Raw genomic sequence first — 55485 nt, 5'->3', positions numbered from 1 at the left:
TGGGCCCCTCACCCACCACGACCGAGCCCACTGGGTCCTCCTCCTCCTCGCCTCAAGCCTCGAGCAGGAGGTCTCGGCATCCTGACACTAACTCCGCCTCGTGCGAGGCTCTCCAGGGAAGGCCTCGGCAAGGAACGCCGTCTCCGCCTCACCCGAGGCTCTCCACGGAAGGCCTCGGCAGGGGGTGCATTCTCCGTATCATGCGAGGCGTCTCGCGCGAGGCCTCGGCAGGGAACCCGATCTCCGTCTCGCGCGAGGCCTCATTCTCCGTATCGCTCGAGGCCGGGTCGTCCGTGGCCCATCACCCCCCGCCTCGACCGACCCTCCAGACAACGCGTCATGTCTCATTAATGCTTCAACCACTCCCGTAATCTCAGCCGGACGATGGCTCAACGCCACAGAATGGCCGACGCGACCCGAGGTCGCATCAGCGCCATACCGGCCAGGACAGGGCACGGTGGGGATTACCGGCCACTGTGTCCTAACACTGTGTCCACGATCAGCGCCATACCGGCTGGGACAGGGTACGGCGGGGATTACCGGCCACTGTGTCCTAACGCTGTGCCCACGATCAGCCGCCCGCTCGAGGCCTCGGCACTGTACACCAAGGTCTCGGCGATCTTGGGGTTCGCACCTGCCAAGACCCCTCCACCGCGGTGCAGCCTCGGCACCGACCAAGCCTCGGCCTCGCGCACAGTCCGTCCACAGTGGCTTGCATGTTCACCACCGCACCCACTCTGAGGCAGTCCCGGGGTTCCCACGACGCCCAGAATCTGATGGGATGACCACGCCGCTCCAGTGCTCCAAGGACGGACCACTCCGACGACCACACCGCTCCAGTGCTCCAAGGACGGACCACTCTGATGACCACGCCGCTCCAGTGCTCCAAGGACGGACCACTCCCATGACCACGCCGCCACAGGAACAGACTATAGGGCCCAGACACGCCGCCTCTGTTCACACGACACCGTATAGTTAGCTCATGTACCGTCCTTGTCCTCCCTTCAGGCTATAAAAGGAGAGGACTTGGGCCGTTTTGAAGGACGGGAGGAGAACACCTTGTAACACACACACACACGCGCACATCCCTGCTGCCTGAGAGCAATGCCTCAAGCGGCCTGCACGACACCTGGGACCAGCTCCCTCTCTCCCTTAGCTTGTAACCCCCTACTATGAGCACTTCGGTGTAAGGAATACAAGATCGACCTCTCAGACTGGACGTAGGGCCTCGATTGCCTGAACCAGTATAAACCTTGTGTCTCTTTGCATCACCATCCGGAATCGGGAGCATGCAGAACAAATTCACTGGTTGGTTGAGGACCCCCCGGTCCGAAACACCGACAGTTGGCGCGCCAGGTAGGGGCCTCTGCGTGTCAGTTTCGTCATCCCAGCAGGTTCTGGATGGCAGACCCCGTACGACAATTGCGTCTCGGCACCGTGGTTTGGTTCGGGAGCCTAGAGTTCATGTCTCTAGGGCATGAGTACGACATGGTACTCCTCACTCCTCGAGCCCCACCGTCCGACGATGAAGTCACACCCCAGCAGCCCAGGCGCAGGCGGCGCCCGGGCGGCCGCTCTCGCCGCGCTCGCCAAGCACGACACGAACAAGGCCACCCCGACGCTACGCGAATCCGGGGTGCCACGCCACCTCCCGCCGATATCCTATGACCAGCTGTTGGCACAGGGTCCCTAGCTGGGGACCTGTCTAGCCTGAGCTTAGACAAAGGAAAGTTGCCTGTGACACGCGGCGATGCCCAGTCGTCAAGCTCCGCTCCACCACTCCCTGAAGAACCGACCCTGGCAGGGCAGAATCTGGCGACGGCACCATCCCCATACCCCTTTGGGTTGAGAAATGCGGCCGCCTCTTACGCCTACGCTTACACTGCCGCTCACGAGCATCCCTCGGAATGCCGCCAGCGCTTAGCTCTCGACCTGAGCATCCATGCCGACTCCTCGGATGAGAACGAGGCATGGCCCGGAGTGGATTTCTCCAGACTCAACGACCCTGGGGCTTTGCGCTAGTTCTTGGTCGCAAGCGACTACTGCTTCGGCTACTCCGACTCCGATGATGAAGGCACCTACGACCCCACTCGTGAGTGTTTTCACGTCGGGCTTGGGAGGCCGAGGGCGGGCGAAGAGGACGAGGGGGTAGGTAGCCGTTCCCCGCTTCGCCTAGGCGCGGGCGCCGTCACACCTCCACACGCCGTCCTGCCAGCCGCATGAAATGAGAACATCGCTCTTGCGCGACCTCAGCGCCCAGACCTAGAACAGCTCCGTGAGCTCTAGGCCAAGGTCGAATAAGACCAACTCCTTCTGCAGCAGCTTCGAGACTCTCTCGAACAGGAACAGCGAGGTCACGGTGAAGGCGGGGGAGCCCGACGGAGGGCCCGCGATGTGCATCACCGCATCCATGACGACGAAGGGAGTGAGCAACCCCTAGTCTTCAATCGCGCTAGCCAGAACGTCACGGCTGCGGCAATGCTGGTCCACGCAATGCCCGAGCCTTCTACCACGGAGGGGTGGCGGGTCCGCGGCGAGCTCCGGGATCTCCTAGAGACCGCCGCGGTCTAGCAGGCCGAGGCTTGAAGGTAGGCGACCTGGTATTGAGGCTAGCACAGAGCAACAAGGGTCGCCACAAGCTGACCTCGCCATGGGAAGGACCATACATCATTGCCCGAGTGCTGAAGCCCGGGACCTACAAACTGGCCAACGAGAAGGGCGAAGTCTTCACCAACGCTTGGAACATAGAACAGCTATGTCGCTTTTATCCCTAAATTTCCAAGCATTGTATATATCATTTCCCGAAATACAATTAAAAAGCATTCTTTAGTTGGTCTAACTTTTCGAGAAACCCCCCGAGCCCATCGTAGGCCTCGGCAATACAGTAACACGACAAGGGAAACTCGGTTCTGCCTCGGCAGAACCAAGCCTCCCTCGGGGGCTAGATAGGGGACCCCCCTTAGGCGTCCCCTAGGTCCCATGCACCATTCTTCAGTTGTTTTTCACAAAAATTCCTACACCAAGTCCCTAGCAGGCTCTGACGAATCAGTTGTAAAAACCCCTCGGACCAAGGTCTGTTTCCTAAGCAAGAGGCCGGTAGAGTCGCGAGACGGCCTATGCCTCCGGGCTACGGCACTCCCTCACTACCTCTCGCTCAAGGGACGGCTTAGGCCCCAAGGGGGTGTTTTGCAAACGAAATCTGATTAGGAGCGACAGAGGGCAGAGGCTCGGAAACATAAGAAAAACAACTAAGAAACACAAGTACTTCAAAAGTAAAGGCCTCGACGGCCACAAGCGTTACAATACAAAAAATAACCCCTATTCTATTTTTACATAGCCCCTGGGGCCCAGATCAAGGCTCAGGGCCTTCAGCACCGGCAGATGGTAGGGGAGCAACCACCTCCTCTTCGAAGAGCGTTGCCAGCGCCGTGCTAGGGCCTTCTGCCGCCTCCATCAGCTTCGCGACCGCCGTGTCGGCCTCCTCGTCATCATCAGGCAGAACATAGCCATCACTAATGGCCGGGAGGTCGACACCAAGGTAGTGAGAGGAGATGACGGCCATCGCCCGCTTGACACCCGTGTGCAGTGCCCCTCAGAGCCGCTCGTGCATCTGGCTGCTCAGCGCAATCAAGCGGCTCCCAAGGGAGCTGCCTGACTGAACCCCCTTGACCTCCAAGGCCTCACAGGCGGAAAGGGCAGCATGCTTCAGCACCTCATGCTCCCCGATCTCGGTCTCGAGCACCGTCTGCATCGCGCTGGAAGCCTCGGCGGCCCGAATGATCTCCGCCTCTGACTCTGCACCACGGAAAATGGAATGAGGTCGAGCGAGAGAAAGGACAACCTAAGTTAGGGACGGAAGCCCACGGAACTCACCCTTGGCCTTCTGCTCCCAGCGACAGGTCTCGGCTTGACAGGCCTCGGCCTTCTCCTTCAACCATTGGGCCTCGAACCTAGAGGCCTCGGCCGCCCTGGAAGCTTCACTTCCTAGCTCTGCGTCATACAAGGAAGTCAGGGAGCAAACATAAGGAAAAGGAAACAAAACAAGGGGACTGGAACTCACCCTCGACCGTCCCCTTCAAAACCACAGCCTCGATTTGCGAGGCCTCAACTGCAGCAAGGGCCTCGTTCAGAGCGCCTTTGGTTAGCCGGTGCGCACTCTCCTCTACCCCCAGCTGCCCAGCGAGGGCCTTGCCCGAGGCCGTCGCTTCTTCGGCCTAGGACCTGAAGGCATCCCGATCGCTGACCGCGTGGGTAAGCTCCTCCTCCAGCTCCTTGACCCACGCCGCCAAGGGGGCGAGCTGCGTCTGGGCTGTGGCCGCCTTGACCTTCGTGTCGGCACAGCGAAGGCGGAGGTCCTCCACCTCCACGCTTCACGCCGACAGAAGCTCGTTAGCGTCGGCAAGAAGGCCCCTCTGCCGCTGAAGCTGGTCCCAAACGCCCCTCTCCCACCGGAGAAAGACCGACTTCCCAAGCGACCGGGTCTCGAGCTCTTGGGGAAGCAGAACGAGGGTCATTGGTCACAACAAAACTAGGAAAGGAAACGTCGCGCGAGAAAGGAAAACACGAACCTGGGCGACTCCGGGCAGTTCGTCGGCCACCACGGACAGCGCCATCTGTAGCGACCGCTCCGCCAGCTGGCGGTACTGCTCGAAGGTGTTCCAGCGCTCGCCCTCGGCCGCGTCCTCAAGGGCGAATAGAGGCTCCCCCTCAGGGTCGTCCCGGCTCCGCCACAGTACCCGCGGGTGATCCCACCAGCGAGGCTCGGGTCGCACCCGCATGAGGGCCGAGCTTCCCTCGTCCAAGAGCGGTGCCGGCTGCTCCACGACATCGGTCTCCTCGGCGTCGACCACCTCCCGCGCCCGGGAAGTATCGTCGGAGGAGATCGGATAGACCTCCGCCTCCCGGGCGCTCTCTCGCAACAACGGCGGGCCCTGAACCAAGGGCACCACCGAGGCCTCCGCCGCCTGCATCTCCGCCTCCTACACAGACGGCCTCGCCGCCATCACGATGGCCTTGGTGACCTCGGGGGCTCCGGCCTCTGCAATTACGGCCTCGGCGGTCTCGGGGGCTCCGGCCTCCGCCATCGTGGCCTCGGTAGACGTAGAGACACCGACCGCGGCCACTGCGGTCTCGGCGGTCGTGGGCGCCGTAGCCTCCGTCGCCTCAGCCTCGGAGACCCCAGGAGCCTCGGCAACAAAGGGCACGCCGGCCCCATCCGACTCGTGAGCCTCGCCCCCACGAGGCGGAAGCGCTCCCTCCCTTGTCTGTGTAGGGGCCGCCTCGGCAGCCCCTCCTTGGGTGGCCGGCCCCTTTGGGTCGACCCTCGCCGATGCCGCGCCGCGTTGGATAGCGGCTTGTGCCTCCGCCACCCAGTGGGCGGAGGAGCCGGGGCTCGCCTTAAGCGCCTTAAGGGGCGCCAAGGGGAGGTCGTCCGCAGGCCGCTTCCAACTAAGGAAAATTAACCTACAGGGTCAGCGCAAAACCAAAAAAGCGACTGGAAGGCACCACGACCCTGCCAAGAATACACTTGCCTTGAACGGGGCGGCCCCCGCTTCGCCACGGCCAACCTCATCCGCAGCGGCGGAGGCGGCGGCAGAGGCACCACCTCCGTATCCATCGGCGCCGGTCGGTCTTCAGCGGACCCCGGCGCCCCTTCGGCCCTCTGCAGGGGCGGTGGCGTCGCCTCCACCGCCACCTGCTCCACCACGGCCGCCAAGCCTACCGGGCTGACGGCGCGTTTGCCTAACGCCCATGCCTCGGGCGTGTCGGCCTCGGTTCTAGAACAGGCAACCGCTGGCCCCGGGTCCGCTTCTCCTCCCCTTCCCGGGGGTGCCGGGCTACTTGCCGACACCCTGGGCGCCACCTCCATGACGTCAGGAAGGTGGTCTAGGGGACCTCGCCCTCCCTCGCATTTGTCGTTCCCGTCCGAGGCCTCCGTCGACAACGACGTCGACGGGGATTCCTCCAGCGGGAGACCGTCCTTCCGTTGTTGACAGCGACGCTTATCCAGCTCTTCGCACGTGAGGATGTGCTTCGTGCGCTTCGCCGCCTTGGCGTCCGTTCGCCTCTTCTGCGCATCGGCGTGAGCACGGTTGATCGCCCGCCGCCGTGCGTCCTCGGGAACGGGCGGTGGAGAGGAGCGCACATCCCTCATCCCCTGAAGGAACGACAAACGCGCATGAGGGAACAAGGGGTAAGGGGAGACTGAGGAGGTTCAGAGGCTACAGCGGCACATGACTTACCAGCGAAAGGAACCCCCGCGACGGCCGCATCGCGATAGGGGTCAAGTTGCCGCCCCTCAGCTTCGCCTCTACCGTCTCCCCCACCCGACAAAGAATTTCCTCATCGGAAAGGGCGGAGGAGGACATCCGGGTGCCCTCAATGGGCTCACCCGGCTTCATCTCGAACAGCCGCCGCCGCCGAGCCATCAGCGGTAGCACCCTCCGGCGGTGGAAGGCGGCCACGACCACAGCCATGGTGAGGCCATGGCCCCGCAGCCTCGCCAGCCCCTCCAGGAGCGGCTCCAGCTTGGGCTGGTCAACCTTCGGGACACCCCACTTCCATTTCTCCGGGCAACTCCCCACAATCTGCCCGGTGTAGGGGGGAAGCCCTCCGTCGTCGTTGCGGAGGTAAAACCAACTCATGTACCACCGGTGGTTGGAGGACGCGAGTTGGGCCAGGATGTAGAGGTGCAGGCGGTCCTGACGCACTTGGAGAGTGCAGCCTCCGGCCCACGCCGCATTCCTCTTACCCGACGTGCCCGTCGGCTTGGTAGTATGCCCCGCCCAGAACAGATGGAGCCACAACTCCCAATGGGGAGCGATCCCTAAATACCCCTCGCAGACGGCAACAAAGATAGCCGCCTGAGCGATGGAGTTGGGGTTAAAATTATGGAGCTCCACGCCGTAGTAGTGCAGGAGCGCCCGCATGAACCGGTCCGCCAGGACGCCGAGGCCGCGCTCGTGGAAGGAGACGAAGCTTACGACGTAGCCGTCGTGAGGCCTCGGCTTCGGCTCACCGTACAGAGCAATCCACTCCGGCCTAGTGGGGTCTATCACCGGGCGGAGGAGACCACCGTCGACAAGCCACTGGAGCATCTCCTTGGTGACGTCCGACGGATCCTAGGGGTCCGCCTCGACAACAACGATGTTGCCAGCCATGGGTGCGATGGAGGAATCAGGGGCGACGGTGAGTTTCTTCTCTCCCTCCCACGCTCTCGCTTTTTTCTCGCTTTCTCCCTAGGCTCGCTCTTCTCTCCTCTTCTTCCCGGCACCCGCTGCTCTAGCGACGGCTCGACGAAGGCGGCGCTAATGCAGGCAAGGTAAGACGAGGAGGGGCGAGACTCCTCGGGTATTTATGCAGGAAGGAGGCAAAACGAACGGGCGACGAAATCGGGGAAGTTTTCCCCCCGTCCGGCGCAGTTAACCACGAGCCGATTTCATCGGCCCACGCGCCCACGTCTCCCGCATTAAATGCGAGGACAGCTATGTCCCATCCACCACGTCACGCTCGGCCACTATGGCAGCAGGCGTCGTTTTGCCTCCCCATGAAACCGCCTCAAAAGGCGTGCCACCCGCTGTCGAGCCAATAGGGAAGATATTCCCCGCGGCCTATTCCTTTCGTATGAAGGAACCAGGCTCTGATCCTACTACGATCCAGGGGTTCGAAGGCTGGACCCCAAGGGGTTTCGACAGCCACCCTAGGATAACAGAGTCAGGGGCGACCGTGGGCGAGTCTATACGGGGCCAAGGCCCAAGCAAGCGAAACACTTGGGACGCTCAAAGTCGTGTCCGAGACCGGCAGGAAAGTATCCGAATGGGATCCCACCGTAGGGAGGCACCGAGCCACCGAGGCCCAGCGAACGGCCTCGGCACCCACTAGAGAAATCCTCTGGTACTCTTGGAGTGCATCTCCGGACCGCTAGCCGACCCTTAGCGAACGGGGTTCGGGCCTCCACTTGAACTACCCAATAACAGCTCACCGGAAGTGCCACCGCTCGTGCCCATCGAGGGTAGCGAGACACATTCCACCCCTCCTTTCGAGCGAAAAGGAAGCGTGAGGGTCGCATAAAAAGTCAGGGGAATCCCCGACGGCCTTCTCGCCCTATGCAGAGGCTAAGGGGCTCCTCCTGCAAACATGCTGAGACCCCACAACCCGGGCTCGCGCCCAAAGGGGCCTCGGCAAACAAACCCTCACGCACGAGGGGCGTATAAAAAGCCAGGAGAACTCCCGACGGCCCTCTCACGTAGAGGCTAGGGGCTCTTCCTGCAACCTTGCCGAGACCAGAATGGGCCCCGCAAACAAACCCTCTGTCCGAACGAAAAGGACATGCGAAGGTCAGATGAAAGGGCCAGGACACCCAAGACAAAGACAAACGGTCTAAAACCGCGCTAGAGGTTTCGCTACAAACACGATAAAGGGCACCGAGCCCGTTACGGTCCAGGGGTTCGAAGGCTGGGCCTCCAAGAGGTTTCGACAGCCGCCCTAGGGCAACAGAGTCAAGGACGACTTTAGGGCGAGCCTACGAATGGCCCAGGCCCGAGCGAACAGTCGCTCGGGGCGTCCTAAGTCGTGTCTGAGACTGGCAGGAAAGTATCCGAATGGGATCCCACCGTAGGGAGGCACTAAGCCACCGAGGCCCAGCGAACGGCCTCGGCACCCACTAGAGAAATCCTCTGGTACTTTTGGAGTGCGTCTCTAGACCGCTAGCCGTCCCCTAGCAAACGGGGCTCAGGCCTCCACTCGGACTACCCGATAACAGCTCACCGGAAGTGTCCACGCTCGCGCCCATCGAGGGTAGCCTGGCACATTCCACCCCTCCTTCCGAGCGAAAGGAAGCGTGAGGGTCATACCCAAAGTCAGGGGGGCCCCTGACGAACCTCTCGCTTCGTGCGGAGGCTAGAGGGCTTTTTCCCACAGCCTCGCCGAGACCCCCGCAACCCGAACTTGCGCTTATGGGCTCGGCAAATGCAGTAAGAACTACTCGCTCAAACGCGAAAAGGGAGAAAGCCCCTGGAGGAGTAACTTCACTCCTCCAGGGGCTCAGGGGCTACACCCGGCGGGTGTGCTCGCGCGCACCCACCGAAACCTCAAAAAACAAACCCCAATACCTACGGAGCAAGTATAAACCCAGCCTCGGCAAACCCTCAGGGAGAGTGCACGCACTCCCCCCGAGGCTCGGGGGCTACTGTCGGGTACCTTAGAACGGGGTACCCCAAGCAAACCTCAAATGGGTCGCTAAAGTCCCATCTAAAAAATAAACAAATAAAGCTAGAAGGTAAGCCGTGGGCCCCTCACCCGCCACGACCGAGCCCACTAGGTCCTCCTCCTCCTCGCCTTGAGCCTCGAGCAGGAGGTCTCGGCATCCTGACACTAACTCCGCCTCGCGCGAGGCTCTCCAGGGAAGGCCTCGGCAGGGAACGCCGTCTCCGCCTCGCCCAAGGCTCTCCACAGAAGGCCTCGGCAGGGGGTGCATTCTCCGTATCACGCGAGGCGTCTCACGCGAGGCCTCGGCAGGGAGCCCGATCTCCGTCTCGCGCGAGGCCTCATTCTCCGTATCGCTCGAGGCCGGGTCGTCCGCGGCCCATCACCCCCGCCTCGACCGACCCTCCAGACAATGCGTCATGTCTCATTAATGCTTCAACCACTCCCGCAATCTCAGCCGGACGACGGCTCAACGCCACAGAATGGCCGACGCGACCCGAGGTCGCATCAGCGCCATACCGGCCGGGACAGGGCACGGCGGGGATTACCGGCCACTGTGTCCTAACACTGTGTCCACGATCAGCGCCATACCGGCTGGGACAGGGTACGGCGGGGATTACCGGCCACTGTGTCCTAACGCTGTGCCCATGATCAGCCGCCCGCTCGAGGCCTCGGCACTGTACACCAAGGTCTCGGCGATCTTGGGGTTCGCACCTGCCGAGACCCCTCCACCGCGGTGCAGCCTCGGCACCGACCAAGCCTCGGCCTCGCGCACAGTCCATCCACAGTGGCTTGCACGTTCACCACCGCACCCACTCCGAGGCAGTCCCGGGGTTCCCACGACGCACAGAATCTGATGGGACGACCACGCCGCTCCAGTGCTCCAAGGACGGACCACTCCGACGACCACGCCGCTCCAGTGCTCCAAGGACGGACCACTCCGACGACCACGCCGCTCCAGTGCTCCAAGGACGGACCACTCCCACGACCACGCCGCCACAGGAACAGACTACAGGGCCCGGACACGCCGCCTCTGTTCACACGACACCGTATAGTTAGCTCATGTACCGTCCTTGTCCTCCCTTCAGGCTATAAAAGGAGAGGACTTGGGCCGTTTTGAAGGACGGGAGGAGAACACCTTGTAACACACACACACGTGCACATCCCTGCCGCCTGAGAGCAACGCCTCAAGCGGCCCGCACGACACCCTGCCGAGACCTGGGACCAGCTCCCTCTCTCCCTTAGCTTGTAACCCCCTACTACGAGCACTTCGGTGCAAGGAATACAAGATCGACCTCTCAGACTGGACGTAGAGCCTCGATTGCCTGAACCAGTATAAACCTTGTGTCTCTTTGCATCACCATCCGGAATCGGGAGCACGCAGAACAAATTCACTGGTTGGTTGAGGACCCCCCGGTCCGAAACACCGACAGTACTTGGGAGTTCCCCTGCACTTTACAAAACTGAGAAAACAAGATTTGCAACCTGTCATTGACAAAATAATTAAAAGGATAGCTAGATGGAAGGGTAGGCTACTGTCTTATGCAGGGAGACTTACTTTGCTCAAAGCTTGCTGCAAGCATCCCCATTTATCTGCTTTCTGTAATTAAGTTTCCAAGATGGGCTATTGACATGATTAATTCTCAAATGGGTCATTTCTTGTGGAATGATAGTGTAGATCATCATAAATATCATCTTGCTAGCTGGAAACTAGTCTCTCAGAAATAAGATGTTGGCGGTCTAGGTATCCTAGATATGAGGAGCTTAAATTTAGCACTCCTAGGTGCTTGGATTTTCAGATATCACCTGAATTCGAATGCTATTTAGAGAAGCATTGTTGATTTCAAATACAAAACTGAAGACCCCAATATGTTGTGCTGTCCAATGGTTGGGGTCTCTCCTTTTTGGAAAGGAGTACTTTGGGTGGTTTAGGCAGCCCGTATGGGTATTAAGTGGGTGATTGGTAATGGTAGAAAAGTCAGATTATGGGAAGATATTTGGCTGGGTAACACTAGCCTAGCTACAGTTTATTGGCCTCTATACGTTATTAACGAACAGCAAGGTAAAACTTTACATGAGGTCTGGGATGGGGAAAACCTTATGCTAACCTTCAGAAGATGTGTGTCGACTAGTACTATGAATCTCTGGTTAGAGTTATGTAGTCTGTTGGAGTCAGTTTCCCTCTCTGAAGAGGAAGATCAGATTCTGTGGCATTACACTTCTTCGGGTAAATATTCAGTCCAATCTCTGTACGCTGTGATTAATCACAGGGGGGGTCACCCCAATGTTTGTAGGTTCAATTTGGAAGCTTACTATTCCACCAAGGGTGCAGTTCTTCCTTTGGCTCCTCTCTAATAATAGAGTTTTAACAAGAGAATCTAGGCAAACGCAGGGAAGTGAGTGATCCCACATGCTTGTTCTGTAGCGAGAAAGAATCGATCTCTCACCTCTTCTTTGAATGTTGTGTTGTTAGAAATATATGGCTTATTATCAGCGAGTTACTGAATTAGGATATAGGGGCTAACTTTGAATCTATTGCTCGGTTTTGGGTGGCAAATAAACGCCACAAGTTTACTAATGTTGTTACTTCATCAGTTATTTGGTCTCTATGGAAGCTGAGAAATGAGATGTGTTTTCAGGGTGTTACATGGACGAGTATGAAAAGAGTGTTGCTGCGGACTGTCAGGATGGCGAGAAGGTGGGTGCCGTTGCTCAACCCGGAAACTGGACTGCTAGTGGAGGAATTCGCGCAACAGCTGGAGAACAGAGCAAGCTTGCCCCCTCAACTGCAGTGGATGCCGGTCGTGATCAATACATCATCAGGGTGGGATCTATTGGGTGCTCAGCCTTTGGGATCAGTCGTTTCGAGTCGGCCTAATACGCCATGTAATGTCAGTAGACCTGAGGTTGTGTCTCAGTTTGGCTTAGAGCCTTGATTTTGGCGGGCGCGCCTATACGCCAGAACTGTAAAACGTCTTTGCTTTTGATAATACAAAAGCGGGGGAAACCCTTTCTTCTAAAAAAAAGATGCACTGATTGAGTTGGGAAAAATTGACACAAGCAAAAGGTGATGGTGGTTTGGGGTTCAGGGACATATATGCCTTCAATAGAGCTATGTTGGCGAAACAAGGATGGAGGCTCCTTATGAACCCGGACTCGCTGTGTGCCCAGCTACTCAGTGCTAAATATTACTCGGATGGGAATATTTTTAAGGCTAAACCCAAGAGTGGTATCTCCTATACTTGGCGTATTTTGTCTGGCATAGACCTGTTGAAGAAAGGGATTGTATGGCGTGTTGGGGATGGATCGAGTATTAACATATGGGAAGCTTCATGGCTGCCGAGAGATGACCTTCGTAGACCTTACACACCCCGGGGCAGCACTTTGGTCTCCCGTTTCTCAGATTTACTAGACCCGAACACAGGTTCTTGGGATGTAACAATGGTACGGGATCTAATTTGGGAAGAGGATGCAAAATTAATATTATGCTTACCAATTCATGAAGGTATGGATGACATCTTGGCGTGGCATTATAATAAGAATGGCCTGCCTCTTCTCAGTTAAATCTGCATACAAAGTTTGTGTAGATTATTTTAGAAGAAGTAAGGCAAGGAATGGGGGGTCTTCTTTCTCTGCCAGCAACAACAGTGATAATACCTGGAAACAACTCTGGAAGCTAAATTGCCCAAAGAAAATGCTGCATTTTCTGTGGCGGCTGGGGCATAAGAGCTTGGCTCTCAGTGTGAATTTGAAACGCAGGGGGATGAAGATCGACTCGAAATGCTGTTTGTGTAATAGACTTGATGAAGATGGTGCACATTTATTTTTTAAGTGCAAGCAGGTATCGCCCTTGTGGCACATGCTACAGATGGAAAATATCAGAAGCACATTTAGCATCTATGCAATCGGCTATGGAAATGATTATGGAAATACTGAAGATGAAGGAGACAATTCAGAGACAAGTGGTAGTCTTGATGTATGTTTGGTGGTCGGAAAGGTGCGCCATTAGGGAAGGCGACAACCCTCGGAGCATCTCGTATCTTTGTCAGCTGATTATTTCCTATGCAGAGGAATGTTCATCACTGAAACCAACATTAAGGGAGTGTGCTCTTCAAAAGCCGAAGACGTCGTGGAAACGACCACCAGTTAACTATGTCAAGGCGAACTGTGATGGATCTTTCAAGCCACTGAACGGTACAGGAGGCTGGGGTTTTGTTCTGAGGGGCAACGATGGCCTGTTCGCTTGGGCTTGTTTGGCTGATAAGCCATGGTTGAAAGTACTGCTGACTGATTTGGTGTGAGAGAAAAATAATGTTCGTTGGCTGAAAAAGTACGGCCTATAAGACAAAACGAACAGGGTGTTGATCCCCACCATGCAGAAATCATTGCTTCTCTACAAGCTGTGCAGCGAGCAGCGGAGCTGGGGATCCAGAACCTTGTCTTGGAGACGGATGCAACCATGGTGGTACAAGCTATATCCATGTCGGAGTTAGATCGCAGTTCTGTGAGCGGTCTTATTTGGGAGTTTAAGTACTTATTCAATTGTAATTTTGCATCCAGGGTAGTCATTCATACGCCTCGTTCATGTAATTTGGTTGGTCATGAGCTAGCTACTGCAGGATCTGGTCTTAGTCCGGGTTCGATCTCGGTTCGAGATTGTATACCAAGTTGTATCCAGGTCCTGGTGGCCAATGATTTGGCCTCTGTTAATGAGTAATGGAGAATGCTTTCATGTTAAAAAAAAACCGTCTTCAAAACCATTCCAAACCAGGACAATGTGTTTTGAAAGCTCAGGGAGTGAAATGTCTAGTTTTGAAGTTCAGAATTTACTTTTTCCATGCAACAACTACAGGTCTGCGATGAACATGTACTCTGAACAAAAGCATCTACTCATTCCGGCCCGGAAATCTCCGAGTCAAACAATCCCAAGTTGCTACGAACCACTACAGCTGAAGAGCTGTGCACGCGAATGTCTCAACAGACTTTTTTTTACCAAAACAACAACAACTGCACAGTAAGATTGCTTGGATTTTTTCAATCATACCGTATACCGTGCACAAGATAACAACAATGCATCCAACTATGCCCGAACCTGCACAGTTGACACTTTGAGCAACACCACTAGCAACGACAGAGGATGTCAGCAATTTTGAGCACCGACGACATGAAATTTGCAGACTCTCAGCAATATAGCATCAACATAGATGTCAGGAACGATAAAAGAAAGCTCAGATATAGTTACAGCTATACATTCGAGACTGATACATCGTCGTTAGCAGTAATGCAGGTGAAATATTTGAGGACCAGAGACGAAATTGTGATGGTCTCCCAGAACTAACCTGCATGCTAGCCCATTGCTCATGACCTCATCACTGCATGGATGGCATGATCCAGCAGCTTGCTCATCACAACAGCAAGAATATAATCTTCAGCTTTGCACTGCCGCAAGCAAGGGCTCACACATCAAACATTCAAACGAGCAGCTCTAATATGCATGTGAAAAAAGAAGCCATTGTTGTGGCCTGCCATTTCAGCGTCCATGCATCACATCGACCGGCTTCATCTATTGCACCGAAAAAGATTCTCCAGACTTCGGACATGTTACTGTATTTAGTTGATAAGGATGTTAACTGCACTAAGCCTCCAGCGATAGTAGTGTCTCTCTCTAGCTTTTCTGTCTTCTAAAATATATCCGATAATGCATGCAGTGAGATTAGACAAAGGGTATATCCAACAAACATAACAGCTCATAAGATGATTAACCGGACCATCTTTCCCAAGTACTGGAAGCATTTTGCAGCTTCTTTCAAGCACAAGTTCCTGTCCTTCCGAGTCCAGTGCTGCACAGTAGAAAACCATGGGCTCGTCAGAATAAACTCTAACGAAATCAGGGGGAAAATTACCATCTATTGCTACCTTGCTGAGCTCATTCAGCTTCTCCCTGGCATCTTTTAGTAGAAGTTCAGCATCAGTATCCCACTTGTAGAACTCCAGCTCCCTTCCTTCAAGAATTTTCTTGCAGATCTATTTCAATTCACAAATCAGTTCACTATGCTTCTAAACAGGCACTACCTAGATTCTAAGACAGTATATGCTCGGAGAGCACGATGAGGTGTAGCACAAATAATAGATAGTGTAGTGATACTGCAGGTGATATCCAGTACCATGGTGATGAACCTTTTTTTGGCCAAATATAGGGGTACCAACACACCAGGAGCCCCAAAATTTGTGAAATAACGCATCAGGTACATAGAATGCACCAAACTCATAAATTTCTCAGCAATGTACCTGTAGCTGTAAGCCCTGTTTCCCAGGCACATTTAGTATATTTAAGTTTTTAGTTAATCTATGTCATTAAGTCCTTGGGTAGCCCAAGAGTTGTGCGGGTACCCAGGCAGCTATTCTGTCTAGTTAAAGCTCTAGTGAGCTGTATGTAATCAATGCAGTACTTATCCTATATATATTGCAATGCAGTCACCTGGGAGAGTTGCCCTGGCTGATTATTTCTCTGTTACCTCCAACAATTGGTATCAGAGAGTAGGTTAGACACCTTCTCACCTTCTCATCTTCTCCATGACGTCAACCTCCTCTGAGCGCCGGGCTAGGAAGACCAAGGGAGCCACTGAGGGCGAGCTGGGCGACTCCTCTGGCAGTGCTGCGCGCCTGAAGGCAGCAGAGGAGGCGGCGGCGCTGGCTGTCAAGGCGGCACAGCAGGCTGCAGCAGCCGCGGAGGCGGCGGCCAGGACAGCGCAGGAGCTGCGGGCGGAGATAGCAGCAGAGAAGGGAGATGAGGAGGAGGAGGAGGAAGAAGAAGAGGAGGACCGGAGGAACCGGCGGCCGCGGACTCCGCCGCGGGACAGGAGCCGTTCGCAGTCACCACTGCGTGACCGAAGGCGTCGTGGCGGCGGTCGCTATGAGTCGCCGCAAGGCAGGGTGGTCTACCGCGATTCCGGCAGCGGCACATCATGGCCAATGCTGGACAAGACCAATTATTATGAGTGGAGCCAGACGATGAAGCTCAGGATGCAGGCGCGCGACCTCTGGGAAGCTGTCGAAGGAGGCCCAGTGCAGTTTCGCGACGACAGGCGAGCTCTGGAGGTGATCGTCGCTGCTGTGCCCAAGGAGTTGGGGCTCCCGCTCCTCGACAAGGCGACGGCAAAAGAGGCATGGGATGCCATCGCTGCGACTCGTATCGGTGTGGACAGGGTCCGCCGAGCGACGTTGCAGCGACTGCGTCGGGAGTGGGAGAACATTGACGTCAAGCCTGGCGAGCCGGTGGAGGATTTTGCCCTGCGGCTGTCAACTCTGCACCAGCAGCTGGTGCTTCATGGAGACAGGGACATCGATGAGGCGCGTGTCGTGGAAAAGTTTCTGCGCACGGTGCCGACCAAGTACGCGCAGATCGTCGTCGCCATTGAGCAGTTCCTCGACTTCGAGGCGCTCACGCTTGAAGAGGTGACAGGAAGGCTCAAGGCGGTGGATGACCGTGAAGCGCAAGCTGTGACAGAGCCGGTGTCCATCAACGGCAAGCTGCTGTACACTGAGGAGCAGTGGCGTGCGCGTTTGAGGAAGGAGATCAAAGGCGCAGAAGAAGCTGGCGGTTCTGGTTTCAAGAACCAGCGCGGCGGTGGCGGAGGACGCAGCCGCGGAGGTGGACGCGGACGGGGCAGAGGTGCTGGCCGTGGCGGCAGACGTGGAGAAGGCAATGGCGCCGGCCGTGTTGGCCCCAACACATGCCTCAACTGCCATCAGGAAGGGCATTGGGCGCGTGAATGTCCCCAGCCGCGCCGTGATGGAACAGAGCGCGGCGGCGGGGGAGGAAATCGTGGTGGACGCGGCGGCGGAAACCGTGGAGGAGGCCGTGGCGGCGGTAACCAAGCTGGGCAGCAAGGAGGACATGAAGGGCGTGCCCAGTTTGCTGAGTGTGAGGAAGATGCAGCTCTGTTTCTGTCTCATGGCTTCATTGAGATGGAACAGAGCACGCCGGAGCTCAACTATACAGCGCAGCGCGTTGAGTTCTTTGAGCCACGTGCGCGTGCTTATCTGGGAGCAGATGATGAAGAGATGGCTGGCGGCTGGTACCTTGATTCAGGCGCAACACACCACATGACTGGGCGGCGTGACCTGTTTTCAGACCTGAACACGGACGTTCGAGGCACGGTTCGGTTCGGGGACGCGTCCAAGGTGGAAATCAAGGGCGTTGGCTCAATTGTTTTTGAAGCAAAGACTGGTGAGCATCGTGTTCTTCATGGAGTTTATTTCATTCCGGCGTTGAAGAACTCGATCATGAGCCTCGGTCAACTTGATGAGAATGGCTCAAAGGTGGTGATTGATGATGGAGTACTGCGGATTTGGGAACGCAGCAGCGGTCGCCTACTGGCCAAGGTGAGGCGTGGCGCGAACCGGCTGTATGTACTGCATATGAAGACAGCACAGCCAGTGTGTCTTGCTGCGCGCAGGGATGAGGAGGCGTGGAAATGGCATAAGCGTTTTGGGCATCTAAATTTTGAGGCCCTGCGGAGGCTTGGCAAGGAGGAAATGGCAAGAGGGATGCCAAAGATCGATCATGTTGAGCAAGTGTGTGACACTTGTGTCACCACCAAACAGAGGAGGCGATCATTTCCTGCTGCAGCAACATATCGTGCTCAGGATCACCTTGAATTGGTGCATGGTGATCTCTGTGGGCCAGTTACACCAGCAACTTCGGCAGGTAATCGCTATATTCTGCTGCTTGTAGATGATGCCACACGATACATGTGGGCAGTGCTGCTGTCATCTAAGGATGCTGCAGCAGATGCTATCAAGAAGGTGAAGGCTGCTGCAGAGGTGGAGAGTGGGCGTAAACTGAAAGTTCTGCACACAGATAATGGAGGAGAGTTTACTGTTGCAGAATTTGCTGCTTATTGTGCCAATGAAGGAGTCAAAAGGCATTACAGTGCTCCTCATTCACCACAGCAGAATGGCGTGGTGGAGCGTAGAAATCAAACCGTGGTGGCCATGGCACGTGCCTTACTCAAGCAGCGCCAGATGCCAGCCAAGTTTTGGGGGGAGGCAGTGATGACTGCTGTGCATATTCTGAATCGGTCACCAACCAAGGCTCTAGGTGATGTCACTCCCTATGAAGCATGGCATGGCCGAGCACCCACTGTTGGCCATCTGAAGGTGTTTGGTTGTGTGGCATATACTCGCCGTTTGTCTCAGCTCAGGAAACTTGATGATCGTGGTGAAGCTGGAGTATTTATTGGCTATGCTGAAGGAGCCAAAGCCTATCGAGTTTTTGATCCAGCATCTCAGCGTGTACGTGTCAGCCGAGATGTGGTTTTTGATGAAGGAAGAGGTTGGGATTGGACATCACCAGCAGCAGGTACGTCTGGGGCAGCTGGTAGTGATTTTGTGGTGGAATTTCCTTGGGAGGAAGAAGTCCCTGGAGCAGGAGGTTCAGTGCAGTCACACTCATCTCCTCAACCCCATTCTGCCTCACCTGAAGCTTTCCCAGCAGCAGAATCGGTGCTTGATGCAGGAGAAGAGGTGTCTGAGACATCCAGAACGCCTTCACCACCACCAGCTCCAGCCAGCCCACAAGTGGAGCACGTGACTCCCTTGGAAGATGATGAGGAACGGCTGGACACTTATCACAACGACGAGCAGCTGCGCTATCGTACCATAGATGGCATATTGGGCGGGGAACAGGAAGTTCCGCCGCCGGCGCAGCGCTTGTTCGCAGAGCTCCACCTCACCCACTCTGGGGAACCCATTTCTTATGCAGAGGCAAAAGATGATCCTGCATGGCAGGCAGCAATGAAAGAGGAGCTGCGCGCTGTTGAGCGCAATGGCACCTGGGAGCTTGTGTCTCCCCGAGCTGGCCATCGGCCAATTTCTCTAAAATGGGTCTACAAGCTGAAGAAAGATGAGAAAGGAGATGTGATCAAGCACAAGGCTCGGCTTGTTGCTCGTGGGTTTGTGCAGCAAGAGGGTGTTGATTATGAGGATGTGTTCGCTCCTGTTGCGCGCATAGAATCAGTGAGACTGCTGCTTGCTCTAGCTGCCCAGAAAGGATGGACTGTTCATCATATGGATGTCAAGTCAGCTTTTCTAAATGGAGAGCTCAAGGAAGAAGTATATGTCCAGCAGCCACCTGGGTTTGCTATTCCTGGGGAAGAAAGCAAGGTATATCGTCTGCACAAAGCTTTGTATGGGCTGAAGCAGGCACCCAGGGCGTGGAACGCTAAGTTGGACTCTACTCTGAAGGAAATGGGGTTCAAACAGAGCAAACATGAAGCAGCAATTTACAGGAAAGGTTCAGAGGGCTCAGTGTTGCTGGTTGGGGTCTATGTTGATGATCTGATCATCACTGGAGTAGTCAAAGATGAAGTAAAGGCTTTCAAGGAAAGAATGAAATCCACCTTTGAGATGAGTGACTTGGGTTTGCTCAGTTTCTACCTTGGCATTGAAGTGCAGCAAGGCAAGAATGGGACGACCATGAGGCAGACTCACTATGCCAAGAAAATCCTAGAACTGGGAGGCATGTTTGATTGCAATCCAGCAGCTACACCAATGGAAGAGCGCCTGAAGCTCAGCAAGCATAGCACTGCCAAGGAGGTGGATCCAACTCAGTATAGGAGGCTGGTTGGAAGCTTGAGATACCTGGTTCATACCAGGTCTGATTTGGCTTTCTCAGTGGGCTATGTGAGCAGATTCTTGGAGAAACCGACCACTGAGCACCAGCAAGCAGTCAAGAGGGTGCTGAGGTACTTGGCTGGAACATTGGACTATGGTCTGCAGTTCAAAAGAGCCCCAAATTCTGCTAGGTTTGTGGGCTACTGTGATTCAGACCTAGCCGGTGATATTGACTCCAGCAAAAGCACAACAGGTTGTCTGTTCTTCTTTGGCAACAGCTTGGTCAGCTGGCAATCTATCAAGCAGAGGGTGGTGGCTTTGTCTAGTTGTGAGGCTGAATATATGGCTATGACTTCAGCAGCAACACAAGCCCTGTGGCTGTCAAGATTGTTGGCTGATTTGTTGGGAAGAAAGGTGGAGACTGTGGAACTGAGGGTTGACAACAAGTCTGCAATTGCACTTGCTAAGAACCCTGTCTTCCATGACAGGAGCAAACATATCAGAGTTAAGCAACATTTTATCAGGGATTGTATTGAAGAAGGCAGCATCAGGACTGAGTACATCCCTACAGCTGATCAATTGGCAGACATTCTCACTAAGGCTTTGGGCAAGGCCAAGCTTGAAGATATGAGAAGCAGAATTGGCATCAAGCAGATCAAGAAGGGTTGAAGCAGGTCTTAGGGGGAGAACTGTAGCTGTAAGCCCTGTTTCCCAGGCACATTTAGTATATTTAAGTTTTTAGTTAATCTATGTCATTAAGTCCTTGGGTAGCCCAAGAGTTGTGCGGGTACCCAGGCAGCTATTCTGTCTAGTTAAAGCTCTAGTGAGCTGTATGTAATCAATGCAGTACTTATCCTATATATATTGCAATGCAGTCACCTGGGAGAGTTGCCCTGGCTGATTATTTCTCTGTTACCTCCAACAGTACCCTTATAAGGCTAGAAGCAACCTAGCATCTGGCCCACCCAAACTTGGGCCAGAAGAATCAGTTGGTTCTTTTGCACTATCCTACACTTGCTGGTCATCACCTCCATAGTTTTACCCTGAGAAGTAGACTTCTCATTAAGAGAAGTGTTTGCAATTGTCATGGGATTGCCTTCCTAAATTCCACCTCTATTTAGAAACTCTGAACCCCAGTGTTTCAGTGGAGGATGGTATCAAAGATGAAATTAGTTTATGGTGCTTAGCCTTAGCATAGGTCATGGGTCAGGACTAGCTTCATTAGTCCAGGTTTGGGTCGTTTTTGTGGTGCAGTACCGGGTGATTGTCTTCTTGATATTTTTCTGCCCCATCTTAATTCCTTTATGAGATAAGGGGGTTGTGTTGTAAGGGACCGTTTTTCTCTCTTTTTAATACAAAGATACACGTCTCTCCTGCATGTTCGAGAAAAAAAAATGAAGGATGGCAGCTATCGGCCTGAGCTCTGAGAGGTGGGTAAGCCAATTACATGTGGAGGTCAGGCAATGCAGATTGCAGACACGCAGCATGACAAGTGGCAGGCCCTAATGCCTCAGAATACAACAATGACCACCTTACTAGAGTGCCAAATGCCACAGAAAATATAGGTTATGTTGCAACTATATTTTTCATGTCAGAACCAAGATTATATGTTCCAGGAGGGAGAACATCGGCATTTCTTGAACAGTTCAATTGCATTGCAATGGTACAAAAACTTAAATAATCTCATATAACTGAAAATTGGAGGAACTTAAACTTTTCACATCTAGATAAGAAATCTATAATTGCAATATCTATATTTTAGCATACTAGCAATGCCATGGGTAAGTGACATTAAACTTGAAAAACAATAATACTGAAGATCGTATCAGGTACAGACAGTGCGTTACCTTATTGCCTATTGCCACACCTCCAGTTATATGTGCAAAATTGATATTGTAATAATGGGAGAGGAATGCAGGAGCGTTGCTCTCAGCCAGTTCAGTCAGATAAGCTGCATAAGTTGATCCCGAAGTACTTGGCTCTGGGATTGCAATCCCTTGTTTTCTGAACCACTCCAAATCTTTTGAAATGCTAGCTGAACGCTCCAAACCACTTTTCCTGAAGTAAACATCTGAATGAACATTAAATTAATTATATGTGAGTAATTAGCTGTCATTTATATGTTTTAGTAACTGCACTGGGTACGCCCTTTTTTTTAATTTGATTGTTTTTCCCCTTCAGGAGCTAGATCCAGATTTGAAATATTGTGAGCTGTGAGCCTTAAACTTACGCCGTAAAATGTTTGGAAGAGTCTATGAAAATTATGCATTTGTGAAGCATTTAATTGAGGTGCTTGGCAGACAAGGAAGGATGTCATGATTGTTTTCAAACAATATTTTCTGATTGGCGAGGTTTAGTAGACATTTGACTAAAACACATGCAAAGGTCTTTGTAGTTTGTAGATATGCTCAACAGCTCAAGTGCTCCAACATGGTAACACCTTCCAAGTAATTTTTTACTGTTATGACCTGCCATCTACATTCCTGGCATCCTAAGGAAAGAGTGAACAGTGTGATAGTCACTACACACAGAGAACTCAAAAACAAGTTTCATTTCATTGCTCAGAATGCACCTTACACCATTTGCCAGTGAAAACGCCATTATAGAAATGTAGTACATTTCTGTGGTGTAACACATCTTACTCTATGTATGTCATTGACATTGCTGTCCAGTTATCACAAATTTGGATTGGAATACCACAAGTACCACACAATGACACAATGCTACAAACTGAACCCCGGGATATGTCACAGTTGCATGGTTTCCAGCGTATCTCCAACTAGATGCTACAGAAGGCACTCCTATTATTAATATCAGACTTTGAGTGTACCCTATTGCAGTCAAATCTAATAGAACGAATGTGATATTGTAGTCAAATCTAATAGAACGAGATGTGCGAACAAAATAGATAGTTCTTAGCCAGGAAGATATATCCATAGGGATTGGAGCTATCCAGGGAGTACAAGGATACCATCCAATACATTGCTCAACAGCTAAGTTTACAGAACTTGAGGTGTCGCCTTGAACTGCTCACTCTATATTGCTAAATTTATTTGTTCAAATTCTAGTGTAGTAGACCATTTTCTATACGTTGAATTTTTGAATAATCACTACATGTGCAACATATGGTGGTTGTTTTCGCCCAGCATTCGAATAAGTAATTGTGATCGTCACCATCCACATTTGGCTTATCATGGTGTACCCAGTGCAGATAGCTCCCGCTCTGTGCAATGCGAGGAGACAACCCGGGACCTTCCGGTCACAGGCGGTAAGACTCTACCGCTTGCACCAGGCCCGCCCTTCAAACTATCAGTGTTCTGGCAATACTAGTTACAATTGCTTCCCTGAATAGAATATACGCCTCCCTGAATAGAACATATCTTCAACTAGAAATCCTTTCACAGAGGTGACAATGACACAGTCTCATCAGAGCAATGTACTTTCCAAATGCATCCAACATACACCCCAAACCAGTGAAGCACATATGCAAATCACAGACCGGGTCCGAAATTCCAATTGCGGAAAATCACAGGACACGACAACTAACCAAAATGGCACTCATGGGAAAGAATGGGGAAGAGAACCGTGACTTACGGGCGACGTCGGTGGACTCGGCGACGACCCGCTCGATGGTTCCGAAGACGAGCTTGCTGTCCACCAGGTAGCGCACGAACCCCTCCCTGCTGGGCATCCACTCCCCTGCCTCGAGTTCGCCCTCCTCCTTCTCGTGCTCCTCCTTCACGCCGCTGCCGTCGTCGTCCTCCGACGCCCCCGCCCCCGCGTTCTCCGTCCCCGCCTTGTCCTTTATGGTGGTGCGCTTGGGGTTGCGCAGGCGCATGGCGACGAAGCGCATCTCCTCGGCGACGCCCACCGACTCGCCGGGGTACTGCTTCGGGTACCGCCGCGGCTTCGGCTTCGCTTCCTGCGGCGGCGGCTCAGGCGCCTCCGCGGCGACGACCGGGGGCGGAGGGGAGGGGGAGCAGCTGGTGACAGTTAGGGCTAGGATGATTCCGGGTTTGCGAGTGCTGAGGGAGCGGAGGGGAGCCACTCGCCGGGGTGGGGGCGGCGCGACCGCCGAGGCGGCGGCGGCGGCGATTAGCGGCATGGGTTTAACCGTTTGAGAGGGTTGGTTATCCGTTAGGCAAGGCGCATAGCCGGTCCGGCTCGTGACTGACTGCAATAATCTCCGTGCGACACACACGCCGACTTGCCGAGTTGCCATCGCAAGACGCGTTTATTCCTGAGGTACTCCAACAAAGTACGTCATGCACTGAGATGCAAGATTGGTGCGTGTTTATTTTTTCCATTCTAGACAATGGAAAGATTTAAGATTGTTCGTTTTTTTTTGGCTTATCTCTTTTTCTTTCTTATAAACCGCAGCCAAGCTCGTGCACCTCATCGGGCCACGTCGCCTTTTTTTTATCAGCCGTTCGATTTCCTGCGCCGGCGTTGATCGAGCCGTTGATCCCGTCCGTCTAGCTCGCCTCTCCTAGCGCTTCGCGAATACTCCACTCCTCCGGTCGGCCGACGACCTTTCACCTCATCCGGCTCGCAAGAACGATAACGCACCGCCTTCACCCAGCCCGCCGCTCGGCGCCTTCTCTGCCCGGGCCTCCATTCGCGCCGCCACGCCCACGGCCCCCGCACGCGCCATGGTGGCTCGGGCCGCCGCGCCGTGCCTCCCCCCAACCCCCTCTCCTCCGCCCACGCGAGGGTCGCTGGGGCCGCTGGCCCCCCGCCCGCTCCGGGGTGGTCTGGGCCGCCGCGCCCGTGCACCCCACGCCCGCGCTGGGAATGCCCGAGCCACCGGGCGGAAGTGGGGAGGGGGCACGCGAACGGGCAGGCCCCGCGACAGACGCGTGAGCCGAGCGGCGCCAGGCTTTGTCGGGAGACGCCTCTTTATTTCTCTGCGCGTGGACGGCAGGCCGGCGGCGGCGGAGCCCGCACGCACCAGGCCGGAGGCGGCGGCGGCCGCGGCCGCAGCCCTGAAGTCCGAGCGACGGTTTCCAGAGAGAAGCCGTTCGTGCGGCATGCCTTTCTCCGCCCGTCTGCGTGCCGCCTGGGGATGCCACGCCGAGGTCGCCGTGGGAAGAGGCTCGCCGGGGCTGCCACGCTCGAGCCCACGCCCGCGCCGGGGTGAGCGCAGCTGCCGTGCCCGCGCCCTCCGCCCTCTCCGGGGTGACCGGAGCCGCCATCCGACTCCTCAAGCACAAGCGCATGTTCGTACCCAACTCCCTGTCTCCCCGTTTCAGCCCCTTCTATTTCGGTTACAATCACTTTCACTTTTGTCATTTGTCTGTTGCCAATTCATATTACCATCTTCGTTGCCATGTCACCGGAAATAGTAGCAGCAGGCAGCCATTATCCATAATACTATACCAATTCGAGATTGCTTATTTCCCTCTCAGCCACGAGGAGCAGCGCAACATGTTGCACAACCAAACCTACAATCTCGACCAAGTTGCCTTCGCTGCTGTTGGCCTCAAGGATGCTCAGCAGACTGTAATGTCCTCAAATCTCTCATCTAGCAAGTTCGTTCATGTTCCGCCCATGTTTATACGGAGTGGTTTTTCTTTCCTTTTTTCTCAGATGAATGCAATGAATGCAGCAAACGAAGAGCTCAAGGGAATGATGAAAACCGCCAAAATTGATGAAATTGATGTATGTGTTGCTACCCGTCTTGTGCTCCCAACATTTTCAGAATTTTTTATATCCATTTCTGATCATTGTGAAAAAAATCACAAAGTGCTAGATAAGCACTGTTGTCGTCCTTCTATTGCTCTCAGCACTTTCAGATTTTGTCATATCCATTTCTGATTCATTGTTAAAAGTTTCCTAAAATGTTACTAGATTGATTAAGGGGAAGGATGTTGTCTAGCTTCTTATGGGCACGTACTGCAGGCGTAGCATCAAATAACTATACTTCCTGTGTCCTGAAATATAAAGGCTTTTGAGTTTTTCCTATGCAACTATCCCGTCTACTTTCAGATCTTGTTATTATATCCATTTCTGAATTCCGATTCATTGTCGAAAGTTTCCGGAAATGCTGGACCAACACTGTTGGTCCCCTTTCTATTACTCCCTGCGCTTTAAGATTTTGCTGTGTTCATTTTTGATTCATTGCCAAAAGTTTCCGAAAATGCTAGATGGGGTAAGGGGATGTGGGAATTGTTTAGGTTTGTTTGGGCATATATTGCAGGCCACATCAAATAACTGAATAACTTATAACAAACTCGGGGATCCTTCTATCTTTTGGAGTTCTTTCTTTTTGACAAATTCTATCTTTCGGAGTTAATGATACGGAGGTTATTTTAGGATCAGATGACCTAGCAGTGTCCATGTACACAAAATAATTTTGAGATTTTTTTGTTGTCTTCTTTTGATCAAAGGCAGAACAGAAATTTATTAGCTTGCCTATCACCCTTAGTTTACAGTCAACCTTTTCTTTGAAGCTTTTGTAAGTGATATGGTGTCTATATAATAGACATACAGTTGTTGAAGCCTATGACATCACCCAGATGGTGTGTTTGTAAGGGTTTTTGCCCCATTTTTCATTCTTAATATAATGATACACAACTCTCCTTTGTGTCGAAGAAAAAAAAATCACCCATGGCTCTGCTCGGCTGCACTGGTTGCAGCTGCGGCTACTGCAGCCATAGGCACTGTATACAGTGTTGCAGCCGTAGGCATATGGTGGGGAATGCTGGATGCGATGCCTTTAGTATTTGCTGTTGCTTCCTCTTCTGTCCTTTTTTCCCGGTACCTTGAGTATGCAAGATGAAATGACAGATCTGATGGACGCGAACAATCAGATACAAGAAACTCTTGGTGATGTTGATGAGGAAGAACTGATGGGGGGTATGGAAGTCCAATTTCATCTTGGCAATATGACCTCTATATATTCAATCCTTTTTTATGGTTGGTGTTATAATCTTGGGAGAATTATCTATTTGGCACTGAAACAAATTAGTGTTTTGTATTTGGCACTCGAAAATTTGAACTTTCCTATTTGGCATGAAGTTAAAATTTTCTTTCTTAAATGGCACTGCCGTCCATTTTCATTGGTCATATGTTAGTTGACTGGTTTGACCGTGTCAGTTTTTTTCTCCCTATGTCCAATGTACCTATCCATTGGATTCACTGCACAGAGTAAGGATGGAGAGAGAGAGAGAGCGTTAGAGAGAGACAGAGAGAGCAAACCAACGGATCGAAGCGGAGCCGCACGAGCGCAGAGAGAGAGGGGGACGGCCGGCGCCCACTGCCGGCATTGCCCGCCGACGACACCGAGGCATGCTCGCGCGCGCCGTGCCGATGCACCGCACACTAGGGGCGGCAACGTGCATCCTAGGGCGGCGGCCGGGGCCTGACCGTTCCAGTGAGCCGAGGAGGAGCCATGAGAGGGAGGAGGAGAAGAGGACGATGTATCGCCTCACCGCGCCGCCAAGTTGAGCCGCCGCCGCCACCTCCGGCGAGGAAGAGGCCACACGCACGGGCGCAGTTGTCGAGCATAGGCAGCTAGGGTTTCGTCGAGGATAGGAACACACGCGGAGCGGCAGGAGAAAGCCACATCTAGGGGCACCTGCGTCGGCGGCCACCGGCGAGGCCTGTCGGCGATGCCATGGGGGCTCACGCCGCCAGTGCCATGCTGCCGCACCGTCGTGGGTCCCCGCAGAACGGTTGCAGGAGGTCGCGCGGGGAGAGCGGGCGTGGGCCACGGCCACGGCACCGCAGAGGCCGGCGCGCCGTGCAAGGGGGCGCCGCTGCGCCACGCGCGCCGTGCGGGGAGCCGCTGCGGTCGGGACGAGGAGGGAGGGAGAGCGAGTGTGGAAGAGTCTAGAGAAGGGGAGAGAGAAAGGTTGCACCAAGATATTTTCTGATGCATGCACAGTAGGAGTTGGTGGGATGAACATGCACCGTTGATCGTGGAATCTGATGGCCGAGCGAATTTGGGGCGCGCTTCAAACAAGGGTATTCATGTCATTTTGCCAGTCACTTACACCGTTACTGTCCTAAATGGACGGTAGTATCATTTACGAAAGCAAATTTCAACTAGGTGTCAGATAAGAAAGTTTAAATTTTTTAGTGCCATGCCAAATAGATAATTCTCCATATAATCTTTTTGATCAAAAAGGGTGCAACGATAACAAACCTAAGACCCAATCAGCCTATATCTAATTCATCATATGACAACTTGCCTTTTTCTTTAACATGATTGCTTTTGTGGAACCCGATCATTTGAACTTTAGATCCTAAAAAAAAGACTATTTTTCATAGCATACATAGGCATGGTCACTTCTGCTTATAATCATAGATTCCAAGCTTGCTTGTACTTAAACTATTCCATTTATTTTTTAAAAAATATGTGATACTTCTGCTTTGGTTTTCATGAACAGGACAGCACTGTTGAACCGCCAAACTTGAATAGATGGACTGGTCCTGATCAAGGAGAGCGTGGCCGGTCATGGCGACCTACACTAAAAAATATCTCTTAATATTTTGCATTGTCAAATAGATGTATCAATGTCCTTTTTAATATTTTTCATCATTAAATAGATACATCAAAGTGTCTTATAATATTTTGCATCGTTAATTAGATACATCAAAGTTTATGCAATCCTTTTTACTCCATCCGTTACAAATTATAAGACGTTTTAGCTTTTCTAGATATTGTTTTTAGTATGTATCTAGATATAGTGTATATCTATATGCATAGCAAAAGCTACGTACCTAGAAAAGTCAAAAAATCTTATAATTTAGAATGGATTAGGTACTTAATTAATGCAAGCAGCAAAGGAGCATGGTCTGCTCTCTCTCTCCACGTACTGGCAAATCACGCCTTCGGCACTGGCTTAAGTGCCTAACATAGGCAAGCACGCGGCAATGCCGCCCATGATTTCTAGTATTAAGTAAAGAGCAGGCGTCCGTCTGACCGGACGCGGCCTTCCTGGGCCTACGCCGTACTGGCCTAACAAGCTACATCCCAACTTGCCGTACTGGCCCAACAAGTAAAGAGCAGGCGTCTACATGTCTCCCCCATCTCTCTTACTAAAAAATATCTCCCAACTTGCTTGTCTGTGCGTGCTTTTCTGCGTCGTGTGGCCATTCATCCACCCCACTCTGCATCACCGCCACAGCCATCTCCCCACATGCGCCCTATCCAGCGCCGCGCTACCCCACTCCGTTGCGGCCATCCCTCACCGTGTCGCCTTACTTCGGCTCGCTGCTGTGAGCATCCCTAGTCGCGCCCCACTCAGCACTCGCCCATCGCGGCCACGGCGTGCACCGCGCCACCAGGAGAAGGTCATCGCCGACTGGGACAACGTCTCCCGCGATCAACCGAAGACACCACGACGAGAAGAAGCACATGTTGCAAGCATATGTTTTAAGTGTTTCAGATATCTCAGAGGTACGTTGCAAGTGGTTTATGCAGATGTTGCAAAAGTAGATCGGGATGTCGCATATATTGCAACAGTTGTACAAGTATGTTGCAAGCTTCTGTTCCCTATGTTTCATTTGTTCTTCCAGATGTACATTGCAAGTGTGTTTATTTAGATGTTGCATATGTTTCACACATATGTTGCAAGTATTTTATTTGGATGTTGCGTATGTTTTACAATGGATTCTAAGTGTTTTAGGTGTTTTTGCACGTGTTTTATATGCATATTTCAAGTGTTTCATATGCGTTCAGACGTATGCCGCCAGTGTTGCATCTAGATGTTTCAAAAGTAGATCGAGTGTTGCATCTCCCTCCTCGCTTTCTGTTGCCTCGCTTCGGTGTCTCCTCCTCCTCCCGGCACCGGGCTGGGCATCCACCGCCCCTTCCCGTCTTCTCGATGTTGGTAGCGTTCGGGACGGTTTGGGCCCGCGTGGACGCGCAAAACGGCACAAGAAGCGGTCTGCATAGGAAACTAGCAAGACATCACGTCACAGTAACTAGATCGGGTTTATCAAACAAATTTAGCTCAAAATTCCATTCTTGAAATAAAACACCATCCCATTAGTACAATTTGCACCGCCTCACACACTACCGATTAGTAAATTTTACATGAAATTCTGCCTTCGGTTTATCTACCGTTGTTAATCAAACCGATCTCGAAGACCTCAGCATGTCTTGTATTGGTACACCATAAAATCTAAGATGTCATGTGACACTAGTCGATGGACTATTTCATTTCTTCATGTTACAATACATAATTTTCACAAAGACACACCAACTCTTGCAGTGACATGACCTATGCTAGAAAGAATTATTTTAAAAAATCAAACAAAAGAGTTGTTGATTATATTAAAAAGACTGGACTGGACAATACATCGAAGTAACAACAAACAAACAAAAACTACAACAACCAAAGACAACAAACCTAAACTAACATATGGAAGCAACTATCTCAAATCATCGACAACACCCAGTTGAACTGAGACCTCAATACATGCCATACACAACATTGTCACAACACTGTTCCACTCAAGCATAGCAACAACAATACTATATAGCTACAACCAAACCATAAGCACTAGTTTTTCTTAAAAAACACAATTGTACCCCCACGTCACTATTCACCGTGAAGCACCACCATCATTGGACGAAATGCTAACATGTAGATACATTGTTGTCACCGCTTATACCGTTGTAAGGGACCGTGACGCCTAAGAGGAGGGTGAATTAGGCAACTTAAAAATCTACTTCTAACTATGGCCTCTAATTCCACCTAGTCAAAACCTATGCAAGAAACTAATCTATCTAAATGTGCAACTAAGGTTTTGCTAGGAGTGTTGTCATCTCTACCGCAAAAGAGTTATGTAACCTAAGTTCCAATCCTATCAACTAGGCTATTAACTAAGCTAGTAAGGGTAAAGCACACAACCAAGGTAGCAATATAAATGCGGAAGGTAAATATGAGGTAGAGATGCAAACTCCCATCGATGACTCTGGTATTTTTACCGAGGTATCGAGAAGTGCTCAAGCTTCCCCAAGTCCTTGTTGGAGCCCCTCGCAAGGAACCCCTCGCAAGGGCCAAGCTCTCAGGCGGGTAACTCTGTGGATAGCCCTAGGTCTTCTCCATGCGCAAGTGGATCTCCGGTGTGCCTTCCAGCAAGCCTCTCCTAGACCGCTCTTCGCCGTCTTCACTATCAAGCTTTTGGCCAAAACACCGCGGGCCTTGTTCCCTTCGGTACACGGTGGAGGCCACACCACAAACGCGGCTGGTGTGATCTCGTAAGACTACAAGTCCCTCCAATGTACAACAATGGTGTGCGCAAGCACCGAGTGGTAAGAAGTGTGCGAACCTCACTAAACACTAGGCCTAAACCTAGAGCAAACACATAAGTGGCGGTCTAATCAACCTAAGCACTTCGTAAAGCACCTACGCTAATCACTTAATATTTCGCTAAACACTTTGATGGCTAGAGCAGCTAAATTTGAGTATCAAGTCATATACCAATTCCTTGGGCTCTCACACACCTCATTTGGTCGGCCATGGGGGTATATATAGGCTTCCAATGAAATAGAGCCGTTGGATCCCTTGTAGGACTTTACTGCGTCACTCTGGATCGGACTATCTTGGGGGTCCGGACCATCTCACCAGGGTCCTATTGTCCACATGTTAAAATCTGACTGTTGCTGTGCTCTAATGACTCTTTTCCATGCTCTAGACCAAGCTCTAGACCCTGCCTCCGGACTAATGTGCACCTTGGTCCTGCTGTCCCGAAACTACACCGAGAGGTATTTTTGCTCCGGACTCAGTCCCGAACCTACCTCTGGACCATGCACCACGGGTCCGGTGTGTTTTGCCTTCCGAATAGCTATTTTGGAAGCTTTGGACTGTGCTCCGGACCCATGCTCTGGACTAAGTCCTATGCTACGGACCTAGGCTCCAGACTGCTACAATGACAGTCTTGAGCTTGACACACTTTCGTATTTTGGACATAACTTTTAGCTCTGAACTCCGATTTTGATAATTGTTGGCAGTCATTAACGATCAAATCCGACCGCCAACTAAGGTAAAAAAGAGAAGAAATTGGCAATCTTAAAACACATATGCATTTACTATTAACCAAGTTCCACATGTATTTGAAGGATGTTATTTTGCAGGTCACAAACACAAATACATGGAGAAATTCACCGAAAGACACTAAATTGTCTCATGAGGTTGCTAGCAGACCAGTACTCGGTGGCCTCCCGACCTGCTTCACACTTAGCCCTAAAACTAATTATGTAATTTGTATGATCATTAACTAATCTTTGTATGACTATAATAGACCAATGCCTGCTCGACCTAGGATTATTCTTTTATCCTTTCTTTTCTATTTTATCCTTTGAGGAATGCCAAGTGTGTGTCCACTATCTTGAAATCACCGTTTTTACCCCTACTATAGCATTGGTGTACTTGCAAGATTATTATTCAAGTTCATATCCATACTAGACTCTTAATCAAATGCCTTTCTTTGGGAAAATATAAATAACGATACCCTGAATACTTTTGGGTGAAATGCTACAATGATAGCTCCATGCGTTTGCGGATAAATATCTAAAATTGTTAAGGAACTATCAAGGCTATTACTTAGTGGCATTGCTAATCATTAGTGATGACGCTAAGAAATACCAACAAGCAATTCTGGTGTAGTTGCTTAGGATACAAACCTAGTAGCTACGCTAAGAAGTGTCAACAAGCATTTCTAGCGTCGTTACCGGAGAAGGCATAATTGATTAAAGAATCTAGTAGGACATGTTCATGATAATATGCATGTAAGGTAGCCATTATTTATGTAGGCTAACTTTGATTGTTTTCTCCTATTGTGGATGAAAACAGGATAGTGTATGATCGGTTTTGACCTGCCGAACAACTACACTCAAAATCTAGAGGCATTCCTGAGGAAGAAATGGTCTTGTGCTTCTTCTTCTTTTGCTGCTACTCTTCTGACAGTCGAACCTATCACTCCCACACCATCCGTTACTCCAATCATGGCCAAGACCCTCCACGACAACTCCATCCCCGCTGTTGCCAACGTGCCCATTGGGCCCACTGTTAACATTGGGGATGGGAACTTCGAGCTCCATACCGACCTCATCACGATGGTGCAGGCAAACCAATTCCATGGTTTGCCAAGCGAGGACACAAACGCGCATCTCCAACACTTTCTCAGGTTATGCGACACGATCGTCATCAAGGACGTCACACCTGAGAGCATCAGACTTCACTTGTTTCCCTTCTCCCTCTTAGGGAAGGCGAAGCAGTGGTTTTACAAGGAAAAGGAAGCTATCATGACATGGGACAAATGTTCCGCGGCATTCCTCGCCAAATTCTTCCCCATGACCAAAACCAATACCCTGAGGGGATGAATTTCATACTTCCAGCAAAGCTCCATGGAAACCATTCTCGAGGCGTGGGAGAGGCTGCAAGACTAGATCCAAGCATGCCCACACCATGGGATTGAAAACTGGTTAGTGCTCCAAAATTTTTATGATGGATTAATACCCATGTCTAGGGGTCACCTCGACGCTGCTGCTGGAGCCTCCTTCCTTTCCCTCACCATTGATGGAGCCACAGCTCTCATCAATAAAATGGCGTGGAATCAAAGCTGGGAGAGGAAAGAAAAACACAAAAAGGAATGCATACCGTGAAGGAGACGGATATGCTTTCCGCAAAAGTAGATTTATTGATGTAAAGACTAGAGGAATGGGCCCAAGATAAAGACACCATGATGGGCACCATATAGGCCATGGACTCACACATGACGTGTGAGGTTTATGGAAACGTTGGCCATTCAGGGAATGATTGCCCCAAAACCCACGAAGAAGTTGCCTTCATCAACAACGGGTTTCGCCAACCAGGTAATAACGGATGGAACAACCAGTCCCGCCCGCAACGTAATTTGAACTACAATTTTAATTACAATTTGAATCAACTTTCCTTCAAAGACTTGGTATTAGGCCAAGCAAAAAATTATGAAAATATTACAAAGAAATTAATGTCAAACAATAAAATGCTTGAAAATATAAATTCTCAGATCGAAGGTTTAACTTATGCTATTAAAAATCAATTGAGATTTAATAAAATGATAGAAACACAACTAGCTCAAATAGCTGTTGCAATTCCTATTGACAGTAATGGAAAAATTCCTACTCAACCTGAGAATTCTTGTGAAATTGTAAAAGCGGTGACCACGAGGGGTGGTAAGACCACTCGTGATCCCCCAAATCCTAACCAGTCTGTAGGAAAAGCAAAACAGCACCAAGAGGCTAAACCTTCAATAACACAAGAAGAAAAAGAAAAAAACAAGAAGAGGAGACGGCACCGAAGGACTTCGTCGATACCAACTACCTGTTGTTTCCCACAAGGAACTGCAAGCAAGGCGTGGATGAACAATTCACTCGTTTTGTTGAGATGATCGAAAAGATACATGTAAGCGTCTGTTTACACCAAAATTTAGGAAAGAAGAATGCAAGAACTCAAGGCTTATACAATTGTATCATCATGGGATCGATCGGGTGTGAATCGAGGTCAGCTGGTTTTGATGCAGTGTCAGAATGGCTATTTTATAGATGACGTCAGCAGACAATATCAACGGACTATGTACGGATGGCGTCGAGGGGGGCAAACTTGTCAAACTCTATAAAAAGGGAAAGATTAGTGTCCAAGTTATCTTAAGTTAGGAATGTTTTCTCTTATACCAAAGATTGTAATGAATCATACTTGAGTAGGATTCATGTTTAGGTTCTGGGTATAAATATTGGACCCCGGCTATTGTAAGAAAAACAATCAATCAATACTAATTATATTTTTCGGCTTCACGCAAACCCTTAGGAGTAGGAGTACTGTAGATCTCAGCGAGTTCTTCAATAAGCAGGGCTGCATCGATCCAGTCGACCTCTGGCTTGTCTGTAAGTACCGTCATGGCTTATACTCTTGCTTGTAAGGATGCATCAGTTTGGTCGACCTCTTATGATCTCTGGTATAAGTTAGTTATCGATCCTTATCTAGTTCAAGTACGGCTACATCGATTGAGTTCGACCTCCACTGCTCGAATTAGATTAAGGTCAAGTTATCGGCTCTACCTAAGGGTGACATCCTTTGGGTAGATTCATTAAGTTACCGATCTTGCTGATGTTCTTGTTGTCATTGGTTTTCATCAATATCAACCTGCCCAATCGAGATCGATCTAGATCGGCCTCACATCCTTTTAGTCCATCGTTTATTTTGTCACATTGCGACGATTCTTACTTTAAACGACGGATTATATTTTATCGATTGTTCTACTTTGATCTTGATCATGCATAGTATGCGGCTAAGGCATGTCTGATCTCAAGAAGGTTTACTAGCTAGTTGAATCTGGTCTATCGCTCGCTATTATGGCTGTAATGATCTGGTCGATCCCCAATGATAGCACTTTAAATCAGAGTATGCTAGTTGGTAGATTTGCTTTCGGCCAGGCGTGACCTTGGCTGTCTGCTATGCCCGCATCGGCTAAATAGCCGATTGCCCATACTTTAACGCTTATAGCTTGTCTTCATGATTCTGTTAAATATGAATAGGTCTATTTACTTTAAAGGTTTGATCTGTTATCTTTATCATGGCTACCATTGATCTGGTCGAACCCCACTGTTAAGGATAACCAGTTAGATTTGATGAGTTTATAGATCTGTCCGTATTAAACAGTCTATTGTTCACATGTTGTAATCCCTTTTCCACTTGAATCGGCTATTTTAGCCGATTCGCCTATGCTTTTATAGATATGGCACATTTTCATAAACCTATTGAAGTATGGTCGGTTCTATGGATTTTCTAGTTCTGGACTATCATTATCATCATAGCTGTATCGATCCGGTCGAACCTCACTATTGATGGTAATAGGATAGATCTAGATGGTTCGTAGGTCTATCTATATCAAACAGTCGATTGTTTGCGTGGTATATCCCTTTTCACTAGATTCATTGGCTCTACACCATGTATTGATCAAATCTAATTTAGCCAGTGATGTATCTTCGACACATACATGTTAATAGCTTAAGGTAAAAGATCATTAAAACTGGGTGTATTGTATTCGTTACTATAAAATCAATCATGACCCGCGAGCTTTACAGTTCTTAATGGCCGATTTCTTCTCGTATCGGCTATTTAGTCGATTTTTCCATCTGGCTGCTCCCGAAGCGGCATACTTGGAACTGTCTGGACAAAACCAGCATGTTCCACCCTAAATTACTGATAAACTTTCTCTTCTTGTTAATTGCAGGTCAAATTGACTGGCATGCCTTTGCGAATTCGCAGGATCGACTAGTCCTGCGTTGAAGCCAAACAAATCTCCAGATCGTTCCAGCTTGCTACATGTCCACCTAGCGTGGCTACCATGTTTCTGCACCAACACACATTCTGGCATGCCTGGTGGGACCCCACAATCGTCATGGCAACTCACAACAATAGGGACATTCTTATGGTGCCTTATGAAGATCTATCTGATGAGGATAAAGATGTCATCAGTAAAGCTATAGAAGAATTTCAGAACAAGTGTTTATTGTCCTACACCAAGACACATGACAATAAAGTTGTTTAGAAATATCCACTACCAAGAGTTTTGATGCATGGGTAGTTAGATACAGACGAAGCTAATGATAGGTGTTTCCTATTAGATGATGTAAATAAATATGTTCATGATGCCATGTTGAACAATAATGCAGCTTTCTTGAACACATTCCATAATACCATGAAAGAGGTGTTTTATGGATGTTCAATTGATCAGGCTAGGCTAGCTTATTACAACATTCCTCATCCATCGACTCAGGGGACTAATCAAGCCGGTACTTGTAACACCCTCGTTACACTATAAATCTTTTGCTAAAACATGTCATGAGCATCATGGTTATGTGTTAATGCATGTGATATAGTGTGTAGATCAAATTCCATAACTCGAAATGATCAATGGAAACGTGAAACGGAAGTTAATTTCATAGTCACGTTATATTACTTAGGGTTTGAAACCAATTTTTATTAAGAGAAAATGCTATAGAACTTATATGTGCTACTTAAATAAAGTTGATGTGCAAACTTTGTGGATGGCGATGAAATACCCGTGGTCAAAAAATGAATTCACTAGCTAACTGGTCTAATAGCTTGGAAATCGAATTTGATGCGAATCCGATCAAGACTTAGCAAAATTCTCGAGTTGAAAATGGTGGGACGATGAGATATTAGTGGATTAAATCTGGAAAACTTAGCTCAAGGCTTGTGCTATATTTTTGCTCAGTGGTTTGCATCAAAGTCTATACTTCCTAATGGTAGCAAGGTTAGTTTGGTTAGGGCTTGGCTTGATCACTAATTAATTGCATTGGAAAACTTAAAATAGTTAACTTGGTAGCCTAGACTTAGCTCCGGATGGCAGTTGGCAATGCTAGCTTGGCAGTCTTCTATCTCCCTCTCCACTTCATCTTAGTTCGAGTGGGTAGGTCCTATTAGCAGCTTAATCAACCCTCTTTAGCTTCGCTGAGATGGATAAGCTTTGAGCAGGCTAGTTAGGCCGGAATTGGTGGTTCAAAAATCATGCAGCACACTCTTTTGGCTCGTGGACCGAGTGGACGCGGTCACCGCGCTCATGTGCCGTCGTCGGCACATTAGCCACACGCGCGTGTGCCTAGTTGTGTTCGGCTGGCTATGGTGACCGACAACCTAGGCTGGCAGCAGGCCCGCCTCACCACCACAATGCACGCTGGCGCAGCTGTTGGTGCCCTGGGGCCACCCGCGTCGCTCTATTGCCGGCTTTGCTCTGCCAGTCACCGCCACCGTCCACTCGAGTGCAGTGGCATTGCTTGGCCGTAGCTGTCATCGCTAGCATGCACATGTTATCACTACATCACGTCATCACATCACGTGCACCTAGGCCGCTTATGTCACGTCACCGCTGCCACTGCTGCACTTGTCCGCTGCACCGGCACATGGTTGTGTCGCCATCGGCTTGCTAATTAAGGCATTGTGGCCACATGAACCATGCTGCCCTTGTACGTGCATGTGTAGCCTCCTGTGTGTGCCCTTGTCCTCATCTATTAAGTGGCAAGCGCCATACTGCGCCCCTAGTCACCTCCGCCTTAAATGGCGTCACACCGGCAACACCGAGCCGCTCCTGAGCTAGCTCGCAGTGCTGGGTCGCTTCTAGGGTAATTGTGCTCGCCTATGGCTCGACTAGGAACTTAGCTAAGTGCCAAGCACATCCACTGCTGCAGTTGTACCGTGTTGAGCTCCAATTTGGAGTTTTCTCCATCGTCGACCACCTTAAGGCCAAATGGCGATGCTCGCCCAATTAGCCTCGCACTATCCACCTCCATTCAATTCCATGGCACTGTGTATTTGCCTTGACCCCCTGCATCCTGTGTGCACCCCACTTGCACTACTACTGCCTTCCTGATGTCACTGTCATGGTCGCACCACCACCGCCATCGTGGAGCTTGCCGTGCGCACGTGGCTGGATGCACCCAGTCTGTCCTCGGCCAAACCATCACCACAGGAGCAGTTAGGGTATGATAGTGGTGCTGTTGAGGTAGCTATCTCTCATTGCGGTGGCTTAGGGTGGCCGGCATGGTCGTGCCGCCGTCGTGCGTGGCCGCTGTTGCCATGAGCTTCGTTGTCCCTGTAACATCGGCTAGGGTAGGCTCTTGGGTCATAGGTGATGTTTGGCTCGATAGCTTGGGCGTGGAAGGGCCCGGTTGGCTAGTGTGACCGCTCGATGCCGTCGCCGCCACGTCAGTGCATGCGTGGGTGCCCGAGGGTCTGGCCGTTGCGAAGATAGATTGTTCCAAGGGCTAAATCACTTAATCCCAGACTATAGGAATAGGCCGTATTAGGGTTAGGGGAATAGCAGTTAGTTTAGGGGCATTTTCACAAATTTGGCAGGCACGCGCGGGCCACCCCGTCGTGGGCCGTTGCCGCGTGGATGGGCCACGCCGACGGATAGCGTGTGCGTGCACCACACGGGCGTGGGCCAAGCCGCGATGGGCCACGCTGGGCTGTTTCGCCCCTTTTCTTTTCTAGTGAAGTAGTTATTGTTTTTCTAATTTAAATTGTGAACTGATCTTTGATAATTAATATAAAATTATGTGAGTGTCCAAAAATTGTGAAGTAAATTTTGTTAGGTTTCTAAATTCATGATCTATCATTTAGTGTATTTAGCTCATATAGTTCTGTGGTATCCTTAGGGTTACTTTATTTGTTTGAAAATGCTTGTTGTTATTATGATTATTTAGGGAATGAATTTTCATGTTGAAATGGTAGAAGTGCTAGTAATGAAAATTTTATTGTAGACTCATAACATTATTAGGTACTCACTGTAATTTTGTAGCCTTAGAATAGGTTGATAAATAGGGTAGCTAATACTCCTTGTTTTATCGTATATATAGTAAATCGATATTAAGAATATGGACGTCTTTAGTTGCTAAGAAAATACATGCAACGTTTCATACCTATTTAGTGGTAATGATAGGTAACTTAGCATCTTAGTCAGTAGAGCTAGCTTAGTAGCTTGATAGATGTATTCTTATTTTAAGAGTTGTTGTTGCCGTATTACTAAGTGTTGCATCATCATTTCATGCATGTAGATAACGAGTTGGTAGAGTTCATGCCTATGGATGAACAGGAGTATGAGGAGATCATTGAGGAGTACGAGGTGGAGATTCTCATATAGGAGGGAGCTCTAGAGCCATCAGTTGTTGACACCCCACCTGCCCAAGGCAAGCCTCGATGCATAACCCCTATTTTTGAATGATCATTGAATATATATATATATGTGTGTGTGTGATGTGCATTTACGTTACAGGCATTTTATGGAAACTACATGTATAGATATAATTACCTATGAGTCCTACTAGTATAGGTCGAGTAGCTGCTATGCTTAGGATTTTGATAGCGTGAGTAACCTGCTATTACTCACAATAGGTGATTATTATGAATACTCATGATAAAATGGTGGAAAGGAAAAATGGAGACTGTGCAGGGATATGGTATGGGTATTGGTGGGTGTAAGATGTTGTGTCCTACGGCCAACAGGGCATAGCTTGGTTACACTTTTTCCTTATCTTCGTCAGTTAAGGACCGACCATTGCATTGGGTTCTAGGCAAGTCACAGACTTATTATCCCGAGCACATACTTGGGTATAGGCATAGGGAAGGCTTGTTGCTCTCTTATCGTGGGTTCTAGCTCTTTCTGGACCAACTAATTGAAGGTGGGGATGGTGGAGGTCTAAGCACTGCACTGAGTCTAGGACTTAGGAGCGGGGGCTTAGAGTCCAAGTTTGGATGGGGTCCTGGACCCCGTGACATGAGAGTGATGGGTTGGTCCTGCTTATGCCTAGGGTACAAGCGAGGCATGTATTTCGGGGTACCTAGCTAGGCACATTGATTCATGAAGCGCCGACGTTTCGGTATGGCTTGTCTACAGTCTAGCACCGTAGTAAGAACTGAAAGATGAAAGGTGATGAAACTGAATTGTTTGTTCAACTCTTGCTTGAAAGTAGAACAGGTGCTTACATAGAATGACTAGATAATGAATTAATCATGACTACTAATAATAACATAGATAAAGATTTATTATTAGTATTGCTTTCTGCAAAAAGGAAACCCAGCAAACCATAAAGCTTATCATATCCCTTGGAGTCAGGAAATTATTCCCACTAGTCAGATAAGTCTTGCAAGTACATTGTGTACTCAGGGTTTATTTACCCTTGTTGCAGGTACTACTTGAGGAGTAGCCATTGTGTGGAGGATTCTTCTGATGGGCACAGACGGATCCTTGTATATTATCGATAGATGTTTCTTTTCATTCCACTGTTAAATTTCCGCACTCTGAATTTGGTACTGTAATAATATATTTCTAAGAACTCTAGATGTATGAAATGGACTAAGTAATGTAAACTCGTTCTCATTATTGGATCATGTGGGGAAAATGTGAATTATTCAGGCTCTCCCTTAGGGTGTGCTCGACGGAATCCACCTGATATAGCTCGCTCTCGGGGTGCTTAGTGTCTAGTGGTAGACAAGCACCTCCATAAGTGTGTTATTTCGGATGGTTCTACCATAGTACTAGCCATTAAGAAGTAGCACTAACTGGTAATGATGATGTCCAGGCAGTTCAGAGCTCATCTGAGCAAGTTTAAGGCACCACTACTATTTTGGCAAGTTCAGAATCAAATGGTTAATTTTGGCAAGTTTAGAATCAAATGGTTAATTTTGGCACAGCAGGCCAAATACAGTCGTCGACTCAAAAAATAGCGCCATCAGTTCAGTGCATTCATAGAGATATAGATCCCAACATCTACAACCAAAGACTTCAAGTAGCAAATCAGCAAAGGACCCAACAGATAGAGATTCCACAAGGCTATCATTTTGGCACAGATTACAATACCCTTCATATGATTTCAAATCATGGGTATCAAGGTACCCGAAATTTCAACTCGCAGATGGGTCAACAATTGTAGGGAAATCCAGATTCAAATGCTGATGAGTTGTTGCTCAGAGTGACCGAGATGATGAAGAATCAGTTTGGTTTGAAACCAAAAGGGTAGATCTTTTTGTACAAATGTCCATATCTAGAGTGGTATGATTTAGTCGCTGTTCCTATAAATTATAGGCTCCCAGCATTTGCTAAATTCACTAGTCAAGATAGCACAGGTACAATAGAACATGTTAGTTGGTATCTTACATAGTTGGGCGAAGCATCCATTGAAGAGGCTCATCGAGTTTGTTTCTTCTCCTTGTCCCTGTCAGGACCAGCCTTCACTTGGTTTTCATCATTGCTAGTAAATTCTATTGCCAATTGGATTGACCTAGAGAAGAAGTTTCATGCATATTTCTATACTAGGATAGGAGAAAATAAAATCATAGATTTGACGACCATAAGACAGAGAACTAATGAATCGGGTGCTGAGTTTCTTTAGAGGTTCTGAGAGACCAGAAATTTATGCTTCTCATTGAATCTAACTGATGATCAGCTAGCTACTTTAGCTATTCAAGGAATATTGCCAACATAGATGGAGAAGCTGCTTGGGCAAGAGTTTGATAATTTAGGTCAGTTGGCTCAACGAGTGACAGCACTCAATAGCCAATTCCAGAATATGCGTAGAGATACCCAATTCCAGAAGAGTGCCGCAATTGCTGAAACCTATAATCCATATTCAGTTGATGATGACAATGAGGACGATGAAGAAGAAGAGATTGATGCATCCGAATGGAATTAGGGTAAGAAGACAGTAATGGTGCTAAATCCTTGGGGAAAAGGGTTTGAAGAGAGCTGTGATTTCAATGTCACAAAATCAGACAAGCTTTTCGATTTCTTTCTTGAGAGAGGACTGATCAAGTTGCCCGCCAATCATGTTATGTTATCTCCTAATCAGTTGAAGCATAAGAAGTTCTGCAAGTTTCATAATGCTACTTCTCATTCTACTAACAAGTGCAGAATTTTCTAGCAACATATACAGTGGGCTATTCAGCAAGGAAAGCTATTTACACCAAAATTTGGGAGAAGAGCGCAGGAACTCACAGGCTTCCAAGATTATGCTAATCAGGGAGTCAATTGAGTAAGGATTGATATCTGCCAGGTCGAATGCGACGCTGGGATCAGTTCTCTTCGAATGACATCAATGGATAACAATGATGAGATATGGTTGGCATCAAGAAGATACATATCGAACTCTACAAAAGGGGAAAGATTAGAGTCCAAGTTACCTTAAAATAGGAATGTTTTCTTTGTACCAAAGATTGTACTGAGTCATACTCAAGTAGGATTCATTTTAAAGCTCCAGGTATAAATACCAAACCCCGGCTATTGTAAAGGACACACAATCAATCAAATACAAGTTATTTACTTTTTTGGCTCTAGACACCCCTTAGGAGTAGGAGTAGAGTAGATCTCGATGAGTTCTTCAGCAAGTATGGCTGCATTGATCCGGTCGACCTCCACTGCTTGTCTATAAGTACCGTCATGACTTATACCTCTGTTCGTACGGCTGTATCGATTCGGTTGACCTCCACTATGACTCTGGTATGAGTTAGTTATCGACTCTTGTCTAGTTCAAGTATGGCTGCATCGATCTGGTCGATCTCCACTGCTCGAACTAGATTAAGGTCAAGTTATCGGGTCTATCTAAGGGCGGCGTTCCTTCGGATAGATTCATTAAGTTACCAATATTGCTTATTGCTTCCATTGTTTATTTAATTACAACAATATCACTTTGCCCAATTGGGATTGATCTAAATCGGCCTTACATCTTTGTTAACCCATTGTTTGTTAATTTAAACTGATTTAATCTGCACTTTAAACGATGAGTTATGTTTTATCGGTTGTTTTATGTCAATCTTGATCATACATAGCGTGCGGTTAAGACATGTTTGATCTTGAGTAGATCTATTGGCTAGCGAAAATTGTTCCATGGCCTGTTATCATGACCTGTGTGATTCTGCCTCACACCCCACTATTAGCACCATAGAGTGGGGATCGTTATTTGGTAGATCTGTTCCTGAGAGGGCACGACCTTAACTGTGGGTTATGCCTGAATCGGCTATTTTAGCCGATATCGAGCGCTTTCACAAATGGTTCGCATCACGAGATTGTTGAAGTAGCGATAGGTTAAAAGATGTGTTAGCCCCATGATCTTATTATTGTATTATAGCCTACATGATTCTGCCTCATGCCCCACTGATATTAGTAATAAGTTAGGGTCATCGAGTCTATTGTTGTTTCTATAGCCTACATGATTCTACCTCATGCCCCACTGGTCATAGCGATAGATGAGATCTAACATGTTTATTAGATTTATCTCTATTAAATGGTTGAATGATGATGAATTGTTTCTTTCATAAAAATAGGTTAGGTTGCTTACAGTCATTGGCTTAGCATGAACTAATCACTGTTGATATATTTTTGCTAGTGACCAGTATTTGTTTAAACAATGATATTCATAATGATAACTGATTCTTCTTACACAACCCAATGAGCTTTAACCGATTTATTCTTACGAATATGCTAGAATCGGCTATTTAGTCGATCTCCTTCCATATCAGCTCTCAGAGCCACACATTCGGGACTGTCTGGCAATACCGGCATGTTCCACCCTTAATTACTGATAAGCTTTCTCTCCTTGTCAATTGCAGGGTCAAGTTGACTGGCACATCTCGAGAGGAGTGCGTAGGATCGACCACCCTTGCGCTGAAGCTAGGTGGATCTCTAGCTCCACTGAGCGAACCCTTCCAACTTGCTATGTGTGTCCTCGACATGGGACAAAATTCCATGTCAACATGCATTTCTGGCATGCCCGGTGGGACCCCACAATGGTCATGGCGGTTCACAACAATATGACATCCTTATGTTGTATTATGAAGATCTACCTAATGGGGATAAGGGTATCATCAGCAAAGCTACAGAAGAGTTTCATAACAAGTATTTGTTGTCCTACACCAAAACATGTGACAACACAATTGTTCAGCAATTTCCACTACCAAGAGTTCTACTACACGGGCAGACCGATACAACTAAAGATGAAGACAACTGTTTCTTTAAGGAAGTTGTAGACAGATCTGTTAGTGATGCCATATCAAGCCATAATGAAGCTTTCTTGGACATATCCACAACGCCATGAGAGAGGCGATTCATGGGTTTCCAGTTGGTCAAGGTGGGCTGGCTTATTACAATATTCTAGATCCATCGACCCAAGGGACTAATCAAGTTAGTACTAGCCATCAAGAAGCAGCACCAGCTGGTAATGGTGATGTCCAGGTAGTTCAGGGTTCATCTGAACAAACTCAAGGTACTACTGCAAATCAAATACAATACAATCCTAGACCATCAGTACAGCATGTGCAACAGCGGGTGGGGCAAAGTTAGAACTAGGTGATCAATTTTAGCACATCAGGCCACATACTGTTGTCGGCTCAAAAAATAGCACCATCAATTCAAAGGATCCGTAGAGATATAGATCCTTATGTCTATAATCAGAGACATCAAGCATCAAGCCAACAAAGGACCCAGCAGATCGAGATTCCACAAGGGTGTCACTATGGCATGGATTATAACACCCTTCACATGATGCCAAATCTAGGATATCAAGGCACATGGGATTTCAATCCATAGATGGGTCAGCAGGTGCAGAGGAATCCAAATCCGCAAGCTGATGAATTATTGCTAAGGGTGACCGAGATGATGAAAAATTAGTTCGGTCTAAACCCAAAAGGGCTGACCTTTTCGTACAAATGCTCATATCCAAAATGGTATGATTTGGTCCCTCTTCGCACAAATTACAGGCTCCCAGAGTTTGCTAAGTTCACTGGCCAAGATAGTACAAGCACGATAGAACATGTTAGTCGGTATCTTACACAATTGGGCGAAGCATCAGTTGAGGATGCCCATTGAGTTTGTTTCTTCTCCTTGTCCTTATCAGGGCCAGCCTTCACTTGGTTTTCATCACTACCAATAATGGGAACGGGGATCCCGATCTTCCGTCAGGTAGTGATAACTATCATTGTGGCGGAGAATGACATACCGATCCGGCTTCAGATCGAAAGATCGAACCCTACAATCTTAGCACCACAACTCCTCAGGTTATCAATCGAGACATGGATCTAGTTGACCTCGCCAAGAAGGCTAATCCCTGCCTGTGCAATAAAGAACACAAGCAAGAACAAGAAAGGAAGCAACCAAATTGCAGATGATTGATTAATCTCACGAAGTTGGGGTCTCATAAACCGATGAACGGCAAAATTGTTCTTGACAGATTAATCTAAGCAAAACCCAAAACTTAATGTTGGTGGTGGTGTATGATTATAAAGGTCTTGGAGTCATCGCCTACCCTGGACATGCCCCCTAATGGGCCCAAACACAATACATGGTCCATCGGACCAAAAGACGGTGTTGCAGCACCCTGGCAGATTCTAGACACTAACTTGTTTTGACGATTCCTGTTGATTCTGGAGGCCTTTTGATGTGATACCACTTGTATTGGCTTCCTTATCAAATTAGCTTTCCAAGCATATGTGGATCGTTGAAAATGGAGTCCGGATGCATCCTGGGTGACCAGTTTAAGGCAGACTGGTCCTGGAGGCCGAGGCAGACTCGAACTTGAGTTGCTTTGGGCCTCCACCTCGGGGACTCGAACCAAATTAGCCTCGGGCCTCTTTCTTGACTTGGACACCCTTGCTAGCCTCCTACCCCTCCATACGATGTGCCAAACATGGTCATATGCATGGGTGTCATGTCCTCATCATCCTCCCCTTCTTGACGAAAAGCCGTCCTCGGCGTCGATTGTGCTTGAAACTGATCCTGCACAACATAAAGGAGAACGGGGTTGCGAAGACAAAGAGAACTGAAATAAGTGTGAGAAGGAACATGACCATGTTTCCAAGAAATTTCAGCAAGCATGTAAACTCCATGATCCGAATGCACACGATGTATGTCAACACTATCCTGCAAAAGATTAGGACTAACCAAAGACAATGCAGGAATAGATGATCTAGCAGACATAGGTAGCAACCAACAATGCTCCCCTTCTTGGAAGTGAACTTGTTTCTTTGAGGAACATGAGAAAATATTTGTATTATTATGGCTGCCCTCTAAACAATCATAATCTTGTACAACAAAAGGAAAATTCATATTACTACGAATGTATACTCGATGTATCATATATTGTCCCTTGTTGTTATATTTGCCAATAACATGATATGTGTGTTTAGAAAACCAAGGCAAATTAGCATATTTAAAAAGGCTCTCCTCCAAACAATCTAGGTTACACAAAATATCAAATTCAATGTAACCCAAAGTATGTAAAGAAGACAATAGTTTGAACTCATCAGTTTTATTAGCAATATGAATAACATGTTTATTTTTAGCACAAGTGACTGGTTCCAAAACATGTAAAACTGAAGCATCATCAACCAATTCATCTTTATCACAAGGAACTTCAAGCAGATTATCATGGGACAGAGATAAATCAAGAGAGGGTTCTACTAACAATTGCTCTATGATAGCATGGTTTGTGGAAAAATTTAGTACATTAAAACATTTCTCACCTTCCATGAGTGTAGCACCAAGAGCATTACCTATGTTCTCAGCAGGAGTAATAGATGCATTGTGAAGTGATGGTTCTGAATTTGCATATGAGGTTGTGAGCTCCTTATTTTCTTCCATGTCATCCTCTAGCTTATGGACATTATCCTACAGAAGGTTAGTCATAGCAAGAGGAATAACAACAGACTCTTCCTCTAAATGGTGCACCTTAGCATATGAAGTCAAAACAGGAGGTGGATTAACAAAGGTTTCTCGCATAAGGAGTTTCATATCATTCCAAGTTTGAGGTTTATCAGAAGGATCTAAAGACTCCCACCAAGAAAAAGTAGATTGTCTCAAAACACTAGCTGCATTTTTTACCTTCCTCCTTGGACACATAAAGCGAATAGCAAATATGTTATCTATAGCAATTTCCCAATCCATGTACTCATCAGCACCTATACCATCATAAGTCGATGGATACGAACAACCTGTCATTGTTAGAAGACAGCAAAAGACAACACAAAAGTATTATCCCTATCAAATGACTACGTGGTTGCAGTGGTGTCACTTTTCATAGCAAGTGGAAGCGTCTTACCAAGCTCTTACAAAGTTCTTATCAACACAAGTAGTGGGCGGTACAACCGGTGGCTGGTTCATGATACCTATAAGGCAGTGGTACCGAGATTTCAAGGCCCTTTTTCTGTACTGATCTGAAGAGTTTGTGGAGCTTGGAAGACACACAAACAATAATATGTATATCTAGCACACGTCAGTAACAGAAAGTAATGTTGAATTATAGTCCAAAGTACTTGTTCTCGTTGCTGGTCTAAAATGCTTCAAGTACCAGGTGTGTGACAAATAAGTATGGTGGATAGCAAGGTGATAGGTGTGTGAAAAACAAGTATGGTGGATAGCAATAGCAACACAAACAAGGAACAAGACAGCACATGCTAACACATCTCACTTTGGCCTTCTCTATGTGCTCCTCTAGATATTGTTCCTCTTTTGCCCCTCTTTTTTCTATTTTTTTTGCTGTCGTTGTTTTTTGGGAAATTTCAACTTTTTTCTTTTTATTTTTTTTTTGATATTTTTCCTTCACTTAGGAGCACAAAAAAAGTAACCACAAAAAATATGAGCTTAAACAAGTAAAAGACGTGGCCTGTGGAAATTTTAGAAGACGTGCTCAAAATCGACAAAAAGCTTGTGACCACGAAAAGAGGATCTTATGACCAGTTTCTGACCAAAATAAAAATTTCTGACCCTAATATGGTGGGGGATGGACGGATCCAAATTTTTTTGATCGATTTTGATATATGGAACGTCGAAATCCAAGTTCGTATGTGAAAACTAGACCAGTTTTAAGAATTGGCTCCGAATTAGAGGACAAAACGAGAACAATGTGCGTAAAATTAGTCACGAAAGCACAGATTTGATGGAAACGATGGGGGAAAACACATGAACTGGACTCTAACATGACCTAACCAGCAACAAGACCTCGACCAGGACACAAACTCAACACGATGGACTCTGAAACTGAAATATGCAAAGGATATGGCGTGGAAGGTTTTAGGATAGGAAAAAAATTATGGCACTGGACTATAGGACGAATGTGAAATACTCCAAACTAGGGGATAAATATGAACCTAATGGTATACCTTAGCTCTAATACCACTTAATGGGAATGAGGATCCCGATCTTCCATCAGGTAGTGATAACTATCGTTGTGGCGGAGAATGACACACTGATCCGGCTTCAGATCGAAAGATCGAACCCTGCAATCTTAGCACCACAACTCCTCTAGTTATCAACCGAGACATGGATCTGGTTGACCTCGTCAAGAAGGCTAATCCCTATCTATGCAATGAAGAACACAAGCAAGAACAAGAAAGAAAGCAACCAAATTGCAGATGATTGATTAATCTCACGAAGTTGGGGTCACACAAACCGATGAACGGCGACACTGTTCTTGATAGATTAATCTAAGCAAAACCAAAAACCTAATGTCGGTGACAACATATGATTATAAGGGTCTTAGGGTCACCGTCTACCCTGGACACGCCCCCTAATGGGCCCAAACACGATACACGGTCCATCGGACCAAAAGATAGTGTCGCAGCACCCTGATAGATTTTGGATGCTGATTTGTTTCGATGATTCCTATTGATTCTGGAGGCCTTTTGATGTGAGACCACTTGTATTAGCTTCCTTATCAAATTAGCTTTCCAACCATATGTGGATCATTGAAAACGGAGTCCGGATGCGTCTTGGGTGACCAGTTTAAGGCAGACTGGTCCTGGAGGCTGAGGCAGACTCGAACTTGAGTTACTTTGGGCCTCCACCTCGGGGACTCAAACCGAATTAGCCTTGGGCCTCCTTCTTGACTTGGACACCCTTGCTGGCCTCCTACCCCTCCATACCATGTGGCAAACATGGTCATATGCATGGGTGTCATGTCCTCATCAACTAGTCAATTCCATTGCCAATTGGGCTGACCTAGAGAAGAAGTTTCATACATATTTTTACACTAGGACTAGAGAAAAGAAGATTACCAATCTGACAACTATAAGACAAAATACTAATGAATCGGGCACTAAATTTCTTCAGAGGTTCTGAGAAACCAGTAACTTGTGCTTCTCCTTAAACTTGACTAACGATCAACTAGCTGCTTTAGTTGTTCACGGAATACTGCCAATACGGAAAGAAAAACTATTGGGACAAGAATTTGACAACTTGGGACAATTGGCTCAACAAGTGGCAGCACTCAATAGCCAATTCTAGAGTATGCGCAGAGATACTCGATTTTAGAAAAGTACCACAATTGTTGAAGCTTATGATCCATACTCAGCCGATGACGGCTATGAAGATGAAGAAGAAGAGGTTGCTGCGGCTGAATGGAATTGGGGCAAAAAGATAGTAATGGTGCCAAATCCTTGGGGAAGGGGAGTCGAGGAGAGCTATAACTTTGATGTTACCAAATCAGATAAGCTCTTTGATTTCTTGCTTGAGAAAGGGTAGATCAAGTTGCCCGATGGACCCTGATCAGTTGAAGAATAAGAAATTCTGCAAGTTCCATAATGCTACTTCTGATTCCACCAACGAATGCAGAATTTTCTGGCAACATATACAGAGGGCTATTCAGCAGGGGAGGCTCAAATTTGATATGCCTCAGAAAATGAAAGTTGATGATAATCCTTTCCTAGGAGATCAAAACATGGTTGATGCTGGGCTACTTAAGGAAAAGACTAAGGTCTTAACATCAACCAAATCAAAAGAAGCTGGAATAGTCGATCCCAAGATGCAAATATCGGCTGACGAGTATAGAGAGATTAGAAGACGTTGTGCCAAGCAAAAGAGCCGATACGAGCAGGGGGAGACGTCAAAAGCAGGGATGACAAAGCCGCAAGTTACATCTCGGATTCTATTGAATAAGTGGCAGCGGTAGAAAGAGAAGGATTATCAGCGTTGGTTGAAGGATCAAGCATACCAGCATCAACCGAAAGAAGAGAGGTATGAAAGGAAACAAGCCGAATTACATTAGAATTGTCCTTTCTTCAAACATTGCTGGAATGAAGGTTTGAAGTTGCCTACCAGACATGACTATCTAGAATGTAGCAATCAGTATTGGGAGTTTAGGAAATCCCAAACCAACCATCGATCTATCCATACTCAAGATGTATATCATCATAATAACATGGATCGACATTTAAAAAAATAAGTGTTCATAATCGGCTAGGAAAAAGAGTTGTTGACCAGGACTGAGCTGATTATGAAGAGGAAGGCAATGAAAGAAGATATGTTTGGCAGGAAGGTCAATGGTGTCCAGGAGGTTTAACAAGAAGCCAGAAAAGAAGGGTGCAACGCCTAAGGAATAAAGAGATGGAACAGGCTCAGGCATCCGATAAACCTCAAGTATGGTGTACCAAGCAAACAGCCAATAGAAAGCAACCATCGGCTAATATCCAAATGGCTTTTCTGTTGCCATCAGAATTCAGAGCTCCGGTAGATCAAGGAGTTTATTTGGATTTTGATGAATCAAAGTATGAGGAGATAGTTGCCAAGTTAATGGTTGTGCAGCAAGCAATATTTAACAAACCAGTCAAGCATCGACACTTAAAAGCTTTATATATGAAAGGTCTTTTTGATGGGAAGCCGATGAACAAGATGTTGGTGGACGGAGGTGCTTCTATCAATCTTATGCCTTACACCACTTTTTGTAAGCTTGGCAAAGGACTAGGAGATTTGATGGAGACTGACATGATGCTTAAGGACTTCAGAGGTAATACATCTAAGACTCGGAAGCAATAAACGTTGAACTAACAATCAGAAGCAAGACTCTGCTCACCACATTATTCGTCATCGATGGAAAAGGGTCGTATAATTTGCTCCTCGGTCGTGATTGGATTCATGCGAACTACTATATACCATCGACCATGCATCAGTGTTTGATTCAATGGCATGGAGATGATGTTGAACTGGTTCACGCTGATGAGTTCGTGAGCATCGCAACAGCCGATCCAGTCTTTTGGGAACTAGGAGACTTTGAATGTTTTTCTAGCAAGTCATGGGAAGGAGGCTTCATTAAGATCAGTAATGAAAGCCAACAGCCGATGCAAGCGATCGGCTCTGAGAGTTTGTTTTAGTAAAAAGTCATGGCTTCACATCGGCCATTGGATTAAGGAAAGATAAGCATTGAGTCCTAGAGATGGGTTTAGGCCAATGTATGTGGATGCTGAGTCAAATTGTAAGTGCGATTCAAAGTTAATGGATTTCTTAAAGAAGTTATGTTTCTCTTAATAGGATACTTGACCTAGGTTGATCAATCGTCTAACCTTTGGTATGAAAAGTTCTACGGGATGTTATCCTAACATCTAATCAACATTCGATAGTCGATTCGTTCTTGGCTCTAATAGCCGGTACCAGGAGGGTATCGCCTCTAGTTCAAAAAATGAAAATCTTCAAAGACAATAAAAGCTGATACGATATGTATTGCCTATAGAGCAAAAACAAAAAGAAAAAATAGTCATACATAAGGGTATTGCACTAAGACAATCATGGAAAAGCAGAAGATTTCATTTATCAGTTCGCCCTAAATATAACCTAATCAAAGACCTTGTTCACCATGTCCTGAGTGGATGTGATATCCACTATGGCTTCCGCTGCCATGATGAATTCTTTGAGTAGGTATTCATGTTCCTCAGGGCCATCACCTATTGGGAAGCCAGTCTCCATGGAGTGGAGCTTGTACCTAGTCTAGACCTACGTCGCGGTCAGCGCCACCGCCGCACCATGATGAACACCATGAAGGGTGATCTCCTGAACATAGGCTAGAACATCATAGAGGCGAGCGTCAATGAGGGGACCCCGAGCGTTGACAGCATCCATGGTCGCGTTCACCGCCAGTTGGAGAGACTCCAACTGCACTGTCAGGGCTGATGATCATAGAAGACGAAAGGAATGTCAACATAAAAATAGTGGAAGTCAGAGTAAAAGCATTCATAGAGTTCATCTTACCTGCCACCATAGCATCGGATTCTGCCAGCCATGCCCGAACGGCACTGGCCTCCTCTTTGGCGGCATGAAGGGCCACTTGAGAAACCCCGAGACGGATCTCAAGTTGGCCATTCTCCTGAGTCACTTCGGAGTAACGGTTCTAGGCTGCCCTCCACTCTCAGAGAAAGCGTCAGGCGTCGTCACCATTGTACGAATTAGAGGAGTCCGACAATGAGGCCGGCGTGGAAAATGCAGCGTTAGAGGGCCCACTGGCCATAAGAAGAGGATGGAGACTGTCATTCACAACAAACCTATAGGCAAGTCAGAGCAGTTCATCATCATAAACAAGAAATGTCAATCTCACCTCATGTGTCAGAGACGCTGGTTCATCGGCATGTTCTCCTTTGGGATTTCCTTCACCGCGCGCTTGCCTCAGTTGTCCTCGCCGGCCATGAAGAATGATTGGATCTATGGAAGGGAGAAAGAAAACTGCTATAGGGTTTCGGTAGGTAGAGAGGAGCAAAGGAATAGTTGTGAATGGAGATATGTCCGAGGCCAAGGCCATCGGCTGGTATTTGAAGACATGAAATGAAGAGGTGGATGCCTTAGGGCGCGCAAAAGGCAACCGCAATTAATAGAAGGCGAAGCACCACTTCACTGATGTCAATGAGAATACAACGTTGGGTGACTAAGGGTAGAAAAATTGAAGGGCTCTCTTGGTAAAGCTAGGTTTTCAGACTTAATTGTATTGAGATTGGAAATATGAAGTCGGTTGTTTTCAAATCGGCTCTTTAGCCAAGATGAGAAATGCGACAAGGCAACAAAGATATAGTTGTCATTGATCCTACATGAGACACATGTTGACATACAGATTACAGGTTTAGGACATCCTGGATGACTTTTAGTACTTCTAGCCAGATAGAATCAGCTTCTGCAATCTTTTGCTCGTATTCTTCGGCTGTTCCAGGAGCGCTCTCAAGGCTGCTTTGGATGGCTCTACCTTCTTTCACCTTGGCCAATAGTGCCTATTTCTTCTGTTTGATGGCATTAGGTATTTGGGCCAGAGTGGACTTGCGATGATCAATGGTAGCCTTCACATTTTCTAGCTCCTTCTCAAGTTCTGCACGCTTGATTTTCAATTGGGACAACTCTAGATCGGTTTTGAGGGAGGAGTTCTTCAAGTCATCAATCAACTGCACCAGCTCTTTAGCCTCTTGCCTATTGGAGTTCCCCCTGGCCAGCAGGGCTTCATGGTTGGACAAATTTCTCTGAGTCTTTTTCACCTCCAAAGCCTGATCTTCAAATATAGACAATGATGACAAGACTCTAGAGAGAGCTGGGGATGGATCACCCTTAATATCCAAGAAGGCTCTCTGCGTTGAATCATTATCTTGGACCAAATCGGCTATATTCCTCTCAAATATTGGCAGTATATTTCTTAGCCAATTTCTGGTCTCCTTCGACAGAGCTTCGCTAGAGGAAGTGGTTGACAATCTGATCTCATCTTCATCAAAATATTCCTCAAGATTGAAAGAGTAGCTCTAGGTTGGAGGATCAAGTGCCTATGTAGGGAAAACTTGATTAGAAGGATTGGATCTGTTTATAATAGAATGAACAATTAAATGAGGTACAACACCTTTTCTGTAGTAGCCTCTATTTGAAGGGAAGAAACAGCTGATGATACACCAGTAATATCTAGTTGAATCGGCTTAGAAATCTCAACATCGGCATCTACAAACATTGGAAGATTTTTAGTTCATGTTTACTGTAGAGAGATAAATTGAACAAATAACTCCCTCACCATCAGTTGTTTGCCGGACTGGGGAATCAACAGTCTGAGTGTTGGCGACAACAAGGCCACCTTCAACGTCGACAGGGTCGTTGAGTGGACTGTCAGGCTCTTGATCTTGCATAGGTGTTTCATCAGGAAGTATCTAGCATAGCAGGAAATCAGTTGAAGGGTAGAAGACTAAATGAAGGAAGTTAAAGAAAATACTCCGGTAAGCGTCGAAGATAAAACTCACATTTTCTGCTATTTTGGAAGTATCGGTTATTTCAACCAAGATTGGCTCCCTTCGTGGAACAGCCAATGGGAGTTTAGTTGGTGCTGAGTCAAACGCCTAGGATGGCAGTTCTGCACCCAGAATAGGTTGGATGCAATGCTCGATAGTTATGAAGAGACAAAGTCAGCAAGTGAATATCATTTTGAGAAGGAGGTGAACTATTTACCTGAGCAACCGATGGACTCATTCTACGGAGCCTCTTCCTAGTAGTGGTTTTCTGGGTTGCCCCTTGGACCACCTTGTGCTTTAAAGATTGATATGTCACAATTATGGGGGCAGCAGGGGTTTTCATCAATTTCTTCAGTGAAGGTGTAGCCAATCCCATTCTCGAAACCAAGCACGATGGCTGGTAATCTATAGGACGCCCTTTCCTATCCAAGCTCAGAGGATCGAATTCAACATCCTAAAAAGGTCGATTAGGATGGTTAACTGAGGAATTTGTCATCAGTTTTCTTGAAGAGAAGTAGCAAATTACCTCTCCATTAGAAGTAAATTTTCCATCCAGGGATATACACAAAGGATGGACCAATCCACAGAAAAGATGGGAGCGCCATTCTTGCCACCAAGAGTCAAAGGGAGTGGAATAAAGGTTGACTCTAATCCAATCATGCAAATAGAGGGAAGGGAGATCTAATCCTAGTTGAAAAACTCTGCCAACTTCCAACACTTCACTGATATCTTCCCGAGGCTTCAGTATGTCCTTGAAGAATAGCTAAGGAGGCAATTGACCAAAACCAAACTAGTGAGCTACAAAGGATGGGTTGTAAAATTCATACGTTGGAAGATTGCCTAGAATAAAAGACCTTGCGGCCATTTTGCCATGACCATGATGAAACTCGGCTAGAAGAACACAGGGCTTGATGAAAGAATTGAAGATTGCAGCCGCCACATTATCACAACAGCCCGACTCAAATCAAAACTTGAATGGGAAGGCCAGCTCATCATTCTCATCATCATATGGTAGCCAAGTTAGGAAGTCTACACCAAATCCACTGTAAAACTTCTTGAAGAGATGGCCAATATCGAAATTAATTATCATGGCCGATGTAGCCTCACCATAGCTCATGCACTGCTGAGTTCTTCCTTCTTCACCTCTATATTC

General features: G+C 48.2%; 1 protein-coding gene, 1 long non-coding RNA gene and 1 other non-coding gene across 3 annotated transcripts; 1 reads left to right on the top strand and 2 right to left on the bottom strand.

Annotated features, from left to right (window-relative positions):
• Window positions 1–13551: 13551 nt before the first annotated feature.
• Window positions 13552–24017, bottom strand: LOC136530556 (probable inactive heme oxygenase 2, chloroplastic). Its single transcript, XM_066523284.1, has 4 exons — window positions 23416–24017; window positions 21669–21892; window positions 15121–15228; window positions 13552–15044 (listed from the first exon to the last, which is right to left on the bottom strand). The coding sequence occupies exons 1-4, from the start codon at window positions 23924–23926 to the stop codon at window positions 14952–14954; spliced, it is 936 nt and encodes a 311-aa protein (XP_066379381.1). The 5' UTR covers window positions 23927–24017; the 3' UTR covers window positions 13552–14951.
• A 308-nt stretch (window positions 24018–24325) lies between these two features.
• On the top strand, window positions 24326–28444 carry LOC136539748 (uncharacterized). Its single transcript, XR_010779758.1, has 4 exons — window positions 24326–25040; window positions 25230–25323; window positions 25411–25482; window positions 28215–28444. It is a non-coding gene; the product is annotated as an uncharacterized lncRNA (long non-coding RNA).
• Window positions 28445–33145: 4701 nt separating this feature from the next.
• Window positions 33146–33252, bottom strand: LOC136541008 (small nucleolar RNA R71). Its single transcript, XR_010780124.1, has one exon. It is a non-coding gene; the product is annotated as a small nucleolar RNA R71 (small nucleolar RNA).
• Between the last annotated feature and the right edge of the window lie 22233 nt (window positions 33253–55485).

This window comes from Miscanthus floridulus, chromosome 2 (genome assembly GCF_019320115.1).
Source record: "Miscanthus floridulus cultivar M001 chromosome 2, ASM1932011v1, whole genome shotgun sequence".
Taxonomy (NCBI): Eukaryota; Viridiplantae; Streptophyta; class Magnoliopsida; order Poales; family Poaceae; genus Miscanthus; species Miscanthus floridulus.
Note: the sequence above shows the minus strand (reverse complement) of the source record. Positions and strands in the feature narration are given on the sequence as shown.

Excerpts from the sequence above, each read along its gene's own strand:
- LOC136530556 (XM_066523284.1), bottom strand. The coding sequence starts at position 23,926 with ATGCCGCTAATCGCCGCCGCCGCCGCCTCGGCGGTCGCGCCGCCCCCA. Across the intron at positions 15,229-21,668 it reads GTGTGGCAATAGGCAATAAG|ATCTGCAAGAAAATTCTTGA; the intron begins GTAACGCACTGT and ends GAATTGAAATAG. Across the intron at positions 15,045-15,120 it reads AGCTGAATGAGCTCAGCAAG|CACTGGACTCGGAAGGACAG; the intron begins GTAGCAATAGAT and ends TCTACTGTGCAG.